At 40.8% G+C, this 72089-nt stretch overlaps 1 protein-coding gene across 2 annotated transcripts; it reads left to right on the top strand.

Annotated features, from left to right (window-relative positions):
• Window positions 1–21884: 21884 nt before the first annotated feature.
• Window positions 21885–63688, top strand: LOC131234452 (histone deacetylase 8). Of its 2 annotated transcripts, XR_009165714.1 has the most exons (4): window positions 21885–22353; window positions 53615–54195; window positions 62642–63068; window positions 63469–63688. XR_009165714.1 is itself a non-coding variant. In XM_058231343.1 (3 exons), exons 1-3 carry the CDS (start codon window positions 22101–22103, stop codon window positions 62942–62944), a joined length of 1137 nt encoding a protein of 378 aa, XP_058087326.1. In that variant the 5' UTR covers window positions 21885–22100; the 3' UTR covers window positions 62945–63415. The 2 variants fall into 2 exon arrangements, 1 of the variants encoding a protein (XP_058087326.1); XM_058231343.1 differs by lacking the exon at window positions 63469–63688 and having other exon boundaries at window positions 62642–63415.
• The last annotated feature ends 8401 nt before the right edge of the window (window positions 63689–72089 follow it).

Genomic DNA, 72089 nt, shown 5'->3' with positions numbered 1-72089 from the left:
AGAGAATCTCTACAACATGTCCCATCAATTAAGTCAAGTACATCCATCATACCTCAATGCCACCTCACCCTACCACAAGTACAAGTAACCATCACTCTTTTTCCCTAAGTCAACTCTCTCTCCTTACCCATTCTTTTTCTTACACAACTTTCAACCAAGCCCATACCTCCCCTTACAACACCCATCACCCATCCCTCTCCTCTCTCTCTCTCTCTCTAACTATTTTTCCAAGAAAACGCATGGAGAGGGAAAACGCCTATGGCTTCCATGGAGTGGAGAGAGTTGTATGTGTGGCCTACTCCCTACCACTCTATCTTCCATCTCCACCCTTCGAATCTCATCATCCTCCACTGAAGTTAAAGATAAGGAGCTAAGGAGTCTAAGGACTAAAGAAGGAGGCCATAAGTAGGTGATCCACCGTCGATTTCAATTTTAGGGCCCACTTATTGTGGGACCCACACTGATGTATGCAATGTAGAGAGGGGGCCATAGTGGCAGGGTCCCTCTATCTCACCGTTTCTCTCTCTTTCTCTCTCTCTCTTTTCTCTCTCTTGTATGGATGGTGTGTATGTGTGGCCCACCATGAAGTATATATTTTATCCATGCCATTCACCTTCATGAGACTCACTTGACAGATGTGATGGATCTACACCATCCAGCCTGTTACCGGGCTTGGATGGAAGGAAAACACAAATATCAGATCGATCCAAACAGGTGGGCCATGACCATGTGGGACCCACTATGATGCCTATGTTGTACCCGTCCATAAAACATGAAGTAGATTAAGCCAAAACTGCAAACATAATCCAGGGACCGGTAAAATATGCAAACGGAAGACTAAAGGAATATATATATATATATATATATATATATATATATATATATATATATATATATATATATCATTATAAGTCCCTGAGATATGTATGCTCTGTCAGGTCATAATTACAAGTGTTTGTTTCAAAATATAAGTATCAAAATGAAATAAACCATTACAAAATAAGCCCTGAATCCCCGTAGCTCAGGACACGGCTCACATGAACCCGCCTGAGAACTGCATAAAGGAGAACGCCTCCTCATCATCCTCAAACTCCTGCTCTGCCTCGTGGGTTGCATCATCATCTGCATCTAAGACAGAGTCTGGTTGGTGTTTAAACACCGTCCCAGAACGTGGGAGTGAGTGATCAACTCAGTGGAACTATACAGTAAAAGTTAACATGTTATCAATTCGATCAAGTAGTAATGATAAAGCAGTACAATCAAACATGTCCTAATTACTCTTGTTAATGCAAGGATGTATGTAGAAGTGATGCATGCCCTCGCCTGCACTCCCTTAGCGTCTTCATCTTACGGTACGCATGACAACATCCCGCAGTGCTCCACAACACCAAGGCACATGCAATGCGGTGCATGAACATGATTACCAAGTTGTTATTAGTCCTTTTCATACAGCAAGATTTGGGAAGCTAAGGTACCTTCCTTATATCGATTCCCAAACAGTGATCCATTCTAGGGTCGTCAGTCCTAGACAATCTCATATGATCATATGATTCTAGGGCGCTGCAAAGGGCTCGTCACCAATCAATGCATGCCTAATCATACCTTAGTTGCTACACCAAGGCTCGTCACCTCAATGCAGTATCACAGTATGCTCGAGGTCACTACAAAGGGCTCATCACCAATCATTGTAGGATGACAACACGAATATAGTGTCCCATACCACCATAATCGGCTCACGAGTCTGGTTTGCTCACTGGTCACTACGGGGAGGCTCGTCACCCCAGCGTAGGCTGACAGCTCGACCACGGTGTCCCATACCACCATGCCCGGCTCATGAGTCTTAGCGGATCGAGGTACCATGGTTAACGGGATTTGCACTGGTAAGTTTGGTACCCTAGATTCAAACAGTAGCGTCCATACATGGTGAACATACATCGGGCCAATCGGGTTACTTGAAGAGCTCGACTAGCACGAGCGCACGTTGAGTTGAACGACATGAAGTGCGCAAACACTCCGTGTGGCCAAACCACTGCCGACAACCCTAATACGACTCGGGTTCGTCAAACACGTCCTACGTGGCGAATGAATCTCAGCCACGATTTCAAAGCTGTTACCGATTGCCTGGACCATAATGTGGCCCCATACACATTCAACCATAATAGCAAACATATTATAAGATACAGGATAACGAGAATCCATACACATGCATTTCATAAGTAAAGCGGTAAAAGTAACAACTTGCATGGAGGAAATCATACACATAGTTAACATGGATAATTAGACTAAGAAATTCATGGAGGAAAAAGTATACATAAGTAAGGTAATTGGGATTTCATATGTCAACTGCCTCATGGTTCACGCCTTACTAAATACGAACTCATTCAGACATTTTCACAAACACTTAGACTACACCTGGCAACATACATCACATATGTCGACCATAGTACATATTAGGGCAAATCCTTTTGACAAGGAGTTGTCACATAAATAACAATCATATTACTATGACAATTAATCATGGCAATCACAATGCCAAATTCTAAATGCATACAAACATTTCAATAAACACATGAATCACACTACTTACAACATAGACTATCGATATACGTAAATGAAATAGATATCGCATTTGGCATGTGAAATGGCACTCACGTCAATAATAAATCATTAAGTGACATTGAAAGCTTTGAAAACCATAACCTATACGAATATAGTCCGCACCTTAAACTAGAAAGTGCGCAACAGATCTGATTTAGACGATAAGTCTTCGTCAACGGCGACTAGATAACCTAAGGCATGAATTAAATTAGCTACATCAACACTTAGACTATCTTAAGCTCCAAAATAGGTTAGGGTTTAATTGACTTACCCAAAAATGAGATTAGAATCGCCGAGATAACGATTCAAAAGCGACGGGTTAGGTACGCAGAGTAATTGGAAGGAATTCCAAGATGATTCACCAACTTCTCTCTCTCTTCCTCTCTCTTTTCCTTTCTCTCTCTTAGCTAGGGTTTGGAAATTTCGTATGGAATTAGAGAGTGAGGGTTTAAGGTCTTTATATAGGCCTAAAATTGATGGAATTAGCCCCAGGGCCAAGGTATACTTAGGTTATAACCAAATCGGGTCTATTTCGATTCAATGGAGCGTTTCTGGAGGTCCTTTTGCTGAATGCGGTCGGACTTAAACTCATTAATAATGGATCTTAAGCAAGTTAAGTTTTCAGTCTGATCGAGTTTCCAGATCGTCCATAGCGAACCAATTTCAGTTCAACGGTCACCGAAACTCGATCAGGGCCACAAGCACTTTGACACGTGTGGGCCATCTTCCCTAATCCGAGGGTGAATTTGGGTCAGAATGCTTATAAATAGCGCGCAAGTGACACGACTCAGATTACTTAAATTCATATTTATTTTCTAAATAAATTCACCTTTCTCACACTCTTCATACCAGACTTAAGCAAATCGTCTCAGGACATCATCTGGACTTAATTTTTGAGATGATTTTCAAGTCCAACTAGGTGGTCATAATTGTCTAAGTTTATCACTATCGGACTTTCGACGTGCGGTCCAGGTCCAATACGAAGTTTCAAAGTACTCCCGAGAGCAACTGGGTTTAGAGTTGAATCCTAGGTTTCTAGGTAACGTAGCATTAGTGGTCCTACTCATTTTTGGTCTTGTAGTTCATATTTAAAGTGGTTCAAGCTAATTCTACCGAGTATTCAGTTTAGTACTTAACCAAATTCTACCCTAATTATGGCAGAATACGGTCCTAGGGCCATTCTATGCCCCATTTTTGGCACTTCTAGTTATTATATTATTTTAATTATTTTTTTAGTATTTCATCATCAAGTTTACCCCGTCTCCACCAAATTTCATGAGATTTTGTGTTGTAGAAAAATTCTAAAAATTCCAGAAGCAGCAGCTGTCCAACAAGTGATTTTTGGATAGTTGTCACAACAACCTACTTTAAACTATATTAAATATTTTATTATATTTTTCACATATTTTTATATAAAACTAGACTCATTTATCTTCAATCTAGTTTTCTAATCACCTAAATCGGAGTTATAACGAGAGAGATATGATTTTTCAAAATTGGACAAAATGAGCAGAAAAATTATAAAAAACGGGCTGCCCAATCCGCTGTACGGACGAGGCCTCGCCAAATCGGCGAGCCCCTCGCCGGTCACTGGACATATCGGCGAGGGCTCGCCCCAGGGGCGATGTCCTCCCCCCCTGGGGTTGTCGGAAACATGTGAGACCCACCCCGGGTCCCCCCGAATTGAGTCGTTTGGGCCCACGAGTCCGTCGAGGCATTATCGGGTCTCATTTGCAAACGGGAATGAGTTATGGGACGTACAATATATGATTTTGGGGTAGGAGAAGCTAATCTATCCAATTAACCTATTTATTTTGTTAGATTCCAAAAGTTTAAGGGTAAAAAATTCATTTTATCCATTTAGTTACTATTTATGGTAAGTTTTAATTTCGGTATTGTTCTTCATCGTTTATACCCTAGGATTGGTGTGTACTATGAATGTGCTTAGAAAAATTTGAAGGATAGGATGGTGAAAGATGAGATCTCGAAGGAAAAGGGTTAAAAAGGAACTTTACGCTTTGGGATTGAGCTTTGAGAGTGTTATGGTTGACCCATTGCCTAAGGACGTCTAACTCTAGGTTGGCAAAAATCCGGGGTGTTACATGGAGTGGAAAACACAAATATCAGATCGATCCAAACAGGTGGGCCACGTCCATGTGGGACCTACCATGATGCTTGTGTTGTACCTGTCCGTCTAACATCTCTGGACGCTGGACGTGGCCTCCATAGAAGTGTGATCAGGCAGTGGGGTGTACTGTCTTGCAAATATAAAAAAATGTATATTATAAAATATAATATTATTATAATATAATATATCATTATATATATGATGGTGGGCTCTATGTGAGACCCATCTGTAGCATGAGATGCAGTAGCAACGAGGGGCCTAGCTGGTGCGTGGGCCCCATTTAGACCATCCATTCACTAGACTGCCCTGATGCTGGACATTAACACTCCACGTGTATAAATATATATGATATATGTATTATTATAATATAATATTTTATATTCTATGGTGGGCCACTCCTACGTGGACCCACCTGCTTCAATTCAAACCGTCCATCCAGCGTCCAGACTCCCTAGACGTTGGACCAAGCTTTGATATAATATATATATATATATATATTGTATATCCTATGGTGGGCCACTCCTACGTGAGACCCACCTTTAAACATGTTATCTGCACCGTCTAGACGAATCTGGTGAGTATGGCACCTCCTGCCATTATACAGGGATATAATATATAATATTATATTATATATAATACTAATTATATAATACATGTTATAGTGGGACCTTCCTGATATTTATATGCCACCCAAACCGTTTATCCATGTGGTGAGCGTGGACCCCACCCGTTGAAAATGGTTCATCCAACCGTTCATTCATCTAGCACGCCACATGCGCCCCCCTTGATGCATTTATTTTATATCCACAACGTCCATATAACATTATGTGGACTCCACCGCAGTGTATATGTCTTATACACACCATCCCTGTGGGACCCCCTCTAATGTATGTGTCTTGTATCCATGTTGTCCATCTACATAGGGACAGATCTAGTATCAAGTGGACCACCCTACAGAAAATAGTGATGTTGAATGTCTACCATTGAAACCCCTTTGGGTTACAGAAATTTCGAATCAATATAATATTTGTTTTTCTTCCCTATTCAGGTCTTTGGGACCTTATGAACAGTATGGATGGAAAAATAAATACTAAGGTGGGCCCACTAGAAATTTAACTGTGGAAATCATTACCACCACTGTCATTTGTGGTATGGTCCAGATGATCCTTTGGGTATGATTCATTTTTTTTATAGTCTATAATGATCTCTAACAATGGATGAATGGTGTATTGAGCTCGACCCATTCGATCAACCCATTAAATCGGCGCATTTAATTCGGCTCATTTGATTCAGCCTATTTGATTCGGCCCATTTGATTCGGCTTATTCGATCGGCCCATTTGATTCGGGTCATTCGATTCGGCCCATTGAATCGACTCATTTGATTTGGCCCATTTGATTCGGCTCATTCGATCAGCCCATTTGATTCAACCCATTTGATTCGACCTATTTGATTCGGCCCATTCGATTGGCCCATTTGATGGATATAAGGGCCACGAGTGCGGCCCAATGAGACGTATGTGGGGCCTTTGTATGGGGCTGAATGTCATATATATGAGGTCCATTGCGATGTGTGATTACTCCATAATGTATGTAATGATGATTATGTGGGCTACCCTTTGGGAGCAATGATGGTTAAATGTCCACATTGATAGGCGATGATGGTTAAATGTCCACATTATGACCTTCCCTTAGGCCCTTTGTTAGGCCGATTCCAATTATCGAGGTCGATTCCAATTGTCGAGGCCGATTCTGATTGTCGAGGCCAATTCCGATAGTCGAGGCCGATTGTCTAGGCCGATTCTGATTATCGAGGCTGATTTTGATTGTCGAGGCTGATTCTGATTGTCGAGGCCGATTTCAATTGTCGAGGCTGATTTTGTTGAGGCCGATTCCGATTGCCAAGGCCGATTGTCGAGACCTATATGATGTATATGCGACTCATAGTTGAGACCCATTGTGATGTGTATTCGGCCTGTGTGATGTATATGCAGCCCGTGTTTAAGGCCTAATTGATGACTAGGAGGTCTATGTGATGGGGCCCATTGTGATGTATTTGAGGCCCATGGGCAAGGCCCATTGTGATGTATTCATGGCCCATGGGCAAGACCCATTGTGATATTATTAGGCCCATGATGCATGGCCCATTTGATGTATTCGAGAACCATGTGTAGGGCTCACATGTCATGTATTTGAGGCCCATGAACGAGGCCGAGGGCAATTTGATTTGGAGTGTACTAGACCCGGTGATGATCCTAAAGATGAACAGTTTTAATTTATGGAGCAGGAGTTATATATCTATTCATTCATTCATTCACTATCCACTCGGGCTGGTGGTGCACAACTATTTGTTACGTGTACCTTCGCAATGGCCAGAATTTTGGTTGGGGCACGCTACTAACCTGAGATCAGAAGTTTACCACATTGAGTCTGACTATCCAAATTTAGGTATGGGATTGGTTTGGATAGAAGTCCTTTGTGATAGGTCCCATAGCCTGCGACACCACGTACTATCATTCCGACTTCACACTGCAACTTGGTCATTTCATTCGCACCACATATTGCATGTTGCTTTACATCCTCGGCATATGACATTTTTGGGCTGCTATGTTTTTACATTAATATGACCTAGATGAGGCTGATGGTAATTGTAGTTCTTCAGAATTACGTATAGTATTGTATCAACGGTATCTGATATTTGACTCATTATGTCTCCGCAATGCATAACTGACGTACATTACTTTCTCAGCATATGACATTGGCTTGCTATGTCTTTTCATTGCATATCCTGGATTAGGTTGATGATATTTTTATGGACTTGTCAATACTTCTGCTTACTCTGATATTGTATGGTTCGTGGACTTACCAATATTTCTGTTTACTCTGATATTACATTCCGAGTACGCATATACTGCTCACAAACTTACACCATCCCTAAGCTTTCTATAAACTTATACACGATAGATGTGTGCAAGTGACACTAGGATGTAGTCGTAGCTTAGTAGGAGCAGGAGCAGGAGCGTGCAGCAGAGCCTTGTGAAGATTTTTATTATATGCATGTATTTTTACCTTTTAACATTGTACTGAAATGATTATATTAGTGGATATGTGGTGATGATGTTGTTCTTGTGATTTAGGTATACTTATGATTATGCTTCTTACGAGATAAATTCATATTGAAAATCCTCCTTATAGGATCCCAGGATCGAAAACTGCTATATAGGCGCTAGGAGCCGAGAATGGGGTGCTACGAATGCTGTCGGCACCGGATTGGGCGATCTAAAATTTTATGAGTCTGGTTTCCGACTTTGGGGCGTGACAGGTAACTCAAATTGAAGGCATTGATTATGATGAGACCTTTGCCCCAGTAGCTCGTCTTAAATCAATCAGACTATTTATATCCATTGTGTGCTTTAAAAAATTCAAAATATATCAAATAGGATCAAGATTTACCTTAAAGACAATTGGATGTTTAGATCCATCTAATCCGACCATTTTTTTCTTTATTTTTCATGATTTTGGTCTAATGGTCCTTATTGATCTTTGATCAGATGATCCGATTTAACATTAGATCAAGTAGATTTTTAATTTTTCTAAATTTAATCCCTTAATTAGTTTATTAAACATTTCATCAACGGTTGGATTGGACTCGATCATCGATTTAATGGTCCAGATCATTATTATGATATTTCCCCCTATTTTAGCAATTTGGATATAGATTTATAAGGTCTTTAATCCATGTTTACACTTAATGAATAAGATTTCTAAATGTATAATTAATTTTATGTGGGGCCCACTTTCATACTAATGTCTATAATAGATTTTTCACTTACAGTATTATAACTCAATATAATATATGTGAAGCACAAATAATTTAATATAATAAACATGATCTTGTGGTGGGGCCCACTTAGATTTGATCTAAAACATCTAAGAGATATTGTATTCTAACACTTACTTGATAGACGGTTTGGATCAGGAGGTAAACTCTCATAGCTTTTCTTTTAATCTCATTCTCCCCCCCCCCTCCCCCTCTCTCTCTCTCTTTCTCTCTCTCTGATTGACATTCCTTATATAGAGGAGCCAAAACCCTCTTACATTAATGCACATGCCCATGTAACATGTGATAAACACATATTAAGTGCATGTAACTCTTATCTTAATGGTGAGAGGTTTTAGGATGGATGAGGGTACAACCAATGTGTGCGTATGTGCCATGGAGATGTGGATCCCACAAGTAGTCTTCTTAATCTAAGTGCACAATTAAATTGTTTATATCTTATAACATCTTGTGAAAATGATTTCTTAATCAAAATGACCACAATTATTGTAAAAAAATCACAAGTGTTCGTAGAGGCGGTGGTTCACCAAAGATTGTACACATGCATTCATGTGAAGTAGGGTTTATTAATCGAATGTGTATATGCTACGATCGTGTGGGCTTGCTACTCGATGTCATTAAAGTAAGTTCAATGCCATCGAAGTCCCATCGAGCGCGCCCGTAGAATTATGTAAATACACCATTTGTTTCCTATTTCGATTGTGAGACTATTTTATTTTATATATATATATATATATATATATATATATATATATATATATATATATATATATATATATATATGATTATAATATATATATGGATAATTTTTATGATTTTACGTATGCTAAAATAATTTAAATTCATGGTCTTGAAGATTTACTAGAGTCATGAAATAGGAAGCCAGTATACTTTGTTAGGGTTCACAAAATATACTAAAATTAACGGTTCAAGAATTTTTAACCTTAAATCTCATCCTTACTCAAGTCAGTATTTTTTTTATGACGTGTTGATATTGTATATAAGAACATATTAAACGGTTGTTTATAGAAAGATCAAGTGGTCCAATGGGCAATTCTCAAGATCTTGATGATACATATGTTAGATGATAATTTTAATGGTAGATTTAAAAATTAATCAGTTACTATTTAATTTAGATGATTTAGATCGATGATTCATGGTTTGGATTGGTGATCCAACGGACAGATTGCCACATATCTTGGTTTTAATGGTTAAGATGACCGATTTGATGATTAGTTATGATTAAATAATCAGAAGATGAAAAATTACCCCTCGAAATTGCTAGTATATTACAATATGATAATTAGAGAATATGTTCTATATACTTTTTTTTTTCTTTTAGGCTTAGTTAGTGGCCTTGCATATGCACAGATGGGCTTGCTATCTTATGGTTATTTGTGGGACCTGAAAAGGGGGTCTTTGATATAACATAAGGAACGATTGTTAGTACCATGGATGTTGCCTATTGATGTCAAGGAATGCTCATGGACACACATTAATGGGACCCATAGATTGCCAAAATCCCAGAGCCTGCATTGGATATCAGGCCCACCTATGTAAATCCCCTTTTAAAAAGTCTTGTTATTCTGAATCTCAGTATAAAGATGATAATGTCTATGACACTATTTTCTATTAAACTCAATAGGTTCATGGCTCATATATGTGTTTTAGGTCTAGTTGCAATGTCCATGTGACTGGGGTCATTCCGAATGTCGGGTGTTTGGAATTCTTGAAGAAAAAAAAAGAAGGGCACATGAGTTTTAAAGCAAGAACCATTCAGTAGTTGTGGGCTAGTGATGGACATTGGCTTGAAAGCTCCTTAGAAAGGTGCTCCGTTTATTAATTTAGGGTATTGGCACAAAGATAGTTGATATGTGCATTGCATGTGCACGGGTTGTGCATTAGAGGAATCGATATGTTATGCATAGATACATTTTGTTTGCTCATTTCTCAAGAGAATATGAACTATAATTGGACCTAGAGGTGGGCATTGAGTTGAGTCGGACCGGATTAGGTCCAACTCGACTCGATCCAGGTTTTGCAAGTACCTGACCTGAACTTAATTCGATTTGCGACCGAGTCCAGTAGGGCTGACTCGATTCGAACCGATTCCTTGCTGGCCTGACTAGAACCAAGTCCGAATCGGTCAGGGAAACGAATTCAGATTGAGTTGGGTATGATTCAGATCGAGTCTTTTATTTTAAATTCAAATCGAGCTAGCGAGGTCCCGAGATCGGCTGGACTACCAGCGAGCCAGGGCGGGACCCACCATGAAGTGCGGTTCACCAGCGAGCCAGGGCAGGACCCACTGTCGTGTTCAGTAGCTAATCAGCATCCGTCCCAATCTAGGGCAGCCCACGACTGAGGTCTCGAGCCAGAGCAGGCCACCAGCGGCCTGCACGGCTGCACCCAAGGTCCCAAGCCAGTGCGGGAGCTCAAAAATACATAGAAAAAACATATAAATGAAACCTACCTGATGAATGGATGAGGATGACCGGTGAAGATAAGGTGTTGGGCTGTTGGGTGGCCTGGATTCCGATTGAGTTCGGTGCAGCATCGGCTCTAGTAGGGTTAGGATTTGGGTAGATGAAGGGTAAAGGTAAAAAAAGAAAAAAGAAAATTTGACTTTATACAACCCAATTTCGGTCTGGATCGAGTTTCGGATTGGATCGGATCAAGTTGATACGTGACTTGAACTTGACTTAGTCGGGCATCAGATTCGAGTGGGTCTACTCAATCTGACCCGACCCTGGCTTTCGATTCAGGTCGAGTCAAATCCGATCGATTCGGTCAAGTTAGATCCGACGAGTCAGGTCGGATCCTATCCTCCTTTAATTGGACCACTGTGATGTTTGTGCGACATCAATTCCGTCCCTCATTTAAGCTTAGCTTTGGCTCATATTAGGACATGGGCTCCAATATATGCATAGCCAAATATGTGTTTGCATAACCCTTAATATGGCCAAACTCATTAGCCATTGGTCACTTAGGTCTAATCTTACATATACTAGCCTAAGAGCATTGGATAACATTTATGGCCATTGTGCTCATCTAGTTTATAAGGGTCTATGCATTACTATTGGCTAGACAGACTACAGACAGTGACCTATATGGCTTAGTTCACCCGTCTCTTTATCTATAAGGCATTGAGAATATCCATTAGGGGTGATTGGAATGGGTGGGGTCCTAGTTTCTAAGACTTAGTGGATACTCTTGGTTACATGTTCTACTAAAGTGGTCATGACTAAGCATACCCATTAGGTCTTAGATTCAAGGACATGGTACAACTATTGTGCACTAAGGACCCATGAGGTGTGTTTATCTCCAATTAGGTGGTGTTCAACCCAAAGAATTTCATCATCTGGCTGGAGCCAAACGAGGCGGGTGGATGGTGTTAACAATAGAATCAAATGGTGCATCTTGCCACAAAGGTATTTAGTCAGCCTCATATTGTGAAGACCACTTGCATGTTGTGATCTCAACCCAAAGGATGGGATTGTAATGATGCACTGGGATTCACACCAAGATTTGATGATTAGGCCCGTCATTTTGAATAATTTATTTGACTGCCCCCATTGATTAGATAAAGTTTATTATAATAAATATCTTTTATTTGATGCTTAATGTTTAAATGAGATTTCCTCTTAAATGAGTTATTGTAGTTATGAATATTGGATACATTATCTTTTAAATAAAAGCCTACCTACCCTTAATGGCACCAATTCTCGGAATGGAAATAAGCATTAAAAATAACTCTTAGTTGTATGGAGTTAGACTTATCCCTAAATGAGGATCAACCTTCAAAACCCATTGAATCTAGCCCTACCCGTGATGTCGCCCAATATAATGGGTGGGAATGAATCAATAAACTAAGTATAAAGATCATTTGACATTTCATTCATAAGTATAATGATCATTAGACCTGAGAATGAGAGCGTGAAGGAATTTATTAAAGAAATCGGAAAGAGGTTTACCAAATTTGAAAATGCAGAAACTATAATGGTTTTCAGTGAACTCATACCTTTGAAATACAGTGGTGATGGAATTAGGGAGTACATCATAAAGATGGCCAACTTTGTGGCTAAGTTAGGGGCAGTCCAGTTGAAAATTCTAGAAGACATGGTGGTTTACTTAGTGTTGATTTCTCTTCCTTCCAGTTTTTGCACTTTCAAGGTCAATTATAACACTTTCCTTCACTCTCTCTTTCTGTCTCTGATTTTAAGGATGTATAGTGTGTAAAAATGAAGAGATTATGAATATTTATAGGTATGGAGGGTAGCACTTTGGTGATTTTGGTGAAGTTTGAGGGCTAAAGAGGGCTAGGAAGGTTGTAATTGGCTGAGGACATGGATGTGCCGCATGACATCTTTCCATTGATGGAGAGAGGTGGCATGGGGGTAATTTTGTGGAAACTAAGGGTAGACTGATCATTTTGACCTGAGTAATATAATTGAGGTGGGGGTAGAATTCTCTCTCCTCCACCTCAATGAACTCCAAGTTTTGCAATGATCCACATGGCAGGAGGCTCATGATAAGTCGCTCGCATTGTGGATTGCACCTAAACTTCACCGGGAGCAGTAATGAGACCTGGGTATCTCCCTGGGCTTCTTGTCTATGAGTTATTATGGTCTTAAGGCTAAATGGGTCTCGATTTGGATTTGAATCTAGGCTTTGAATTGATATGGATTTTGGGTTTCTGTAAAGATTTTGGCCATGTATAGATCAATTATGCTATCCTAGATGGGGGTATCTATAGATGCCCCGTTCCCTTAGGGCATCTTTATCCAGAGAGAGTGGGAGAGAAAAGTTAAAAGCGAGAGAGAGATTGCTTATCTCCCTCCGTCCCTACATCCATAATCCACATGTATTGGTCCATTGTGCATGGGTCTCTCGGGCATTGTCCTAGCTTTACTTTAGGATTATTATATTAGCTTTTCTCTTTTCCTCATCTAAGATAGATCTGAGAGAGAACCTTGTATTTTCAAGATATGACATTGGCAATTGAACGATTTTCATTAGTGGCAATGAAAATGTGTCTCTAAACTTAAATGATTGATTTTGGTTTTCTATAGAAAATGGATGACATCCCAATGGTGATCCTTGAAGCTTAGTCAACTAATCTAAACTTTTGAAATTTTTTTAATTTCCATTGTGTTTTCAAAACTATAACATTATTAAGAGGAGTATATGAAGTTTAAAATCATTTTTCAAAAACCTTATTTGGATTTTTTTTTTTTTGACGATATGAGTTGTCATCTTGGTATTGGATGTTTACCATATCCAATAGGTCATGACCTGTTGTATCATTTCCTTATAAATAATCTCCCTTTCAATAAGATATACTGGGAATTAGGCCTTGATTTGTTAGATATACATCCTAATGTATTATAATACAATATGTCGGGAATTTATTCATTGGATCTATAGATTATTTTCAATGATGCAAGTCATTGATATGACGAGGCTAGCATTGGATGGGGATGTCTAAAAAACTCTCAAAATGAACTTTTTTTTAAGGATCTCAAATTGAGCATTTCAAAGATTTGATTATATAAAGGTTATGATGACTACCTATTTTGATAAATAATAATAAAAAAAAGAGTTAAATTATCAAGGATTGACACAATCCAATTTAATAGATTTTATTTGACCTTTGTTCACCGTTATGTGACCCATCATGTAAATGCTTTGGAGCATTGGAAGTGACCCCGAATTTGAATCCTATAGTCTTAACTTATTGTATTATAATATTTCTAAATGCATTATAATGAACCTCTAACCCGAGACCATTCAAATAGATATATAAGGAGTTAATTGCATTAAATTCAATTACCTAATTTGAAGAATTAAAAATAAAAAATACATTAAAAAAAAAAGAACTAGAACGTAGTAATTTGGTAATTATATGCATAGATGTTCAACAAAAGTGCCCTTTATAAGCTTAATGGGCCGGGTTTGGCCTGACGAGCCTTTACACATAGGCCAAAGCCAGTCCAATTAATCAACGGGCTTAAATCTTAGCCATGGGCTTGGTCATTGGGCCTAATATACTAGCCCGAGCTCGGCATAACGTAGGCTTAGCAAGGAAGCTCAACGAGGAAACTCAGCCCATTGAAACATGTATATAGTTGAGTAGTTATAGACCATTTTACCCATGCACTTGGTCTTGGGAGAGTAGTGAACTTTTAATTTGAAAAGGCATTAGAAGGGATCTTTAACATAGACAATTATATTTATGTAATCTGAATATCAATGCGTCTTTAACCAAAGGTTATTTATGCTATTTAACAAATTGTTATGTCGAGTAGCTTACACATTGTCTCTCCTCTCCGAATGCCTATACAACCCTCCCTCCCTATGTATACCACACAGTCACACTCTTTATGTGCAGCCTACATGTGCCCATCACTCTCTCTCTCTCTCTCTCTCTCTCTATCACACATTAAAATTCTTTATGTAGCCCTCTCTCCTCTTTATCTCTCTACGTATAGCCATCACTCATTTCTGCAAAACTTTCTCTTCTCCCTTTTCCTCTCTTAAGTGCAATGCCCTTGCCACACCAACTAGTGTCTTTCTATAGGGTCATGTTTCGATCATTCATACCATCGATCCCAAGGACCAGACCTTGGAACATGTCCTAAATTGTGAGATGTTAGTATGTTTCCCATTATAGTATCCACTCACGTGCGTGCACACACGTGCATACGACCATATAGGGCCCATTGGTTCTTTTGGAAAAATTGGGCTATAAGTTTCAAAGTTCGGTCATTAAAGAAAACTTCACATTAGGGCAAGCTAACATGAGCAAGAAAGAAGAGTCCATGTCCAACTTGGTTTCTATGATAGGATACGGGATTCAACTCTACAAATAAGAGTCTCCCAGTCCTTTCTATTTAAGCTCAAATATGTGTAGTGTAGGGCTACCACACACTTAAGGGAGACTTGGGAAGAAGGTGAGCCAAGGGCGTCTACCATGCAGAGACATGGTGTGACGATCGAAGCCATTCATCATCAAATTTCACCGCCTAGAGGAGTATTGTGCATCATTGAATTGACATAACTAAAGGTATATGACCAATCTCTTTTATAATTTATGTTTTTCTAGTTGTTATCATTATATACGCATATGCTTACGATCATCTTTATAGAATCATGACTATTATTTTGATTCCATAAAAATTTACAATCCAATGCATCCCATTTTAGCCTTTCTTTAAGCACCAAAAGCCGTACAAATTGCAAGACATGGGGCATGCACGACCCCTAATTGGGGAGAGTATAGTTTTCATGCTGGGCATCTATAATGAAGTAGGCTTGACGATTGTGCTAGATATCACACGTGTACATTATGATTGCACATGTGGCTACATGAGTCATGGATGTTATGCTTGCACATGCATAAAAGAGTTATGTATGTGTAGACACTCCACCTAAGATGAGACTAAATTACTTACAGACTTTAGGTGAGATTCGATAAAATCATCCATGGACAATTCATTGACCATTGAAAATTTAATCGATCAAGTGACAGGACTCTCAACACGTCACAGGAACAACCGATGTACTTGATTAGTAGATACATAACTTAAAAATCATATTCTTGCTAATCATTCAAATGTTTTGAAAACCCTAATTAGCACCCTAAAGGTGTCTTTGTCAGACCCGTAAAACATAACAAATTCAAACGGGTCATATATTTGGGGTCCCCAGTACCTTTTGGAAGCAGCCAACAGACCAGATAAAAATAAAAATAAAAATTATAGGTTTGTGGCAAGTTGACAGTGATGTCATCATCCTTGTGTTCCATTTTTTGTTCCCACATGTGTTAATGAACCTATTTTGTCAAATGAAATGGTGCTACATGGATCATCAACCCACTACAAGCTGACGGCCACTTGACACACTTTTGACCTAACTAAGATATTGATCGCCTCTCTCAAATGCTAAATTCGTGAGGAGGGGACAAGTGTCCACTGTCAGCTCGCCATGAGCCGGTGGTCTCCATTTATAAATGCAGCACAATCGTCGCCATTCCAAGAATAGAAAGGGACAGAGAGAGACAGAGTGAGAGGTCAAGATGGAGTCCTCTTCTCCAAAGACTTCCAATTGATGTCGAGGCCCTGCTCGACTCAAGAGGCCAGCACTAGAGAAAAATCCATTAACAAATGTCAACTAAGTTAAGAGTAGGATTGGAATCGAGGATATCCTAGTAGTGCACTTATTGATGCACCTTATTTATCAATCACGTGAGGCATTGTGTCATGTAGTCAATGGAGCTCTTGGAAGCTGAAGACCGAAGACACAAGTGAAGGCGGAGAATCAAGGAGTAAAAATTAGGTAAACGTGATGCCTCGGTGACTTTAACCATTGACCCAAAACAACTTAAACCTCTAAATGATCTTAAACCTAATAGGTAAATGTTTTATTAATCATCCCTTAAACCATAGGAGCCAAAATTGACCGTCATTATATTGTCTTTCGAGGTCCTGTGTTGCTAAGAAAATTGCACAAATTTAACAACCTTCGATTACACCGAACCCACCTTCACTTCTACCGAAAGCGGCTAAAATAGGATAACAGGTTAGGGTAGAATTCTGGGTAATTCAGCTGTAACTGGGTGCCACCTTCAGTCTCACCAAAGACCACTTTCGGTGCGATTGAAGACCACCTTTGGTGCGACCTAAAGTGCCCAAGTTTATCCAACGACTTTCCTGTCTAAATTCGGTGTGATCGAACATAAGTTTGTGTGACCGAACCTGCATTCGGTCTGACCGAAGACTAGCCATTATAGATCTATTAGAGCCTTTTTCTTATAAATGCAGCAATCGGATCTTTGTGAAAATGATGAATTTTGACATTTTACAGACCCCAGTGCATCTCAAGCTCTACCAAACTCCTAGGTTCTATCTGAATGAGACTTATGCTCTCTTCTTAATGATTCTTCACTCTAATGAGCATTCCAAGCCTTATACAAGAAGACCATGGTCTCAAGCCATCTCTAGAGTTTAAACATAATTTATTTTTTTTGAAAAATCCAAGTGTCTATCAACCTCTAGAGTGTCTATCAAGTAGAATCCTCTAGGCTTTACAACTTCCCATTAGTTGTAGGAGATTCTACCCAACCTCCCATCACCTTGGTCACCGCATTGGAGCACCATATGCAAAAGTGTTTGATCTTGGAGCTGAAGCCTTGACAAAGCATTGCCATCATAATCAGGGGAGCAAATGGGAGTTGCTCGAAGCATGTGAGAGCATTGATCAAGCAACCCGAGAATGCATGTAAAAGGGGCTTAATTCGACAAGTTATTATATGTAAGAGTTCGTATACAATCATTCCTTGTGTAGGATTGAGTGTGAGAGTTTGAATTACCAAACTCAACTAGGTTCTTGTGTATGACCTTAGCTCTTGTATAGGGTCTAAATCAAGGTCCTTGTGTAGGCCACCAGACACGGGTGTGTATGTGTTAGTCTCCGAGTGAGCCTCTGACGGGAGTAAATTTAGATCCTTGGACTAGGACTGAAGTTGTTGGTTAGTTGATTGAAAACCAACTAAAGTCTCTTGTGGGAGCCTCCTGTGGGAGTGTAGGCTAAAATCCTTGTGTAGGATTATAAAGGTTAGAGGTGAACTTAATTTAAAACATCCCATAGTGAAATCAAGTACACTCATGGGTTGAGTGCGTCCGCCAGGAGTGGAGTAAAGAAATCGACCTACTATACATGCTTGTGTTTGAGATTGTTATTTGAGCACTTGTTTAATTATACTTAGAGGTGAATGTTTAATTATATGTATGAATGATTAGATGAATGCTAAGTGTTGATAGTTAGCACCTCCCACACACATATATACACTGTTATACTTACAGACTAGTTGCTTAATTACCACATCTTTTGTAGTCTATGTGATTGGACCCTCTAATGGATTGGAAGACTTAGAGTTAATTATCTTGCTTATTTTAAATTGTATATTAGTTTAAGTAGATAATTGTATTTTAAAAGGCATAATTTTTATTTAGTTGTAATCACCCCCCTCTAAGACATAGCAACCATTCCTTACCTTTGCCAAGCTTCCATGTATAGCTGTGATATCCTATTCCATGCAATTTCATAATATACAAACCCTTTGGATCTCAATCAAACTCAGAACGCATTTTACTCCAAACATTCCTAATATATCAACTCATAATTTTATTTTTCTTTCTTTTCCATCTCTCTCTTTATTACATTTGCCTACCTGGAGTCACTTGACTGTGCAAAGTAAGGTTATGATCCTTTTTATTTTTGCATGCCTGACCCGTCATGGGTTATGCAAAGCATGACTGGATATATAATATTGAAATTCTACCAAATCTACCTAAAAGTCATAACATCCTATAGAGTAAAGACCACACATTGTGCGGGTAGAAGATGGTGCCTAACTCCTTCCTCTTTACTCATCATGACCCTTATTCAGAATTGAAGGTCTCAAACCAACCGAGGAGTCACTTGAGTAGGGAAATTTCACGATTCCTTGACCTATAAGCAATTTTATGGTTTTTAGTCAACCATATATTCTAAGCTTCAATTGGCTAGTGATGATTCTAAAAATCAAATACATTTTCTATATATGAGTCAACTCCACACGTGCAATTGATAAGCAGAACTGAAGGTGATTGCTTGCACATGAGTGGGCGACAATATGTTTTACTAACACGTGTGTAGAAGAGGATGGTGAAGATGGACATTATGCATTTGAAGACACGTGCATAGTTGTATGCATCCATGCATCCACATATGGGCACATGGGCAAAAATGAAAACACATGTGAGATGAGGCACACCATAGGAAAGAGTTGGGGCGAGACACCTAATAATAGTTTTGTCTTGGGTTGATCGTGATGTTTACATGCCCTCCAATCGATTCATCTAATGTTCCTTACCATGATGAAAGAATTATCCAAAAAAATCTTAATATTCCGAAACTTATGTGAGGTGTTCCATTCCAATATAGAAGTCTTTGATATTGTTGTAGGGAAAATAGACTGACCAATGATGAAAGGTCAGGTCGGGACCTTGCACCCTTCTCCAGGCCAGACACGACAGCAGATTCGATCCCCTAATCAAAACCCAAGCAAAAAGCAAGATTAAGCTCGACATCCCATCACCAGATCGGAACACGTAACGACCTGGCCCAAACACATGAAAAAGCACTATCTTCGTCGATTCCAAGATCTCCAGAGTTCGTCAAGAACAACCCGTCCCTTGGCTTGACTAAGGAGATGGGTCGACATTACGTAGGTCGGCCTCACCTGGGTCGGCATCATCCAGGTTAGCGTGACCCAGGTCGGCTTGTCCCAGGTGGGGACACTTTTGGTCGGCCCAACTTGCCTCTCATGAAGGTCTGACCACATTCACTCAAGATCTTAGCCGAAAACTTAGGAAATCCATTGCGATAGAGATCTGCCCGAGGTCTTTGGAGGATCTTCACGACACGCTCGGGATCCCAAGGTATTCGTCGAGGATCTCGAGAGATTCATCGCACACTCGGGATCCGAATCCCTCAACAATACACACCTACTAAATAGGGAGATCTCTTCTACGCCACCACCTCTCCTAAACTCTAAATAGAAATACCTCTTTTAGCCCTAAACCTTCAATACTTAACTAGACCCAGATCCCTTTCCTGATTTTGGCATCGAAGGGTTCCCCGCACGAGTCAGGATCTTCCTCGTTCGTTCCTTGTGCAGGTACATGACGGTCTACAAGGGGCTAACCAGATTTTCGCATCAACAAATATAATTCAGGGTGTTGAATCAGCTGAATTTCATACAATCAAAGTCAAACAGGGGTGTGCTTGGATGGGTTGGATTTTATGCACGTTATCTCCTCTAAACTAGGCAAAGTAACTCAGTGCAACTCGAGGCCTAACCCAACTCTAGACCAACTCAAGCTACCCAACCCAATGTATCGAATACTCTCAACTCTATCAAAATTTGATTTGAGACAAGTTAGGTCGACTTGGATAAAATTAGATTGAGTTAACAATTATAACTATCAAACTAATATAAAATAAAACATCTAACAATCAAATAATACCTTTAAAGTGATACATATAACAATTGAAATAACACTAGTAAAATAAAATTCATAACCGCCAATTATAAATAAATAAAAATGAAAGAAATTACATACTCAATAGATGTCACATAAATGACATGGTGAGTTTCATCAAACATAGTGTTGTGTGGATCATGTAGAAAAGGCTATAAAACTTTCTAATAAAACCATGACTAATGAGTCTTCAATGAAGAGACCTTAGAAAGACTTCAACCGACATCACAAGTGTTAGAGATAGGTGTCATTCATCAAGTAGTGATCAACATGAACGTGAACATGTTTGGACAAAAAATAATGACAGTTCATAAATCATGTAGAGCATATAAAATCCGTTTATGGTTGGCCTCAACCAAACTCAACCTAACTTAGGTTGGGCTGAGGGTTAGGTTGTGAATTTCCAACCCAACTCCAACCCAACCTTGAAATCGTACACGTGGCAAGTGCGTTTTTTTTTTTTTTACAAACAAGGAGGCATTACTTTTGCAGACTTGGATGGATGAGATCCACCCAATCCATCAGGTTGACCGTCCTGTTTTGGACATCAGCTCAAAAATGAGGTTGATTCTACACTCAGGTGGGCTCCACAATGAAAATAGTCGAGGTGGGAAGTCCCATGATTAAAATTGCTTAATTTTTGTGGTCGCGGTGTTTACGTGCCATGCAATCCAATGATGGATTAATAAAAAAATAAGGATATTTCAGTACTCATGTTGACTGCACAACATGAATTTATAGTTTTTATAAAAAATTAGCACGGTAGTCTCTTCCGTACTATACCTTTTTATTTATTATTATTATTTTTTTATTTTTTATTTTTATAAATTTGGCCGCCCGAAAACTTAGCTACTAAAGGAGATTTTTGGTTTAGTAAGTTCTGTTTGAGTCAGAGTAAGAAAGGTGGCTGCTCCGTCGGGTCTAGAGTAAACGAGTTTTTAGGCTTTTACTGCGTTCCTTAAAGTGTGGCTCGTCTAAATATTACATTTGACTGAACTTTATAATCCATGGTGGAAATGTGACTGCTCACCTGATGAACGGGGTGGATCTGATGCTATATGTGTCCCATGTCGCGATCAGCCGGAGAAAATCAGACCCTCCGTGTGCCTATCCAAGTAAGGTCAGGACAGTCAGAGTTTTTCATTTTTAATAATCAAAGATTGACACATCTGAACTGACGTCCGTAACTGGGACAGTTTAATTATAATTATTTACAATTTCTAAGCGCCTGTGTATCATCCATCACAGTCCGTCAGAGTATAAAAGTTTTTCTCCAGTTGACGCTCATTTCTAAGCGCCTGTGTATCATCCATCACACTCAGCTAGAGTAAAAGTTTTTCTCCAATCCACGCCACGGTATAAGGGGACGGAAAAAACTGGTGGAGAGTCGAGACTCGGGGAGAGAGAGCGAGAAATCATCTACTGCCGTTGATTTTCACTGGACCGTGATGGACGGTTCAACATCCGATCAGATACACGTGTTCTGGCATTCGGGGATGCTGGATCACGAGACAGGAAGTGGCGTGTTCGACACGGGCATGGATCCGGGCTTCCTGGACGTCTTGGAAAAGCATCCTGAAAACGCAGATCGAGTGAAGAACATGGTCTCCATCTTGAAGAAGGGCCCCATCTCTCCTTACATCTCCTGGTTTTCAGGAACCCCCGCTCGTATTCCCCAACTCCTCTCCTTCCATACACCTGGTACGGCACAATCTCTTCTGGAAAAATACCTAGGCGTATCAAGCGTCGCAGGCAGCCAGAGTATCAAATACCTCCCTTTAAAAATAAGAGCTATTTGATACTCTGGCTGCCTATGACGCTTGATACGCAGGCACCGTAGAAATACTGCACGTTAGAACATAGCACGAATTAATTCAAATTAGGGGTGCGCTCCAGTGATAGCTGTAATAAGTGGGGCCCACGTACAACATCAGACCCGTCCATCAGATGCGTTGCCTCAATTTACTACAATGCGGTTGAAAATCTGTACGTGGATTGCGTGGTGAGCGCAACACCACGTAGTAGGATTCCAGCTCATATCGGGGTACGAGTCCAAAATTGAAGTATAATCCAAAGCTCAAGTGGACCCCACCACAGGAAATGGTGGGGATTGAACGCTTACCGTTGAAAATTTCCCCACTGTGATGTGGATCACTTGTGATTTGGATATACCTTCAATCCCCACTGTTTCATGTGGTGTGGTCCACTTGAGCTTTGGATATTCTTCAATTCTGGGTTCGTGCCTTAAAATGAGCTACCAAAACGGATGGACGGCGTGGATAAAACATATACATCAAGGTGGGCCTCACAGGATACTGCTACCAGGTAACTCCGTGCTGTTGGGGTCACCACGCAATCCGCGTTCAGCCCAGATGGAGACTTAAGTGGGCCACTGAGAAAGGGTCAAGGAGTTGAGAGGGGACGAAGGGTCCGGACAAATATCAGGCCGTTCTGCAACTTTAGGGAGTTTCTGTGAGAATCAAGGGTGACCGTTCCTTTCTACATTGTTTCCTGTACTGTGTCCCACCAGAGTTTTCGATTGAGCTGATTTTCTATCAAAAGGAGTAACCTGATGGGATGCATCCTTTGGACGGGTTGGATTTGATATAGACACCACGTGGGCTCCACATCTGCCTCTTGTCACCGTAACTTGCGGTAGTACCGGAGCACACCTCCTCAAATTAAACCAGTTTTTGGAACAGCCCAATGCTGGGTACTTACAAATTGGACGGTTGAGTTTGAATTACTTGTATGCCACGTATGCAATTTCTCAGTAAATTTCTAACTGCCTGCGCATCATCCATCACACTCTGACAGAGTATCACAGTATTTCATTCGGGGCGCGCTCCAGTGGTAACTGCACAACTGTAGGCTACGATGGAACCGAACAGATGTGCCCACGTGATGCATGCATAAAATCCAACCTGGCCATCGAATGCGTCAGCACACGTTAAGGGTAGTGCTGTAAACTCAGGCTGATTGGTGAACAGGTGGGCCACACCATAGGGAACTAGTTGGGAGGGAGTTTTGCATGTATGACCCACCGCGTCATACACGCTGATCCATAGCTCAAGTGATAGATTGAGTGAGAACACCTGACTCTGATACCATTACTTGCTTAGGCTCCCTAAGAGCTGGGTTAACTAAGGGAGCAGCATCCAGGCCCTAAACTCTAAACCCTAAAATAAAAATTCTGTATAAAATTAATAAAAATAAACAAAGTAAACACAGAGTAAAGTATTAAGCATATACAAAGGAAACACATCACTATTACCACCGTAGAGTTTAACAGAATAGACAATGAGACTTACTACGAACAAGTCCTTACGTTCAAACCTGCAGCTAAGTACCGTCTTTGCTCTTTGTTAAGGTCCACTGTTGCTTCCGTGCATTTAAGCATATAATCTTTGAACTAGGTGTGCTTGCTAATATAAGGTCTTATATTCGCTGCCAAGAGTTTCAAGGTTCACTGCTATTACCCAGTTTTCATGTCTCAATTCACAGGTTCTAGCAAAACCTTTCAGTAGGTCACTATGGCCTTGTTGGGAGCCGTTGCACAAAACCTTCGGATCTAGCCTCCTAAAAACACTAGAATTATGGGATAATAAAGCAATGAAATAAATCAAAGCATAAACTATACGATACAAGAGATTTTTACGTGGAAAAACCTCAAAGAGGTAAAATACTATGGGATCTCATCCAGAGCAACAATTCACTATGAAGTAGAACGTTACAACCAATCACAAGCACACACCGCTTGGATCAAACCTTCTTCATTCATGCAGGAGTGGATGAACAATAAAAGAATAATGAAAAACGGAGAGATCTCACCGATTACGAGGACGTAGAAGCGCTGAGACGTCGACTACGCAGTAAATTACCTCTACGAGTAGAACCCTCCCTTCCACAAGCTTCCTTTCTCTCTTCTCTCTCTCTCTCTCTCACCTTTTGATAGCCCTAAACCCTTTAACAAACCCTTGTAAAGCATTAGGAAACTCTCTCGCATTCCCTAGAAAAGCCCTAGAGACCCCTATTTATAGTTTAGGCAACTCTCTTTTGCACATCTTGCGAAACCGCCTCAGATTTACGCAGTCCGCACCAAAATCCGGACTCAATCTGCGTAACCTCGACTAGCCGAGCAGGGTCCTCGATCGGTCGAGCGGCCCACTTGACTGGTCGAGCCTGACCCTCGACTAGTTGAGCATTATGGGATTCCAAAATCAAAAACTCACTGGACTTTGAGTCGAGCACCACTCAACAGGTCGAGTGGCCCACTCGACTAGTCGAGCAGCTCACTCGACTGGTTGAGCAGCTCGGATTGAGGAGGAAAAATTCCATCGAATCTCTCCCTTTCCGACTCAGGAGGAATTCACCTTCTTCAAGCCAGCCAAGTTTCTACAAACCTCAAACTTGCCCTTAAGTAATGCCTTGGTCATCATGTCTGACCCATTATCGTTCGTGTGGACCTTCTCAAGCTGTAACACATTCTGTTCCAAAGTATCCCTGATCCAGTGATACCGAATCTCTATGTGCTTCGACTTGGAGTGTTGACTTGGATTATTGCTCAAGTGTATAGCACTTTGACTATCGCAATAGATCGTGTGTTGCGCCTGCTTCGGGCTAAGTTCCTGTAGGAACCTCTTCATCCAAAGCATCTCTTTAAATGCCTCTGTGACTGCAATGTACTTGGCCTCCGTTGTCGACAATGTTATGACCTTCTGTAGCTTGCTCTGCCAAGAGATTGCTCCCCCTGCAAGCGTGAATATGAACTCCAATGTAGACTTCCTGGAGTCTATGTCACCTGCCATATCTGCATCTGTGTAGCCTTCTAACATAGGTTTTCCATCACCATAACATAGGCTCAACCTGGATGAGCCTCTTAGATATCGCAATATCCATTTCACCGCTGCCCAATGTTTTTTGCCAGGATTGGTAAGATACCGGCTGACAACACCAACTGCATATGCTATGTCTGGGCGCGTATACACCATAACATACATCAAACTTCCTACTGCTGATATCTTCTACATCTCATCCACCTCTGCCTTCGTCTTGGGACACTGCCTATCGCTCATTCTGCAGTGACCATCCAGTGGAGTACTGACCGGCTTCGCTGCATTCATATTGAATCGCTTTAGGACTTTCTCAATATACTGCTCTTGTGACAGCCAAAGCTTTCTGCTGCTTCTGTCACGAGTTATCTCCATTCCTAGGATCTGTTTAGCCGGGCCCAAGTCTTTTATCGCAAACGACTTGCCCAACTCCTGTTTTAGCCTGTCAATCTTCTTGATGTCTTTACCCATGATGAGCATGTCATCAACGTATAACAACATAACTAAGAAATCATCGTCTGAGAACTTGCGCGTGAATACATAGTGGTCCGACTTCGTTCTGTCATATCCATGCTTTAACATGAACGAGTCGAACTTCTTGTATCATTGCCGTGGAGCTTGTTTCAGCACATACAAGCTCTTCCTTAGCCTACACACCATATGCTCTTTGCCTTTGACTTCAAACCCCTTTGGTTGGTGCATGTAGATCTTTTCGTCCAGGTCACCATGGAGAAAGGCAGTTTTAACATCTAACTGCTCTATCTCCATATCTATGTTAGCCGCCAACCCAAGCAACCCCCGTATGGATGTCATCTTCACCATTGGTGAGAATATCTCTTCGAAGTCTATACCTTTCCTCTGACCAAACCTTTTCATCACAAGTCTGGCCTTGAACCTCGTTTGTGAATTCTTCTGCCCAATCTTCTTTCTAAACACCCACTTGTTGCTCAGAGCTTTCTTGTCCTTAGGCAATTTCACCATATCATAGGTGTGGTTCTTATGCAAGGATTCTATCTCCTCTTGCATAGCTTTCAACCACTCCCCCTTATGCTCGTCGGCTAGGGCCTCAGAATAATCTTCTGGCTCTCCCCCATTAGTGAGCATAATGTACTTATGCGGCGAGTACCTCTTGGATGACTGTCTGTCCCTAGATGACCTCCTCACCTGTGGCTCAACAGGTGGATTAAGTGGGGGCTCCTCCCCCTGTTCATTTTCTTTAGGAACTCCCTCGTCCTCTGCACCTTACTGTACTCCCCCGTCATCAGGCACCACGGGAGGAATAATCGGATCCATATCCTCTAGCTCTCCTGAACTAGGCTGCGTCTTTTCTAGCTTACAAATGTCTTCAATACATTGGTCTTCAAAGAAAACCACATCTCTACTCCTGACGAGCTTCTTCTCAGTCGGATCCCACAATTTGTAGCCGAACTTTTCATCACCGTACCCCAAGAACACACATTACCTGATCTTCATATCGAGCTTGGACCTTTCGTTGTTTGATACGTGAATGGATGCCTTGCATCCAAACACCCTGAGATGACTGTATGATAGATCTTGTCCAGTCCACATCTTCTCGAGCACTCTATTCAACAGGGCTGATGGAGACCTGTTTATCAAATACACTGCCGTCTGTACTGCTTCTCTCCAGAACGTCTTGGGTAACTTCGCATGGGATAACATGCATCTGATTCTCTCTACAATGGTGCGATTCATTCGCTCAGCCACACTATTTTGTTGGAGGGTCTTGGGAACTGTCTGTTCATGCCGTATACCCAGGGAATTACAATACTCATGAAAGTCATCGAAGTATTCACCACCATTGTCAGTGCGAATGCACTTCAATGATCTGTCTGTCTCTCCCTCGACCATAGCATGAAATAATTTAAACACACCAAATACCTCGTCCTTGGATTTCAAAGCATAAACCCAAATCCTCCTAAATGCATCATCTATAAAAGTGACAAAATACAGTGCCCCACCCAAGGTTTTTGTCCTCATAGGACCACAAACATCAGAATAAACTAAATCTAATGCATGCACTTTATTAACGTGAGAAACAGATTTAACAAACGAAACTCTATGCTTTTTCCCTAATAAACAATCAATACAGGTTTTGAGAGGTATACTTGTCATGTCTGTAATGAGCCGCTTCTTTGCTAGTAGCTGAAGCCATTTTTCACTCATGTGACCTAGACACTTGTGCCACATGTCAATAGCTGAATCTTCCGCTGCATTCAACCCACCTTTGCACATACTGACACTTGTCTTATAAAGGTTGCAACACTTCTTTCTCTGATTGCGATCAACGAACCCTTATGAGCTTTCAGCGCCCACCAACAAATCGGCTTTCATAGCCATCATCATCCAACCTTCCCGTCGACATCAAGTTGAGGCGAAGGTCTGAAATGTGCCTCACATCCATGAGAACCAATGTGCAGCCCACATCGGTCTTCGCACAAATATCACTGACCCCTACGATCTTCGATATGCCAGAATTACCCATCTTCATGGTCCTAAAGTCACCTGACATGTGGCTTGTGAAGAAATCGCTGCGCGGAGTCGCATGAAACAAGGCTCTCGAGTCTATTACCCAGTTGGTGTCCTGACTCGTAGCCGTGAGACAAACATCATGATATGCTGAAAGAATAACTACAACGTCACCATCTGAAGCGACCGTAGTGGAATCTGATTCATCTTCATTCTCTTTTCCTTTTCCTTTCTTGTTATTCTTCTTCTTATGGCATTCATGCTTGTAGTGGCCCTTCTTGCCACAATTTCAGCATTCAACATCCTTTCCGACACTTGACTTGCCTCTTGATTTATCTCGGGCCTTTCCGCCCTTTCTGTTCTTTCCTCTCCTTCGATCTTATATCATAAGGGCCTCTTGCTGAGTAAACCCCTGAGACTTCCTCTTTGTCTCCTCATTGAAGAGACAACTAGTTACTTGTTCCATGGACACCTTTCCGTTTGGCGCGGAATTACTCAGAGACACCACCAATTTCTCCCAACTGTCAGACAAAGAGCTAAGCAATAGCAAAGCCTGTAATTCATCGTCCAGGATCATCTTCATAGTGGAGAGCTGGTTCAATATATTGCTGACTTCATTCATGTGCTCAGCCACAGAACCACCATATTTGAACTCGAGATTCACAAGTCGTCTTATCAGAAAAATCTTATTGCCGGCTGTCTTCCTCTCATACAACCCTTGCAATTTCAGCCATAAGCTAGCAACTGAGGTCTCCGTAGACACATGGTGGAATACGGAATCGTCCAGCCATTGTCTAATAAACCCCATTGCCTTCTGGTCCAACTTCTTCCAATCATTATCTAACATATTCTTTGATTTTGCTGATATGCCTTGAATTGGAGAATACAAGTCCTTGCTATAAAGCAAGTCCTCCATCTTAGCCTTCCATATGGTCCAGTTAGAACCATTGAGACTGATTATCCTTGATGAGCCACCTTCCATAATTCAGAACCGATTCCACTCTGTTCAACCAACCTGAACTCTCTGATACCACTTTGTTGGGAGCTGTTGTACAAAACCTTAGGATCTAGCCTCCCAAAAACACCAAAATTATGGGATAATAAAGCAATGAAATAAATTAAAGTATAAACCATACGACATAAGGGATTTTTACATGGAAAACCCTTAAAGAGGTAAAAAAACACGGGACCTTGTCCAAAGCAACAATTCACTATGAAGTAGAACGTTAAAACCGATCACAAGCACACACCGCTTAGATCAAACCTTCTTCACTCACACAGGAGTGGATGAACAATAAGAGAATAATGAAAAACGGAGAGATCTCATCGATCACGAGGACATAGAAGCGCTGAGACGTTGACTGCGCAATAGATCACCTCTACGAGCAGAACCTTCCCTTTCACAAGCTTCCTCTCTCTCACTTTTTGATAGCCCTAAACCCTTTAACAAACCCTTGTTAAGCTTTAGGAAACTCTCTTGCATTCCCTAGAAAAGCCTTAGGGACCTCTATTTATAGTTTAGGCAACTCTCTTTCGCACCTCTTGCGAAACCGCCTCAAATTTACGTAGTCTGCACCAAATCCAGACTGAATTTGCGTAACCTCGACTAGTCGAGCAGGGTCCTCGACCGGTCGAGCCTGACCCTCGATTGGTTGAGCACTATTCGCTGCCAAGAGTTTCAAGGTTCACTGTTGTTACCCAGTTTTCATGTCTCAATTCACGAGTTCTAGCAAAACCTTTCGGCAGGTCACTATGGCCTTCTGGTAGCAAAGCTTGCTAAGGCTTGGGTGCAATTATGCATAAAATACATAAGAAAAAACAACTACGAATAAACATTGTATTATAAAGCAAACTAGACAATAGATATCTACAATGCTATCCCCTTCGGACCAGAAAGAGATTAACCGACCATACCTCAAATCTTCTTAAACTAGAAATATCTCATCTTTCGCCTTCCTCTGCATTACATAACTAAAAACTATCTCTTATATAGACTTCGGACTTCAAATTTTACAAACCAAAATGAAATAACAAATAAGATTACAAGGCTATCGTGTCCTGTCATGATAGAGTCGTGCAGAGCCTTTGCAATTTTTTATTCTAAGGCTGTAGCTTTGTCTGTTGTGCTTGGTCAGAAGATACTGTTTAGGGATGTTCTTTTGCTTTGGATTGCTGCTTTTTCGTCTTTCAATGCTCTTGATTGGATTGCTTTTACTGTTGCTGCTCACTTTTTTGTGCTTCAAGGTGGCTGGTGGTCTGCTACGAATCTCAGTCAGCTTCTGGTGACACTAATGTCAGATTTTTTGTCGTCTTTTTCGTTTCTCTTCTGGTTGATGTGACGGGTTCTCTTCTGGTTCGAGATTCATGTTCTTGCCGTCTGATGTTTAAAAAATGTTAGGGAGGATCACCCTAAGCCGTTGCTTAGTGCTTTCGTCTAAAAGGTTGAGTATTCCTGTTTCTAGCATAGTTGCTTCGAGGCGGAGCTCGATAAGCGCTTCTTTACTTTTTTCAAGAGTGCCGTTATAAGTTTCGGCTACTTGGATTGAGTACTCTTCGGTATGGTATAGAGTATACCATCGTTCTCTGTCATCTAAGAGAAGCTGGATAATTTCGCTTATCAGTAATGCTCGATGTTTTGCTAAGTCAAGAGAGTCCAACTTCACCTGGTTTTTGGTTTCTCGTACTACTTGGTGATCCCTATTAGTCAGGCGGATCAGATAGAAGCCTTTGCAATACTCTTCAGGCCTGATTACCCAAAGGTGAATAAAGAAAGGGGCGAAGTCTTTCATGCTTCGTCGTATGATTTTCCGGACATCTTTGGGAAGATAGGGGACTTCGTCCACTGAACTTACATGAATGAGACCTATTAAGCCATGCTTGGTTAATAGTTCTGCTTCTTCTTTGTTTTTAACTGCTGTAAAGATGTATCCTATAGGGAGGTATGGAAGCACTCCTTGGATGAGAGAGATGTTTTGAAGGTCCCCGTGACACAGATTATTGACTAGAGGCATTACTTTAGCCTTTTCTTGCATTACTTCTTCGTAGAGTGTGGTATTATCGTGAGGAGTTTTGACGGTCACTGAGAATTGTGTCCTTCTATATGTAAGGATTGCCAGATGGGTTGCTGATTGTGACGCGGTGCTGTAACTTGCAGGCGAGGGTAAGTTGGATTGCTTGATCCAAGTTGATAGCTACTCGTTCCTAGTTCGGAGCTCTTTGCAATATCTAATTACTGAGAAGATGTTCTGCTTGAAGTCTACTATGTATCCCTTGAAGGCATTATGCCATAGGGCGTCTGCTATGGTTAGTTCTTCGTTGCTGTAGCATCCTTGGAATGGTGTTAGGTCGGGGAACTGGTGCTCTTGAGAGTACACTGGATAGTACGGTTCTTCAAGTCTTCTATTTAACGCTACTATCTAGTCGGACCTCCTTCCAGGTGGTATTAGCTCATCTGTAATATGCTTAAGGATTGGCCTTCCGACCTTTTCTGCTAAGATTTCATTTCTGCTTAGTTATGTTATCATGCCATCACTGGCTGCTACGATTTCGTCTTTGAAGGCTGGATTGCTGGATTCTGCTATTATGGCTTGGCGGCTACGATTTGCTAGTTCTCTTTCGAGGGTGAGACTGCTTAGTTTTGATATATTGACAAAGTTCCGACTTGAAAAAGTGGCTTCTCCTCGTCCTCTACCAGGGGCGCGTTTGTTTTCCTTTGCCTCTGAATCCAAACCTGTGCTCCATTTCTGTGAGAAGCATGTTAGCAAAATTTGTAATCTTGATGGTGTTGGCAAAAACTGCTTCTCATGATATGATTTCAGGAATGATATTATCTTTTCCTTTTCTATGCTGTGCCATATAAGTGAATCGTGCTAAGTATTCGTACCAATGGATCAGCCTTTGAGATAATAGTCCTCTTAGCTTGCTTTCCTTAAAATGGACTACATAGGTGGAGTCGGTTATGACTGTGAATAGCTTTGGTAAGAGGAAGATTTCATATCTTTGAAGCCCTCTTATTACAGCTAAGAGTTCCTTTTCATGGGTTGTATAATTATTTTATGCTTTAGTAAAGGATCCTGATCTATATCCACATAGCTTCTTTTCTCATGTCTAGTAGTGTAAGGCATAATAGACTATTCCCCATTGTTCATTAGAAGTGTCTACTTCTACTATAAAATAGTCTTTGGCGTTTGGTAGATCTAAAGGGGGGATTTGCTTAACTTGTTCTTTGATCGTAGTTATGACTTCTTCGTCATATTTAGTCCATTTAAATGGATTAGTACTTCGGTTTTTTGGAGTTTGCTAGTTAGTCCTTTTGTTAATGTTGCAATGTTCTTTAGAAAGCTTCTAGCACAGTTTAAGATTCCTAGGAAGGACTGAAGTTGTTTGCTGTTTTCGATCTTATTAGGGAATTCTAGCAGTTTTTTTGTCAGATGTTCTTGGAGTTTGATTTTTCCGGCTTTGATATGAAATCCTAAAAAATCGACTTCATTTTGCATGAGCTTCATTTTCGATTCGGATATTACTAAGCCGTGGTCTTTAAATTCTTTGATGATAGTTTTGAGATGGCTTATATGTTCTTCATCGGTCTTGCTGGCTCCTAGTACGTCATCTATGCATACTAGGCAGTATTCGTGGTGTTTTCTGAATATGTCATCCATTCGTCTTTGGAAGACTTGTGGGGTGTTTTTGTATCCGAAAGGCATTACTAACCATTCATACTTTCCTTGGGGGACGCTGGAGGATGTCCATTTAATGGAGTCTTTGATGCAGGACACATGATTTAATGCTAGCATGCAACGTGGAGATTATGAAAGAGTCCATAAAGTAATTCAATTAACAAAAGATGCTAACCTACCAATTAATTAAGAGTAAACAATAGGAAATAAAATATGATTTAACCTAAATCACATGTCCACATGCTAAGAAATCACATAAATCAATTAAAACTAGGACCGATGGAAGGATAAAACTTCCAATTTAGTATAGGTACGTTCCACACTCAATAGACAGATTTGTAGGTTTTATGATTAGGGTTAGGAAAGGGAAAAATCTGAAATTAGGAAAATTAGGGTTCATGGGAATTGGAGATTTTGGAATTAGAGTTTTTAAAAATTGGGAAAAATAAGAAATTGAAGCTTTAAGGTTTAGAAGGTTATAACATAAGGGAAAAGAGGAAGACGAGAAGAAGAAGGATACCTTTTGAAGAAGAGAGAAAGGATGTAAGACGAAGAATACCTTTCTAAGAAGAGGAAGATGAAGGATGTACCTTGGAATCCACCACAAAATAAGCTTGTACCCTTCCACAATTTAATTGGAAGGCAGGTTTTTTATTTTTATTTTTTATTTTTTAACCCTATAAAACAATTAGGAAAATTCCTGCACACAAGAAAGCTTCTCTCTTCTTCTTTTCTTCTTAAATCTCCACTAGGTTTAGAACTCCACCCCCTTTGTGCTTTTATAATTAAAAATTCGGAATTAAATCTAGCATAATTACAACTATGCCGCTCACTTAAGTGAAGTGGCCCATTATCAAAAATAAGAAAATTTAAACATATATTATCAATCTCAACCATCAAATAACTCCTAAAAATAACAAAAAACATAAAGAAAGCAAGATCAGAGTCCAAGGGGCCAAGATCTAAAAGATCTGGTGGACCGATGGCCTGATCGATAAGATCCAACGGTCGGATCGACACGAAATAGAAATTATATGACTAAAATGATCTCCTAAGTAGCCCACATGCATCATCCCAAAGTGGGGTCTTCCTGATGCACGTCTAATGCATGTGGGGTCTTCAAAATGGCTCGACGGGCCCCATCTGGAATTTGTCTCCCATCCACAAAGAAAATTGCATTGATGTGGGTGGTCGTCTCCATCTCTGGTACATTCGAGTAGGTCCTCCGATGTTCCCATCAATTCCCCTCGGCCGAGGAGATTTCGCCTCTGGCGAAATAAAGCTGCAGTGATGTTCTAGGAGATTCGGGCCTCGTTGTTGAAGTTTTGCCTCTGTGATCCACATACTGTCTGATTTTGGTCTCCCCTTCTAGTTGACAAGGTACTCCTGGTAACCGCCATGTCGTGTGGAAACCGCTTCTTCATTTAAGATATCCTCCATCTCTTCTCTTCTTATAGGTATGGATGGTACGGATAGGGCTGAAAGTCGGGCGGGTTGAGTTGGGTTGGTGCTCAACCCTAGCCCAACCCAAGGTTCCTATACCTCAACCCTAACCCAACCTAACCCAAGCTCGGGTTGGGAATTCTTAACCCAAGCCCAACCCAAGCGGGCTTGGTCGGGTTGGCCGGGTTGATCAGGTAAATATAAGCTAATATTTTCATTATTACATTAGTCTATTATATTTTCAATACATATCTTTTTTTTTTTGTACTTATAGTTTTATTAATTATATATGTAGTTATTTATCGTGAAGAAGTTCATTTTTTCTAAACAAATAAGCTAAAATATAAGACAACTACACTTTTAAAAGTCATATGGTTTATCAAGCAATCTATTTGGGGGAGAAATCTGACGTATCTTGTTAGCTTGAGTAATTGGAAACAACATGTACCAATGAAACCCGACAAGATTAGAATTTATTGTGCCTTCGACATAGATGATCTGCACTCAATTATAATTATTTTATAAGGAACTTATATATTGATCGGGTTTGGGTTGGGTCCGGCAACCTGAGCCCAACCCAAGTTTTATCGGGTTGGTGTTTATATGGCCCAAGACCGAGACCAAACCCGATACATCTTGCCCAAGCCCAACCCAATGTGGGGTCGGTCACGGGTCGGTCGGGTTGAACCCGCCCAACTTTCAGCCCTAGGTATGGATGGTAAAGGTTGAGAAGAGGGGTCAGGTAATGGCTATGTGTTTTGTGACAGGTCCGGGGTATCATCATTAAAGTTCATGTGAGGGTTAGGGGAATGACCATGAAATGGTACAAGATCTTCCACATTAAATGTGGAACTGATACCCATGTTAGGTGGAAGATCCATCGAGTAAGCATTCGAACCCAGTCTTTTCAAGATTTTATATGGTCCAGTGTTACGGGCTTGTAATTTTTTTATGGTTCTCTACGGAAACATTTTTGGACATATTTTAATCATGACTCCATCACCCATAACAAACTCTTTAAACTTATGGCGTGAGTAAGCAATCATTTTGTATTTTTCATTACTTGTATTGATTCCTTTTCTAATCTCCACATGCAAGTAATGCATATGTTGTGTGGATGCGTGTGCAGACTCGGAAGGCCTATGGAACACATACATGGGTATGCAATCTACAGGGGTCCTAGGCTCATCTACTTGTCTTTCCAAATCCACTTCGTCCCCAGGAATCATTTGACTATGATGAAGGTTTGGTAGAGTTAATGTGTGAATGTCTCGCATGGGTATAAGCTCATCCGGTATGTCATCTGGAAAAACAACACTAGACTGCTCCAATACCGGACTCACCGCAGATGGTAACTCTACACTAACCTTGGGTGTAAGATGCCTCAGGTGACATCTCCATAATAATCTTAGGTGTGACCTCACTTTCCACGTGTGCATACAACGCCAAATCAGTTTTAGTCTCTTTTTCAGACTCTTTGGCATTAACTATAGGAAGAGACTTAAGCTGGAGTTTCGTCACATCATGTCTTGACGTCCTCCTCTTTAGGGATGCTTTTGGGTGGGAGAGACTTCAAGACAATCCTTTTGCCTCCATACAGAAATGAACACGTATTCGAGCGACCGAATAGTGTCGCGTCTATATCTTATAACCAAGGTCTGCCCAAAATGATGTGGCCTATATCCATAGGCAAAACATCACAACACAACGTGTCCGTATAGGAACAAAAGTGGATGGGAATAGGACAACGCTGAGAAAGCAGAATTGAAGATGCATCAACCCATGAGACTCGATAGGGCTGAGGGTGAGGAACGACTAGCATGATTTAATGCTAGTATGCAACATGGAGATTATGAAAGAGTCCATAAAGTAATTCAATTAACAAAAGATTCTAACCTACCAATTAATTAAGAGTAAACAATAGGAAATAAAATATGATTTAACCTAAATCACATGCCCGCATGCTAAGAAATCACATAAATCAATTAAAACTAGGACTGATGGAAGGATAGAACTTCCAATTTAGCATAGGCACGTTCTACACTCAATGGACAGATTTGTAGGTTTTATGATTAGGGTTAGGAAAGGGAAAAATTTGAAATTAGGAAAATTAGGGTTCATGGGAATTGGAGATTTTGGAATTAGAGTTTTTAAAAATTGAAAAATAAAATAAATTGAAGATCTAGGGTTTAAAAGGTTATAACAGAAGGGAAAAGAGGAAGATAAGAGAAGAAGGATACCTTTCGAAGAAGAGAGAGGAAGGATGTAAGATGAAGAATACCTTTCGAAGAAGAGGAAGAGGAAGGATGTACCTTGGAATCCACCACAAAATAAGCTTGTACTCTTCCACAATTCAATCGGAAGGCAGGCTTTTTTTATTTTTTATTTTTTTTTAATTATTTTTTTTAAATTTTTTTAACCCTATAAAACAATTAGGAAAATTCCTTCACACAAAAGAGTTTCTCTCTTCTTCTTTTCTTCTTAAATCTCCACTAGAGTTGGAACTCCACCCTCTTTGTGCTTTTATAATTAAAAATTCAGAATTAAATCCAGCATAATTACAACAATGCTGCTCACTTAAGTGAAGTGGCCCATTACCAAAAATAAGAAAACTAAAATATATATTTTCAATCTCAACCATCAAATAACTCCTAAAAATAACAAAAAACATAAAGAAAGCAAGATCAGAATCCAAGGGGCCCAAATCTAAAAGATCTGGTGGCCCGGTGGCCTGATCGACAAGATCCAACGGTTGGATTGACACAAAATAGAAATTATATGATTAAAATAATCTCCTAAGCAACCCACATGCATCATCCCAAAGTGGGGTCTTCCTAGTGCACGTCCACTGCATGTGGGGTCTTCAAAATGGCCCGACGGGCCCTATATGGAACTCGTCTCCTGTCTACAAAGAAAGCTGCATTGATGTGGGTGGTCGTCTCCGTCTCTGGTACATCTGAGTAGGTCTTCTGATGTCCCCATCAGTCTTCTTTCATCTTAACTTGCCAGAATCTTGATTTGCAGTCGAATTTGCTGAACCAAGTTCTATCTTCGATAAGTTGGATGAGGTTATCTTTGTCTGGGATTTTGTAAGAGTCATCTTCGTAGTTTTTATTGAGTTCTCTGTAATCGATTACCATTCTACGTTCTCCTCTTAGGATCTCGGCGTGATTTTCAACAAAGAATGCCGGCGAATTGTGAGGCCTTGACGAATCTCTTATAGGATAAAGGCTAAGGAGCTTGGATATTTGATTTTGGAATTCGACTCTATCTTGATGGTTGCAGGGGAATTGTTTTCCTTCTATAATTATGTTCGGGTCTTTTGGATTGACTGATGGCTTTTTAGGCAATGTCATGGTCGCCCTAGACTTTCTCAGACGAAGCTAAACAGTATCTTCTGATCAAGCACGACAGATGAAGCTATAACCTTAGAATAAAAAATTACAAAGGCTCTGCACAACTCCATCATGACAGGACACGTTAGCCTTGTAATCTTATATGTTATTTCATTTTGGTTTGTAAAATTTGAAGTCCGAAGTCTATATAAGAGATAGTTTGTAGTTATGTAAGGTAGATGAAGGTGAAAGACGAGAGATATTTCTTGTTTAAGAAGATTTGAGGTATGGTCGGCTAATCTCTTTCTAGTTCGAAGGGGATAGCATTGCAGATATGTATTGTTTAGTTTGCTTTATAATACAATGTTTATCCTTAGCTGTTTTTTCTTATGTATTTTATGCATAATTGCACCCAAGCCTTAGCAAGCTTTTCTACCATAAGGCCATAGTGACCTGCCGAAAGGTTTTGCTAGAGCCCGTGAATTGAGACATGAAAAGTGGGTAACGACAGTGAACCTTGAAACTCTTGGCAGCGAAGATGAGACCTTATATTAACAAGCACACCTAGTTTAGGGGTTATATGCTTAAATACGCAAAAGCAACAATGGACCCTAACAAAGAGCAAAGACGATACTTAGTTGTAGGCTTGAACCTAAGGACTTATTCATAGTAAGTCTCATACTCTATTATGCTAAACTCTATGGTGGTAATAGTTCCGTGTTTCCTTTGTATACGCTTGTTACTTCACTTTGTGTTTACTTTGTTTATTTTCATTAATTTTGTACAGAAATTTTATTTTACGGTTTAGGGTCTGGAGACTACTCCCTTAGTTAACCCAGCTATTAGGGAGCCTATGCAAGTAAAAAAAAAAAAAGAAAAAAAAAGACCCACTGTGCCGTGTATATGAAATTGAGGGTATTCAGACCTTTCATCAGGTCTAGATGAAAGATCAGTCTGTTTCAAAATTCAGGTGGGCCCTGTGTAAATCAAAGGTGGGCGTCCCCTCTCACACTGTTCCTTGTGTTGTGTCCCTGTTAAGTGTTGGGTTAGGATGATTTTTGCCATCCATCCAACATGTCACATCTGATTGACATGTTGGATGGATGGCCTTCATGTATCATTGCCACTTTGGCATGTGCCATTTTATTTTCTCCTCTCACTTGCTCGTGGCCCACCTAACTGTACCTACAGTAAATGGATGGCTAAAAGCATAGTATTGATAATGGTCTTATGCAATAGCAATAGAAAATGATCGACAATGTGTTTTTAGTCCATCGCCCATCAACAATAGGTTCGACCTAATGAACATTCTGGATCAGTTAGAAATGGTACCGTGATGATTGTTGATCTCCATGGAAAATGCAGCTTAATATGATTAGCTATGTAAGTGAGCTAATTGATGCTTGAACATAGATTGGCCCACTTGCCAAACTACCAAGGCCAACCTAACCCACCTCATCTGATGAGGACATCGTGCACACGCACGCCCGCACACCACCACCCCTACGCGTACGTACGCAGAAGGAGGACCCCACCATCGATCTGGCTCGATGACATTTAGGGAGGGCCTCCTAGCTAGAAGACAAGTTTTGGTTCAGAAAAGTGGGCCCGATAGTCAAGAAAAGCCCATCATGGGATCTCATGATTGTAACCCACTCGTCGGATTGATTTCATATTTTATGTTTTGCTTATTGTTATTATTTAGAACATTGTGAACGCTTTAGATTTCTCAGTTTGATTTTTATTTTAGTTTACTTTATCGCCAAGTAATAGGTTGCGTACATAGTGCGAGTTTTGGGGTATAGGATTTTCCCTATAAATAGGCACCCCTTGTAGTTTGTTTGATTCATTGAAGTTAATAAAAAATTCCTGCTTTATTTTTCTGCTTTCTTCGTGAGTTGTGGAAGAATTCAAAAGTGGGTGCGAAGCCCTCCCTTTTCGAAGGGCTAAATACCGTGGTGCGAAGCCACATCCATCCCAATTCACCCCCATCTTCCATCATCTTTTTTCCATCTTCCCCCACCATCCATACTTCAAATTTGTCCTTTTGTTGCATCAGATTTCTTCATTACAGCAGGTTTTCAGATTTTGCCTGCAGGCAAGCTGAAACTTCGGCGGAGCACCACGCACAAACCGTACATCGGATCGAGCTGAGATTTTGGAGTTTTGGAGTTCATCCCTAGCCGACCAGGGCCAAGGTGACCTTTTTCTGAATAGTGTGCCCCACACATGTGCGGACGGGATCACACGCACGTCCGTCTAGGCCATTGTTGCTGTCCACACAGGGGATCATCTTTTGGCTAAGGTTTTTATCCTCTTTTATACTCTCATAACCGTTTTTCATGAATCCTAACCCTAGATTACATGATTCCTAATTGATTTGCCTATTTTTATCACCTTAGGGTTCCTTGAATTGAAATTAGGGAATCCCTTGGATTAGGGAGTGATTTTTATGCATGAGTAGTTGATTTTATTTCCCTTTGACATCGTTTGGTTTATAATTTTAATTGGTCCAGTCCTAGCCTGTGTTGGCTTGGACCCGCATAGATTCCCTTTTTTAATTGAATGTTTGGATTTTCATGTGGGACGTGGAATTTGTGTGATTGTTTCTGAATTAGTAGGATCTAAGCCTGAAATCTTGCATATCATATTTAATTTTCCATGTCCTGCATCAAATTTGGTATCAAAGCCTAGGGTTCTTGTAGGGGAATTCACCACATATTTAGGGTTTAGTTTGTTTGAGTCCTTCATGCATTCAGTCCATCATATATAGCTGAATTTTAGTAACAGTGTGTAGTCTCCTTCATATAGAGTCTCGTAGGGTCATTTAGTTTTTAGACGCATATAGTTGTCATAGCAGGTCCTTAGGTTGAGCAAGTCAGTGTATGCCCACACGTACGGGTCGCGGTTTCGGTTTGCACCCCACACTAAACATAGAGCAACTACAAGAAACGGTGGCCAAGTTAGCCCAGTAAGTTGAGTCCTTGAATAAGCATTTGGAACAACATATAGATAAACGCCTCGAAGAAATAGAGGCTTCCTTCAGGGCAAACCCCACCACTGGGGAGGATGCCCAATCTCAGGCAGTTGGTCAGGAGGTTAGACCAAGGAATGGAGGCGGCCAAGGAGCTGGTCATGGGCGCGTACCTGTGCACCCACCCCGTGAGGGACATCATGATCAATATGACCCAGATGCACAACTCCTCAAGGGAGTTAGGATAGATGCCCCTACGTTTGATAGCCACTTAGACCCTAAAGCTTTTTTAGATTGGTTGGTGGATATGGACCGCTATTTTGAGTGGTATAATATGTTGGATGCTCGACGAGTCCGATTCGCCAAGATGAAGCTTGTGGGTCAAGCATAGAGGTTTTGGGCAACGGTTGAGCGAAAAAAAGAAAGAGTGAGGGAACTCCCAATAGTCCATTGAGGAGAAATGAAAGAAACGCTGAAAGAGAAGTACCTCCCTTTCTCTTATCGCATGTGGTTGATTGAGGAGTGGCAGTCTCTTCGACAGGGTTCCATGAGTGTTGCTGACTATATTGAGAAATTCGAAGAGTACTCGACCTGCTGTGAGGTTGATAAGGACCCCGTACTCACCCTTGCTCATTTTAAAACGGGCTTCCGTCCTGACATTAGGAGAGAATTGCTCGCCAAAGACATAGACACTATCGAACAGTTGTACCAAGTAGTGTTAGATGTCGAGCAATACCTTAAAGCATCTATGGGAAGGCGGTTTGACTTTCGCGAATCCGGTACTAAGGCCAACCCCTCTGGGGCTAAACCTAACACGGGATTCCAAAATAAACCTTCCCCTAATGTTCAGCCCAGACCTAAGGGTGATAAGGGTAAAGAGATTGTCGAGTCTAGTTCACATGGAAGTGGGGCCACTAGGTGTTTTAGTTGTCAGGGGTTTGGTCATTTTGCTCACTAGTGCGGCACGAGAGAGGGCACCAAAGTATTACTTATTGATGGGCAAGTAGAAGTAGTGCCCCCAGAGAGTGATAGTGAGGAGGAGGAATATGAGCCAGTCGGAACCCCTAGTGATGAGGAAGAGGGAGCACAAGAGTCTATGACCCTCGCAATTGTGCGTTGCGCCCTGGCTCAAGTTAAGAACACTGATGACTGGCGCCGCAACACGATCTTCTACACTTATGCAAAATGTGGGGAAAAGAGTTGTAAGATGATCGTGGATAGTGGTAGTTGTGCCAACGTGGCATCGACTAGCACTGTGAGTCATTTGGGCTTGAAGCTGGAAGCCCATCCTCAGCCCTATAGAGTCTCCTGGGTTAATGAAACATCCATTCCAGTCTCGCATCGCTGTCTTGTCCCTATTCAATTCAGATCTTATAAAGACACAATTTGGTGTGATGTTGTTCCTATGGATGTGGGCCATGTCATTTTGGGATGGCCGTGGCTCTATAAGAGGGATGTTACCATATTTGGTTGTTCAAATGTGTGTACATTCTGGTTTGAGGGCAAGAAAGTCAAGCTAAATCCTCTGTCACCCAAGAATACAACTGGAAAAGAGTTCACCACACAGAGTGGTGTGAGCGGCCCAAAAGAAGTGAAGGAGTCGAATTCCAAGTCCAAGTCCAAACCGTTCCATATTTTGAATGCCAAAGACTTTGAGCGAGAGACGGAGGCGGACTCGATGATATACGCCCTTGTGGCTAGGGAGAGTGTACCAGAGACTAGCGTAGAGTTACCTACTGAGGCCATTCAAGTAGTACATGAGTTTCGTGATGTTTTTCCTGATGATATACTGAATGAGCTTCCCCCTATGAGGGATATACAGTATGCCATTGATTGAATCCCTGGGGCAACTCTACCAAACCTCCCACATTACAGAATGAATCCGAAGGAGCACGCTGAGTTGAAGAGGCAGATTGATGAACTCCTAGAGAAGGGTTTCATTCGAGAGAGCATGAGTCTGTGTGCCGTGCCCGCCCTTCTTACACCTAAGAAGGATGACACATGGAGGATGTGTGTTGATAGTAGGGCCATCAACAAAATCACAATCAAGTATCGATTTCCCATACCACGTCTTGATGACATGCTAGATATGATGGCTAATGCTACTATCTTCTCAAAAATCGACCTCAAAAGTGGGTATCACCAAATCCGTATACACCCTGGTGATGAGTGGAAGACGGCCTTCAAGACGAAGGATGAGCTATATGAGTGGCTAGTTATGCGTTTTGGGTTAACTAATGCCCCAAGCACTTTCATGCGTGTGATGACCCAAGTGTTGAGACCCTTCATGGGGAAGTTCCTGGTCGTATACTTTGATGATATCTTGATTTATGCATTACTAAGGAGCAACACCTCAACCATTTGAGGTAGGTTTGTGGGATCCTTAGGGCTGAGAAGTTTACGCCAACCTAAAGAAGTGCGCGTTTTTGTCTAGTAGTGTGATCTTCTTAGGTTTTATTGTGTCAGCTAAGGGCGTATCGACAGATCCCGAGAAGGTCAAGGCCATCGTTAATTGGCCTGAACCCTGCAATATTTATGAGGTGCGCAGCTTTCATGGCTTAGCCACTTTTTATAGGCGGTCCCTTCGAGGCTTCAGTTCCATTGTGGCTCCTATCACGAACTGCATAAAAAAGGGAGAGTCTCAATGGACAAAAGCCACCTCGAAGGCCTTCAAGGAGATAAATGTTAAGATGACCGAAGCTCCAGTTACGCGACTTCCAGATTTTTCAAAAGCTTTTCAAGTCGCATGTGACGCGTTAGGAGTCGGCATAGGAGGAGTACTTAGCTAGGAGGGGCACCCTGTCGCCTTTTTTAGTGAGAAACTGAATGAGGCGAAGCAAAGATATTCCACCTATGACAAGGAATTCTCCGCAATAGTGCAATCACTACGCCATTAGCGACATTACCTGTTTTCGCAAGAATTCGTCTTGTTCTCAGATCACGAGGCCTTAAGATACTTGAACTTTCAAAAGAAATTAAGCCCCAGGCACGCTAAGTGGGTTCAATTCCTTCAAGAGTACACTTTTATGCTTAAGCACAAGGTCGGTGTAGAGAATAAGCCTGCCAACGCGTTGAGTCGTCGAGTCGCATTACTCAACTCCATGGACGTTGAAGTTACGGGCCTTGAGCGCATCAAAGAAGAGTATTCTGAGTGTCCAGATTTTGGGGTTGTGTATATGTCTTTATTAGAGAGTTCATCAGGAGCTAACAGTGAGTATTTGATTTTGGACGGATATTTGTTTAGGAGTGACCGCTCGTGCATACCACGCACCTCCCTTCGCGATTTTCTTGTCTGGGAGTTACATTCAGGGGGGGTTGCAGGTCATTTCAGTCGTGACAAGACCATTGCCCTAGTGGAGGATAAATTTCATTGGCCAAGCCTCAAGCGGGACGTGACCAAAATTATAGGGCAATGCCATACTTGTCAACTGGCAAAGCAGAGGAAACAGAATACAGGATTATATACACCTTTGCCAGTCTCATTCATCCCTTGGCAGGACATCAGTATGGACTTCATGCTTGGACTTCCCAAGACTATTCAAAAGCATGACTCCATATTCGTTGTCGTGGACCGTTTCTCTAAAATGGCCCACTTCATTTCTTGTTCTAAGACCTTCGACGCTTCTCATGTTGCCAAGCTGTTCTTTAGTGAGGTTGTCAAACTGCATGGGTTACCAAAAACCATAGTGTCTGACCGTGACGTGAGATTCATGAGTTACTTTTGGAAGATACTATGGCACATGATGAATACTAGGCTCCAGTTTTCTTCTGCCTACCACCTTCAGACCGATGGCCAGACTGAGATGGTTAATACGAGCCTAGGGAGTTTACTTCGATGCTTAGTGGGGGAGCATACTAGGACATGGGACGCCGTACTACCCATAGCCGAGTTTGCATACAATAGTTTTGTCAATAGGTCCACAGGTCTAAGTCCTTTTGAAGTCGTTACTGGTTATAAGCCTAGGAAACCTATTAATCTTATCCCCATGTCATTGTCCCATAGGCCATTAGAGTCTACAGAGTCTTTTGCGCATCACATACATTCATTGCATCAAGAAATCAGGCGAAAGATCACTACTAGTAATGAGCATTACAAATTTTCTGCAGACCTACATGGACGTTTCAAAGATTTCAATATTGGGGACTCTGTGATGGTCCGTATCAGGCTCGAGCGGTACCCTCCAGGGGCCATTCGTAAGTTACACGCGCGTAGTGCTGGGCCCTTTAAAATTATAAAGCGAAATGGTCTCAATGCGTATGAGGTAGATCTTCCACTTTTCATAGGAATTAGTTCCACATTCAATGTGGAGGATCTTGTTGCTTTTCAGGGACCCACTGATACTTTGTTCGGCCCTTTGCCCACCCATCCTGATGTCCCAACCTTACCCTTTGATCTATGGCCTCTTCTCGACCTTTCATCCCAGCCTCCGCTCCCATACCTAGCCTTCACACACTCAGAGAGGAAATAGAGGATATCTTGGATCATGAGATAATTTCCATGTCGGATGGCGGGTTTCAGAAATACCTAGTTAAATGGAGTCACGCCTAGCTTCGGACAGCGCGTGGCTCACTGAGGAGGAACTTCAGAGACTTGATCCCGACATCCTAGAGCGGTTCAGGAGTTTTATTTCACCAGTGGCGAAATCTTCACAGCTGGGGAGAGTTGATGAGGACATCGTGCACACGCACACCCGCACACCATCACCCCTACGCACGTACGTAAGCAGAAGGAGGACCCCACCATCGATCTAGCTCGATGACGACGTCCAGGGAGGGCCTCCTACCTAGAAGACAAGTTTTGGTTCAAAAAAGTGGGCCCGATAGTCAAGAAAAGCCCATCATGGGATCTCATGATTGTGGCCCACTCGTCGGATTGATTTCATATTTTAGGTTTTGCTTATTGTTATTATTTAGAACATTGTGAACACTTTAGATTTCTCTGTTTGATTTTTATTTTAGTTTACTTTATCGCTAAGTAATAGGTTGCGCACAGGTGCGAGTTTTGGGGTATAGGATTTTCCCTATAAATAGGCACCCCTTGTAGTTCGTTTGATTCATTGAAGTTAATAAAAAATTCCTGCTTTATTTTTCTGCTCTGTTCGTGAGTTGTGGAAGAATTCAAAAGTGGGTGTGAAGCCCTCCCTTTTCGAAGGGCTAAATACCGTGGTGCGAAGCCATATCGATCCCAATTCACCCCCATCTTCCATAATCTTTTTTTCCGTCTTCCCCCACCATCCGTACTTTAAATTTGTCCTTTTATTGCATCAGATTTCTTCATTACAGCAGGTTTCCAGATTTCGGCCTGCAGGCGAGCTGAAACTTCGGCGGAGCACCACGCACAAACCGTACATCGGATCGAGCTGAGATTTGGAGGTTTTGGAGTCCATCCTTGGCCGACTAGGGCCAAGGTGGCCTTTTTCTGAATAGTGGGCCCCACATACGTGCGGACGGGATCACGCGCACGTCCGTCTGGGCCATTGTTGCTGTCTACACGTGGGATCATCTTTTGGCTCAGGTTTTTATCCTCTTTTATCCTCTCATAGCCGTTTTTCATGAATCCTAACCCTAGATTACATGATTCCTAATTGATTTGCCCCTTTTTTTCACCTTAGGGTTCCTTAAATTGAAATTAGGAAATCCCTTGAATTAGGGACTAATTTTTATGCACGAGTAGTTGATTTTATTTCCCTTTGACATCGTTTGGTTTATAATTTTTATTGGTCCAGTCCTAGCCTGTGTTGACTTGGACCCACATAGATTCCCCTTTTTAATTGAATGTTTGGATTTTCATGTGGGACGTGGAATTTGTGTGATTGTTTCTGAATTGGTAGGATCTAAGCCTGAAATCTTCCATATCATATTTAATTTTTCATGTCCTGCATCATCATCCCACTAGCCAAGTAGCCAGCTTGGTTGTGTTTTGCAAGTCAGGCTTGTTTGTGATGGGCGGGTCCATACCTGCCCAACCCACTATCACTAAGCATGGATTGACTGCTCGTCTGAGTTGGATGTGACTTGTCCAAGTTGACTTAGACTCAGTTGAGTCCACTCCTGCTCGGCATCACGAGGGCCTTTTTGGTTCGTGGGATTAAATGGTATAGAATTGTATTAGATGGGATTAATACCATTATTGCACAATGATTACATGTTTGGAAATACCATGGTATTTGGGCCATCCAATTCCCATGTTTGGAATAAAATTCTTGCCATGGGAAAAACATTGGATTAAGTAAAATCCCGTTTGGTGGACCATGGAATTGTAATCAACCAACCAAATTCGCAATGGATGTCGGTCACTTGTACATGTATATAACTAGAATGCCACGTGTAAAGAGCGCATATGGATGAACGACATGGACAAAACACATGCATCAATGTGGGGCCCACGTGTGTAGTGGATTTCAAAATCCACTAAAATCCCACATGCGACCAAATGCAATTCCATCCCACCAATCTCAACCCATCTCGTCCTCCCCAAACGCCGGATGGAATTTGCATGGGACCAAATGCAATTCCATCCCACCTAATCCCCATCTAACATGAGTGAATATTGAGAATGGATGGTGACTCGGCCAATTTGCAACTTGACTCAGGACTAGATGAGTCAGTCCGAGATACTTGAGTCAAACAACCATGCGCATGGTACTTCAGTTTGTTTGTTGATCTATTTAAATTAAGGGAAATTATCAATTTTCTTTTTTAACTTGGGGTAAACCAGTCTGCACTGAGTTTGAGTTGACTTGAATGAGTTGGCAAGGATGAAAAATCATATGATCCTCCACATAAAGATAGGCAGTCCTACATTTAGTCTGTCCATTGAATTTGACTTTGTTGTTTGAGTTCTAAGGTATTTAATTATTTATTACAGTCAACACAAGAATTACATGTATGTGTGTGAGAGTGAGAAAAGCACATGAGTTACATAGACATAACAGTTAAACTTCTTAAATGCTTTGAGATTGTTTCTAGTCTATCAGCCAACTCAGTGAAAAGTAGCGTTTCTGGCCTGAGCCTAGAAAATAGATTGGCTGACTAATGTGTGGGCTCGGTGCACTTTTCAATCTTGCTCATTGGATCCCCTAAGGGCTTTTTTAAAAGCTCAACAGATCTTGAACAAGGTGACCCGCTATCCCACTTTTTATTTTTTATTGCTGTGGAGGCTTTGACAAAGATGCTTGTGAAAGGTCTGTTGGGGCACAAAAAATGCACGAGTCGATAGGAGATTGGTTTCTTGCGCATCAAGGATCCAAGTTTGCCCATTTCGCGGCCCTCTATCTCCTTGGATCTCCCATTGCGCTGCATTCTCCCATTGCACAGCCCTCTCTCTATCATCCTTCTCTGGAAAATCTGTTGCGCGGGAAAATTGTTGTTCGTGAATAGTGTTGCACGGGAATAGTGTTGCACCGGAATAGTGCTGTTGCATAGAATAGGGCCCGTGGCACATAAATTGACGTTTCACATGTGTGGAAGCCTATAAATACCCCCTCCTCCTCTCATTTGCATCATGAGAAGTTGTAGAGAAGTGTAAGGAGCAAGGAGAGATCAAAAAAGAGAGAGAGAAAATGAGTGAATAGTATTGCGCATGAATAGTGTTTCACGTGAATAGTGCTGTTGCGTGAGTACAGGGATGTGCTGCATGCTCGCGCAATAAAAGGCCTCCACAGCCTTGTGCTTTGCAGTTTTGTGGGTTCCCTTCGTAGTTCGATTTTCGATGCATATACCTCTCGAGTGTAGGCTAGAAGCAAAGGACCTTAGACCCGCACAACCCCTCTATCACTCTAATGGACACCAAATACACCGAAATGTTGCCAAAATAGCTATTGAATTGGTTATCCTTTTTTTGATTGCACAGATTCATTGTACTTTGTTTCAGAATCAAGGGAAACGCGAGGATGTAATTGAAACTCATAATTAATGAGATCTATAATGATGAATGTTCTTCTATTTTCTTTGTTAATTATTGAATGAGATCTCCCCCAATCGAAATACATTCGTTTATTGTTGAAACGAGGTCAAGAAGATCTTTTTAGAGACTCCAAGGTAGAGCGCATGGCTGCCCCCATATCTCAACTCCAGTTCATGGACGACACCCTCATTTTTTGCGATGCTGACCCATCCATAGTGAGCAACTTGAGAATCATCATTCATTGCTTTGAGGCAGTCTTCAGGATTAAAAATTAATATCCTAAAAAGCAAGATGTTCGGAGTGAGCATGAGCGAAGAAGTTAAGGAGTTGGTCGATATTTTCGAGTGCTTGGTGGAAACGCTTCTAGCTACTTTTTTTTGGCCTTCCTCTTTGTGTTGGGAAGCCAGCCAAACATCTCTGGGAAAGGTGGTGGAGAGATTTGAAAGAAAGCTTGCTAGACGGAATAGTCGATATCTCTCGCTTGGCGGATGCATCACTCTTATCAAGGTGGCATTATTGAATCTTCCCTTATACTTAATGTCGCTTTTTAAATGTCCGGCGTTGGTTCTCTTTTGGCTTGATGAATTAAGATGTGATTTCTTGTGGCAAGGGACTGAAGATAAAAGAAAAAAAGAAAAAAAAAGGGTTTCATTTCGTGGGGTGGAACGAAGTTTGCAAGGCATATGAAGATGGATGTGTGGGTATAAAAGACCTCAAATCTATGACTTTGGAATTGCTTGGGAAATGGCTTTGGAGGTTTGGGGACAAAGAATGAGCGCTTTGGAAGGAAGTTATTAAAAGCAATTATGGGTGTTCAAACAAAGGTTGGTGGACTAGGGATTCCTCTTATTATATAGCCTCGACTTTGTGGAGAGGGGTTTCTTCTGTGAAGTCGGAGTTCCTAGAAGGTGTTAGTTTCGCCCTTACGAATGGAGAGAGAATTCGGTTTTGGGAAGATATTTGGGCGGGGTCACTCCCCTTAACAGTTGAATTCCCCTATATCTTCCGCCTTGCCTCGGATCCCTCTGTTGTTGTGACTAGTTACTTCTTTACCATTGGGAATGCATGGTCTAGGAGCCTCCATGTAGACACTTTCTTCAGGATGAGTTGGAGGAATTTGTGGCTTTCTTGGTTCGCATTTATCTTTATTCTCTGGATCCCTCATCCACGGATAAAATGATATGGAAACTCCATAAATCTGGCTCCTTTTAAGTTCAGTCTCTCTATTCCCGCTTTTGTGGAGATTGGAGGTGTGGGAAGGTGGTTCATACCAAATTCGTGTGGCGTTAAAGTCTCCCTCCTAAGATAGCTGCCTTTGGGTGGTTGGTTGGTTGGTAGAAAAAAAAGGTTTTGATAAGGAGTTGGTTGATTCCTAACATGTGCTTATGTTGCAAATTGATAAGGAGTCAGTTGATCACCTCTTTGCATATTGCTCCTTTGTTGGACCCATCTGGACAGACTTCCTAGCTTGTTTCAATGTCTCTTGGTCCTTCCCAGTGGAGGTAGGAGACCTTTTGCTTGCTTGGCATGGAGTGGGGCTAGGGAAGGTTAAGAAGGAGCTGTGGAGAATGTCCTTGCTTGCTATTTTGTGGGCTGTTTGGGAAGAAATAAATGCAGGATGCTTCAGAAATGAAAGCCAAGCTGGCAGAGGTTATTTCTCAAAGGGCAAGATTGTTTGTTGTCGAATGGGCCTCTAATGTTTCGATGCTCAAGGGTTGTAATCTCGATTTTCTTGGTCTTAGTTGGGTCACCATTTCGACGGTTTTGTGCTCTTTTGTAGTTGTTCTCCTTTTATTCTGTTTTAATAAAATTTCTGTTTTCTATAAAAAAAAAAAAGAAAAAAAAAAGAAGAAGCTTGGCTGATTCCATGGAAAAGATGGTTAGTTGCCGTCCAGTGGCCTTCCCAATTACGTGTTTCAGATTTCATCCAAGTTATATTGGTTTCGGTCCAAAATAATACGAGTCAACACACTTAATGGGACCGAATCTGAGTGAATCATATTGGTTTCGATCGCCAGGCAAGTCACACTTTGAAACCATTACTTGAATCCATGCCTGATTAGGCATTTGGGCTCCTTTTATATCTTGGAAGACATGGGATGGGATTAAGGCATGGAACATGGTTTTTTGAAAAATGTAAGAAGAAAAGCTTGCAAATTGGAAAGGGGGGTTGTCATTGAAAGAAGACTGAGTCAGACTGAGTTGGGGAGACTTGTAATGGTTTTCCCTGGGCGAGTTGCACTCCAAAACAAATACTTAAATCCATGCCCAATTGGGCATTGGGGCTTATGTCCTGGAAGGCATGGGGCTGAGGTATGGAATGGAGTTGTTGAAAAATGTAACTAGAAGCTTGCAAGTTGAGAAGGGAGGTTGTTGCAAATCCAACTTGCGCCTATATGATATGACTGATCAATAGAAATACTCCAACACTACACCATTGTCGTATATTCCATATACCACATCAGATGGGCATGCTATTCAGGGAAATCGATTTACTTTCATGATGCCTTGATGGTGAAGTGGCGGACACGTGCGTTTAAGGTAGGATCATTCTGATCAAGGTGGTTCTAGTGAATCTTCCAATGTACCTTGCACTGTTGCTAAAATGCCTGGCATAAGTTTTGCTGGAGCTTGAATCCATTCTTAGGAGATTTTTATGGAATGATTAGGAAGGAGATAGGAAGTATCCTTTGGTTGCTTGAAAGGATGTATGTAAGCTAGTGAAGTGTGGAGGTCTCAGAGTCATATATATTGCTTACATGAATTCTACTCTGGGTGGTTAGTGGTGGTGGTGGAAGGTGGGCTTTGGGTCGGAATCAACACTAAAAGAAATACTTGTTGCAAAGTGCGGATTTGCTGACAACGAGAAGTACATCTTTTGTGCCAATTGTGGAAATTCTGTCCATATTGGAGGAAACATCCTAGTATCAGGTGCTGTTCGAAGTTTATGGGTCATGGATCCTTCCGGAAATTTTTTGGTCTGTTTGCTTGAGGAGCCAAGGACCGGAGACTAGTTGTGTGTTCCAAGGTATGGGTTATGGCAATTCCTTTAAGGCCCTGTTTAGGATTAGCGAAATGAGAGTATGAATTTGGTAAATCCATGAACTTGCATTGGATTTGGATTTGACAAAATCTCGAAATCCATTGTTTGGGAATCAAGCTACAAATCAATGGATTTAGGAGCATTTATTGCAATGGAATAACTTTTATTACTTCTAAGAAAGTCTTTGATTCCATAGATTATTATTATTATTATTATTATTATTTATACTTGGATTTGCATGAAATCCATGGATTTCATGAATCCCTCGCCCCAAACAACAGATAATAGGAAAAGAAAAGAAAATGGATGCTTTTACCATGATGGGAGATGTTACTATGTTTGGATGGTAAAAGAAATGTTGGATTTCAAAATGCAATCATTACCCAATATGGTCAAATTCTTGTGCAGAAGATACAAGGCAGCCATTGTGAGAGCCTTATAAGAGATTCACTTGGGATCTAGACCAGATTAAAACATGAAATATAATGGAATCCATGTTTCGATAAAGCTCATGAAAATCTCGGAAAAACATCATTGGATAATTATTACAATTTTCTTTTCCTTTTGCACTATCCAAGCAGGCCCTAAAGGTCAATGCTTTTTGTTGGATGGCCTGCATTGATAAATTCTCATATTTGATCATATCAAAATGAGGGTGGTGGCACTCCCTAACTACTGTGTAATGTGTTTTGAGGCAAAGGAGATGGAAAACCATTTACTGTTGCATTGTTCTTTTTGCCTCATCGGTCTGGTCAACGGTGTTTAAGAAACTTGGTATCAAACAGATTGTTCTGGTGAGGGTTATAGATATCGTGGATGGATGGTGGGTAAATCTGTTCAGTCTGTTGGAAAATTATTGTGGATGTTGATGACAGGGTGATCATTTTGGTCAAACTCTTGGGCCCCAATAGTGGATTGGTTGGCATTATTTGAATTTTGCTGAAGAATCAGCTCTTCTAGTTATTGTTAAATTGGCTATAGACCATAATCTCTCCCTATTATCGTGGTATTTGTCCTTGGAGGTTTGCGGGCTTGGTTGATGAAACCATTGATCAATGTGCAGGGTACCAAATTCCGTTCATTCCCCTAGAGAAGCCAACGGGGAGGTCGATGAGTTAGCTAAAGCGGGTGCTTGAAGCATACTGTCCACGTGGGTCAACTCAGTATCTCGTTTGCATTTTGGATAGGTGTTTTTGTATTTTGGAGGGGCTGGTTGCAGTATTCCGTATCATCATGATCATAGCCTTATTTCATCTATTTGGATTGAGCTTAGCGTATCTTGTTTTGTCAATCATTCTTAATGCATGTCCTTGGTAAGTGGACAAGCCTTCACACCCCTTGTCACCAACTCAGTCCAAGTAATTCTAGGTCTTCTTCTCATCCTCTTTTCTTCAATCCTATTCAAGGTTCCCTTTCTTACAAGAGCCATTTCTTGTCTTGGTTACACATATGATGGAATCATCTCAATCTGCTCTATGTCATTTCATCTCTTACTTGGATTACTCCTTGGGTCTTTTTTTTTTTTTTAACTGGTAAACTACTAGGCTGCTTCAGTTGATTTAATTCTTAATTCTGTCCTTCTTTGGCTTCCTATACATCATCCGAATGTTCTCATCTTTGCAACACATCTCTGCTCATGTTTCCTTCTTATCTGTCTATTGCTTTGTGTCATATGGCATAGCCAGATGAATAGCTCTCTTATAAAACTTTCCATTTAGTTTCATACGAGTGGTGATACCAAAACACTCTTGAGGCATATCTCCGCTTCTGGTACCATATTATAAGCATGCTATTGCAGAAATCATAGTATAAATATCTACTTCTAAACATAAATTTATATCATAACTCGATCAACAATAAGGATATAGAATCATAATTTTGGGTCGGTAAAAATAGTAATCCAGATCACAAATGGCACATTATCCTGACTGCGCAATTTAGAATGTAAAATGCAGGGGTTGGGCAATTATGTATGTTTCATCTGGTGGTCCCTGCCATGTATTGCCCAAATGTCTCATCAGGTGGCTCACATATGTAGGAGAAATTTGGACAGTGAAAATGTACCAACAGTCTATATTTGACGCACATGTGCAGCCCACCTGATGTCCACACTAGTGTGATTTTCAGAAATGGTACATACATGCTAGGACCACCTAATGAATAGCCTAACACAATCTGTCAACATTGGCAATGTAAAGAGATCAGCATTATGTAAGAAGAACACAGCTACTTTAAACCTTGTTCCGTTTCATATGTTAAACACCAGAATACATAGATGAACTCAGACAAGCTGATGCTGCTGGAGGAAAGATGCTATGTGCTGGTACCTTCTTGAACCCTGGTTCTTGGGATGCTTCCCTTCTTGCTGCCGGAACGACGTTGTCAGCAATGCAGCACATATTAGATGGACAATCGAAGATTGCGTTTGCATTAGTACGTCCACCAGGCCATCATGCCCAGCCTACTCAAGCTGACGGGTATTGCTTCCTTAACAATGCTGGTCTTGCTGTTCAACTGGCTATAGACTCTGGCTGCAGTCGAGTCGCGGTTATTGACATTGATGTCCATTATGGCAATGGAACGGCTGAAGGGTTCTATTGTTCAGATAGTGTCCTCACAATCTCCCTTCACATGAATCATGGCTCGTGGGGTCCGTCTCATCCACAGACAGGTTGCATAGACGAGCTAGGCGATGGTAAAGGCTTTGGTTTTAATCTGAATATACCTTTGCCAAATGGAACTGGTGACCGAGGATATGAATATGCGATGACTGAATTGGTTGCTCCAGCCATACTGAAATTTGACCCGCTGCTAATGGTTATGGTTGTTGGCCAAGATTCTAGTGCGGTAAGTTAATTCATACACAACATTTTTCATCTTCATATGTGTTATTTGTTGAAGAGAAATGCTCTAGTGCTCTCAGAGCAGTGATTGTAGTTGCATCAGTTCAGTTTGACAGTCCAATCGATTGATCTGAACTTTCCATCAAGTCCAGAACACATTTCTAAGGCTACTGTGCAAAAATTGTACTGATTTGATGAAAAGATCCATCCTTGACCAGGCCTTATTTTCTATAGGATCCTTTTTCCAAGCTGTGTATTGGATGGCTATGATTGCCTAACAAAAGTGATTCTTTACAATCATGAGCAATCCGTGACCGTCTTTAACAAATAGATGGATCAAATTGCAATTAGACCTATTTTGTGTAAATGTTCTTGACCATCCATATTAAAGACCATTGATTGAACAGTTAATATCTGTCAGATTGGTGAGATGCTTACATGGCTGCCCGTGAAATGTGTGTTAGACCTAGTGAATAGTCTAGGTCAATGGATTGGATAGTCCGGGTGCCCCTATGCAACTAAATGCAACTAGGAGCACTATAACTTATAATGCCTTGAGAGCATTGGAGCATTTCTTTTCTTTGAATATACTTCTTGACGTGTGTTTGGATATGTGGGTTCTGTTGGGAAGCCGCGGGAGCAAGCACCCAATTCGAATCAAACAAGAGAAAGATAAACACAAACAAAGCATGCACAGGTACACACAAATTTTACGTGGAAAAACCCTTGCGGGAAAAAACCACGGCACAAAGCGACGAGCAATCACTATGAAAACGAAAAGTACCAGAGATGGATGAAATTACAATTCAGAAAATCCTTGTTTCTCCTCTCCAAACCCTAGAAACGTTTTTACCCCGATTAGAATACCCTACTCCTGCAATTACACCCACATTATTACTATAACAATCGGAATAGGAAACAGATCGTGCAATTACATAAAACTGCGCGCACCGTCAATCTAAGCATTGATCGATCAACATCAATTGAGAAATCCTCGATCGGTCGAGCCACCATGTTCGATCGATTGGACATGGCCAAAATTGTCCAGAGACCAAACTACAAAAAAAACGAGACTTCTCGATTGATACAAATTGAAGACATCTGACAACAATCTCCACCATGGCTTTAATCATCATGAACCGCAACTCTAAGCTTCATCTTTAATCGCCTCCATCATAGCTTCACAATCGCCTTCTCTTTTTGTGCACACTCCGTCTTCATCAACCTTTTGCTAGACCCAGAGAAGTCGAATATAATCGGAACTTCTCTGTGGGAACCACCTTTGTAAGCATATTCGCTAAATTCATGCTTGTGTGGATCTTCTCAAGAGTAACACTGCATTCCTGAACCGCCTGTCGGATAAAATGGTGATGAACATCAATATGTTTAGTTCTAAAATGACAAATATAATTCTTCACCAAATTGATTGTGCTTTCGTTGTGACAATTAACTCGCATGGCCTCTTGCTAAAGCTCGAGTTCGTTCATCATTCCTCACAACAAAAAACCTTGAATGTTTCCGTCACTACCATATACTTAGCTTCGGTCGTGGAAAGAACAATCACAGACTGAAGCTTTGACATCCAATTGACTGCTCTACTTGCTAGTACAAATGAGTAACAGGAAGTCGACCTGTTGTTGTCCACAGTTCCTACATAATCGACGTCCACATAACCTATCAATTTTTTCTTTGATTTTTCAAATATCAAGACGTAGTCTGCTATACCTCGTAGATAACAGAGTAGCCATTTCACTAACTCGTAATGTTGCTTGCCGGGGTTAGACATATATTTGCTCACAGCACCGACTGCATATGAAATATCTGATCTCGTAGAGACAAAAACATACATCAAACTACCAACAATGCTTGAATAAGGCACACAAGACATTCCGCTTTTCTTCATTTGTAATGGGACATTGCTCTGAAGAAAGCCTAAAGTGAGCAGCATGGGGTGTACTAACTGGTTTAACCTTGTCCATCCTAAACTTAAGCAACACCTTCTCAAGGTATTCTGCTTGAGATAACTGTAACTTGCTCATCTCCCTGTTTATGTGTATATCAATGCCGATGATCTTCTTTACAACCCTAAGAGCTTTCATTTTGAATGTTTCTGATAACTGAGTTTTCAATATATTGACCTCAAACATGCTATAACTGGCGATAAGCATGTCATCAACATATAATACCAGCAAGCTGAATTCCTCATCACTCAGTGTCTTGAAGTAGACATAGTGATCATATTTACTCTTAGTAAACTGCTGACTCACCATGAAAGTGTCAAACTTTTTATATCACTTCCCAGGCGATTGTTTCAGGTCGTACAATGACCTCCTTAACATGCAAACCTTATTCTTTGCTCCCTGTATCTCGAATCCCTCATGTTGCTTCATGTAGATTTGTTCTTTCAGTTCCCCACGTAGGAAAGCAGTCTTTACATCCATTTGTTCCAGTTCCAGATTATATCGGGCAACTAGTGTCAACCCAAATCTGATAACTACCTGCTTGACAACCGGTGCGAAAATCTCATTGAAGTCCATACCTTCTTTTTGAGCATATTCTTTCGCAACCAATCTCGCCTTGTATCTATCCTGTTTCTTCCAGTAAATCCACTCACAATGATTGCTTTACACTTAACGGGATGCTCCAGCATCTCCCACATCTCATTCTTGTACAAAGAATCTATCTCATCTTGCATCATCGACATCCACTTCTCAGCATCTCGATCATCCAGTGTTTCCTGGAAGGTAGATGGATCCCTCATCCGTAATAAGAGCGAATGCAATGTTCAAGTTATCTCTGTATCTCCCCAGTGATCTGTAATCTCTCGGTGAATTTCTCCTCAAAGGTGGCTACTCCACCTGCTCATGTACCTGTTCCTGTGGCTCGGCTTCTTCCTGTATCACTTTTTTCTATTTCAACATTAATAACCGTTGATTTTTCTATTTCCTTGTGTTCATCCTTATGTAACAATGAATCCTCATTAAACCTTATGTCGCGGCTTATCGTGATCTTCCGTGTGTCCCGGTCATACAACTTGTATCCTTTCACACCATCACGATAGCCCACAAAGATGCACTTCTTCGCCCTTTGGTCCAGCTTATCTCTCTCAACTAATGGTACATGAGAGTAAGCAGTACAACCAAATACTCGCAGTCCCGAGTAGTCTATATCTTGGCCACTCCACACTTCCTCTGGAATTTTACAACCAATTGATGTAAACGGAGACCGATCCACTAAGTAACAAGCTGTGTTAACGGCCTCAGTCCATAACTCCTTGCCCAACCCAGCATTGCTCAACATACTTCGGGCTCTCTCTAAGAGAGTCCGATTCATTCGCTTCGTCACACCATTCTGCTCTAGCGTATGCCTGACTGTGTTATGCCACACGATCCCCTCATATTTGTGAAATTGGTTGAATTCCTTAGAAGTGATTTCACCACCATTATTTGTCCTTAACGCTTTCAATTTACGCCTTGTCTGCTTTTCCACCATCGCCTTCCACATCTTGAAGGTAGCAAAAACGTTAGATTTATGCTTCATGAAGTAAATCCAAACTTTTCTAGAGTAGTCATATATGCATGTTACAAAAAACGATGACCACACCCCCCCCCCCCAAAAAAAAAAAAAAAACCACGGGAGACAACCCCCATACATCTAAATGCACATAATCAAGCACCATTTTACTAACATGTTTTCCCAACTCAAAAGATAATCGCGATTGTTTACCATATATACAATACTCACATATATTAAAATTAACACTTTTAAATGCAGGAATCAAGCATCGATCAGAAAGTACTTCATTCTACGCTCACTCATTTGGCCTAGTGCTTATGCCACAAACATGCCATTGTGGACTATGCTACAGACGTTGCAGCTCCACCCGATACAGTATTCCTGATCAACTTGTAAAGGTTACCGCTCCGTTGCGTCTTCATCACTATGAGTGTCCCCTTTGAAACTTTTAGGACATGATTAACTCCAGTGAACTTGCACCCAAGTGCATCGAGAGCTCCCAAAGAAATCAGATTCTTCCTTAGCTTAGGAATGCGTCTCACATCCGTCAAGATGCGCTTTGTTCCATCAAACATAATGATGCGCACCGATCCAAATCCAACGACTTTATAGGCAAAGTCATTGCTAATAAACACCTGTCCACCATCGCACTCACTCTCACTATATCTGGTGAACCAATCTCGCTCAAAAGTTACATGGTATGAGGCCTCCGTATCCAAAATCCACTTGTTGCTGAGATACCTTGATTTGGCCTAGTGCTTATGCCACAAACATGCCATTGTGGACTCTGCTACAGACATTGCAGCTCCACCCGATATAGTATTCCTGATCAACTTGTAAAGGTTACCGCTCCGTTGCGTCTTCATAACTATGAGTGTCCCCTTTGAAACTTTTAGGACATGATCAACTCCTGTGAACTTGCACCCAAGTGCATCGAGAGCTCCCAAAGAAATCAGATTCTTCCTTAGCTCAGGAATGTGTCTCACATCCGTCAGGATGCGCTTTGTTCCATCAAACATAATGATGCGCACCGATCCAAATCTAATGACTTTATAGGCAAAGTCATTGCTAATAAATACCTGTCCACCATCGCACTCACTATATCTGGTGAACTAATCTCGCTCAAAAGTTACATGGTATCAGGCCTCCGTATCCAAAATCCACTCGTTGCTGAGATACCTTGATTTGGATGCTGTTAGAACATCACCACCATCCACCTCAACAAATTCTGTTGTGTTAGCCTCCTTTGGCACTTCATTTAAATTTCCCCCCTTATGAGCCTTAAGATTTTGACAATCCTTCTTCATATGTCCCCGTCTCCTATAATTCCAACACTTAATCTTTCTTTTGCCCTTAGACTTAGACCGTGAATGCGAGTTCCCCTTCTCTCACTCGGAATTCCTTCCCCTAGCTACCAATGCATCCGTAGAGGAACCACCGCCACTGTTCTTCTTCCTCAGTTGCTTCGAATGAAGGGCCGAGATGATAGTTTCAACGTCTATGATCTCCCTACCTTAGCATATGGTGTCTACGAGGATATCGTAAGACTTTAGAAGAGAGTTCAACATAATTAGGGCTTGGTCTTTCTCGTCAATCTTCACTTCTACAAATCAATTTGCAAAGTGTTTGATTAAACACGCTAATGTGATCATCAAGATTAGACTTCTGTGTCATCTTCAGGTTATAGAATTGCTTCTTTAGATATAGACGATTCAACAATGATTTCGTCATGTACAAGCTTTCTAACTTAACCCAAAGTGCTGCAGTGATCTTTTGATCCAGGACATTATAAAGGACCTCGTTAGACAGGCATAATTGAACCGAGGTTTTCGCTCTCTCACCCAATTCCTCCCACTCTTCATCACTCATAGTCGCAGGATGTTTCGCTACACCAAGGAGTGCCTGTTGCATCTTCACCTTCCACAGTTCGAAGTTATATTTTACTGGTAAACTTTTTAGTTTCATACTTCACGTTTGATCTTTTCATTGACATGTCTCAGATTCAAACTCGAATCCCAACATATACTTCTGATATCACTTGTTGGGAAGCCATGAAAGCAATCACTCAATTCGAATCAAACAAGCGAAAGATAAACGCAAACAAAACATGCACAAGTACATATGAATTTTACGTGGAAAAACCCTTGTGGGAAAAAAACTACGGTACAAAGCGACAAGAAACACTATGAAACTGAAAAGTACAAGAAATGGATGAACTTACAATTCATAAAACCCTCTTTTTCTCCTCTCCAAACCCTAGAAACGTTTTTGCCCCGATTTGAATACCCTAATCCCGCAATTACACTCATATATATAGTATAACAGCTGAAATAAGAACCAGATCACGTAATTATGCAAAACTGCGTACTCCGTCAATCTAAGCATTGATCAAGCCACCATATTCGGTCAATCAAGCATGGTCAAAATTGTCCAGAGAGCAAACTGTGGAAAAAACAGGGACTTCTCGATCAATCGAGCCAGGGGTTTGATCGATTGAGCTTCCCCTGTTCCATGTACAGATTAAAGACATCTGACAATAGGTTCCGTTTGATTAACATGGATAATGTAATGATTATCTACTGATAATTTCCATTGTCATGGTAGAAAATGGAATTCCAAAAATGGAGTGCCTGTTTGGATAGCTAGTGGAATCCTAAAAAATTCATTAGACTACTGTTACCTTCTTTCGTGTCCCAGAGAATTCGGAACATGGGTAAGAGTAGTGATTACTGTGTGGAATCTGCATGTCCAAACAACCTTTCTTATCAGTGGAAAACAGTTTCCATATCTGTATGTATTCCGTGTATCCAAAGACGCCCTTAAAGTGCACACAGACTGCTAGAACTGTGAGTGGGAAATTAAATGTTGCCTGCTTCAACTAAGAAATTTATATGTTGTCTTTTATAATTTAATGTATCTAGTACTTTTACATTGAATGTATTTATTCTCTTCAGAGAGCTTTGCTAAGCCCATAGACATTTCCCCACACAAACCTCTACACAGGGCTAAACCTTGCATGTATGGCAGCGATCTAAGCTATGCATTAAGTGGGCCTCATTATATAGATGACTTGGCATAAAAATTAGGCAAGGTTACTATCAGGCTGGCCACATGGGTATGTTGAATGTGGACCATGGAAATTTTTTACACCACCCATCATTTCAAATGTGTGCCAACTGCCGACCACCTGAAGGGTTGATCAGATTCATCTTTAGGCCAGGTCATCTACACAGTGGGATCCACTTGATAAACGGTTTTGATGTCTGCTTCTCGTGCCATGTTGGCCTAGGTGGCCACATCTAGAGGTGCATTTGAAATGATGAGAATCTTGGATTAGAAGAAAACTATGGTACAGCTGAAAACAGTCTACTATTATAAGAATGGTTCTTTTACCGTACTTTGGATTGAAACCTTTATAATCTTTATCAGAAATGACTAGTCAATAATTTCAGTTAAAAAAAAGAAGAAAAAAGACCATTAAATAAAATCATGTCTTTGCTTTGAGCTTTGCTAACCCACATGTGTGCAATAAAGCTCATGTACATGCCACACATGTGTCAGCATGGTGCAATTTATGATGACCGACACTAAGATCGTGGCTAGAGCAGCAACAGCAGTAACAACCATGCCTTGTCCTTGCTATTTGTAGTAAGCTTTACAAATCATGTTTCGCCAATATTGTTCAAAACAAGAATTTTTGTAATCGCTTTGAAAAGGTTTTATGCTTGGCCATGCTTCTGACATCAACCATCCTCCTTTAATTGGACATGAACGAAATAAATCATCATCATCATCATAGCCTTATCCTAGTTACTTTTGATTGATTGCTTGGATAGTTCAACAACTAGGATTTCTACCTGACATCAACCCTCCAACTTTACCTAGGCTGTGGACCACCTAGCTTATCACTACGAGGTAGAGTTTGGCATGAATGAACAAACAGAAACAGTAAATTTGAATCAGGAAGTTTGGTTTCAAAATTAGAGTTGGAGCTTTATCAAGTAAATTCAAGTAGTCATTTGATTATTCAAGAAACATGTAATGAGGATGGCAAACAACTTACTAGATTTTGGAATATTCATCCCATAATAAGTTCACATGCCACTTCTCTGAGATCAGATCATTGTTCTTTCTCATATCAAGTCCATTCTCCTTGAGTACATTGTCAAGACATTTAAATTTAAATCCCTTTTTTTTTTCATGTAGGCTATGAGATAAATTAATGGAGTTGCATTCCCCTCCGATTTTCAGGCCCCAAAAGTTTAAGATTTGTATCAAGCTAATTTTTAAATATTCCATGGAGAATTCAATGAGGTACTGTCCAATGCTGAGGCCAAAGCTTGTACATACCAGTTGTGATTTTAGTTGGACAAGTGGGGTCCACGTCTTAGTGATCCAAATTGTTGATATTATGGGCCCACTGCGGATGGACAGTGTGCCAAAAATCTTATAGCTGGAAAAGCCTTGACCCTTCAGTTTGTATTGATGGTTGTTGAGGAAAATACAAGGATGGTTTGCAATCGACCAAGAAAGTGCTTAGTTTTCTATGAGATTGTACGGTTCGTGCATTCATTTTGTAGTTTGTACCAATGTGCCCATTGTTCAATGATCTGAACCGTTGATATTATGGGCCTGAATATGTATGGTTCATGTACCAAAAGTACACCAGATTGAAAATCATTAGCTCAGTTGAACTGTTCAGATTTGCACATTTGTCTACATGTACAATTGTTCGTGCATTGTAAAACCCATATATTCAGCATCATTCTCTATGTTCTCCTTCCATCAATATCAATGAATTTTCAAAAATAAAATAAAATTCCAATATCAATGCAATGAAACAATGGAAAATGCATGCTCAAATAGTTTCTGTCATTGTTAGTATATAAATCTTTTCATTTGAAATAAGTAACTTCACTTTCACCTTGCTTCAGTTTGATCCAAATGGAAGACAATGTTTGACAATGGCGGGTTATAGAGAAATTGGCCGAATTGTACGTAAGCTAGCTGACAAGCATGCCAATGGACGGCTCTTGATTGTTCAAGAAGGCGGTTACCATATTACATACTCGGCGTACTGTCTCCATGCAACATTAGAAGGTGTTCTCAATCTTCCACATCCTCTCTTATCAGACCCAATTGCTTATTACCCAGAAGACGAGGCATTGGCCTTCAAAGTTGTTGATTCCATCAAACAATATTGGGAAGAGACTCTACCAGTCTGGAGAGAAAAATAACTAGCTCTGTCACTCTTCTCCCTGTTGCAGCCCACTCCTGAGGATCAAGTGCCTTCCCCTCTCAAAATCAACCATTACAAAAGAAGAGGAAGAAGATGGACATTTGCCTTTTTATCCATCACATGTATGTTTTTATGCCTTTGCCATTTTTAAGTCCTGTTTGGTAGATGTCAGAGAATTAGTTCATCTCATTTTAGTAAATAAAATGAGATTAACTCATTTTCCGGCATCTACCAAACATGCTCTCAGTATTTTTCCGTATTAAAGAAAATTTGAATTGCTTTGTACTTGGGGTAGGGGTTGAATCATAGGTTAGGCTTTTAGTTCCTCTTTAGAAGCTCTGTCTTCTATTTGAATTTCAGTGTAGTTTGGCATAAATTATTTAAGAGATTAAATTTTTCTTTTTTTATTTGGTGGATTATGAGAGTTTATCAACAGTAGTAGAATGTACATGCTATTCAAGTTGGAACATGTGGATTGATATCTTATAGTAGTCTGTTGTTAACTGCGGTTTAAGTTTGCAGGATCTATTGCCTTGGATCCGTCATCTAGGCCTTCCAAAATGGCGGCGCTCATGGTTGCGATGAAAGGTGAATCACTCCCAAGTTTCACCAATAAATCTCAAGTCACTGCAATTTTTTATGATGTGAACATCTTATTAGGATTGAACTGGATCATTGATTTTTTTTTCACTTTGTTATTAGGATTGATCTGGATCATCGAACTTTTTCATTTTGTTCTCGCACCCACCCCAGCCTCCTTGTGAGACAGGAACAGATTCCGTATACTCGATTTTGAGTGGGGAATCATTTATAACCCCAAGCTCCAAGGGGCCTACATGATGTTTCTGTTATATCCATTTCGCTAGTTCATTTTAGGACATGAACCCAAACATGAGGGAGATCCATAAATCAAGTGGGCCACACCACAGGAAACAATGGGGATGGAAGTGCTTACTGCTGAAACCTTTCTGGGGCCCACCATAATGTTTATATGCTATCCAACATGTTCATAAGGCGATTCCTTCCCAGATGAAGGTAAAATGCAAATATCGCCCGATCCGAAACTCGTGGTTCCCAAGAAGGTTTCAACAATAGGCGTTGGTCCCCACTGTTTGTTGTGGTGTGGCCCACTTGAGTTTTGGATCTCCCTCGTGTTTGGTCTCATATCCTAAACTGAGCTCGTGGAACGGATGGATTGACTGGACGTAACACGAACATCATGGTGGGACCTATAGTTATAAATTATAAATTTTATTTATTTAAATAAGAAACAATTTATCAATGTAAGCAGGTCTCTCTGTGCCAAGATTTTTGGAGTTTGACACTGGACAGCGTGCATATGAAATTTTAAGGCATGGTATACCACTGATCCTAGTCTCGTAAATACAAAGTACATGCCAGTAGGGGTGCACACGGTTCGGTTCGGTTTGGTTTTTGAGTGAAACCAGAATTCAACCATTCCCAACGGTTCCAGAAAAACTAGAACCGGAAGCAAACCGTTTGCATCCTAGAACCAAATTGGAAGTGGACTGTAAAAAACATCGTTTGGTTCTACGGTTATGGGCTTTTTATAATCCAGCCCAATTGCATGGTTATATATATATATATATATATATATATATATATATAGTCCCAGTCTCCTGTGTACCGTACCACATGAGATATTTTACACATCAACTGACACAAGTAAAAAGGATGGGCTGAGATTAGGCCCCACCATGATGCATTCATGAAATCCACCCCAATCATTAGGTCTGTGATAGAAATTTAGTATATCTTAAAAATTAGGTAGATTCGTGATTCATATCGGTCACACCAAGTGAAACCGTTTGGATAGTTGGCATCCCCTATACTATTTTTCCAAATGTGGCCCACTAACATTATAGATGTGGCCAATCTTTTATCCTTACGACTAAATTATTGTCACACACCTTATGAATGGAGCGGATTCAAATAAACATCAAGGTGGGGTAACCCCTAGCCGACTCAGTAGTGGTTGGGATGCGTCAGATACATGGATTGCATGTAACTAACAACCTTACTACTGGTTGGTGCTAGTGGGCCAAATGATGATGTATATATTTAATCCAAACTATCCATCCATTTTTATAGCTCAATTTATGGTATGATCCCAAAAATGCATAAGATCCAAATTTAAAGTGGACCACACCACATGAAAATAGTGGTGATTAAACGGATTAAACGTCCATCATTAAATTTTTTTAGGTATAGTTTATCTGCCATCCAACCTATTGATTAGGTTATAGAGACTTGGATGAAGGAAAAACACAAATATCAGCTTGATCCAAAGCTTACTTTGGCCCAAAGAATTTTTAATGGTGGGCTTTCCAGCAATCTTTCTTTTGGCATGGTCCACTTGATATTTGGATCTGACTCATTTTTGGGAACATGCCATACATTCAACTGGATAAAATAGATGGACGGCTTGGATTATAAACACATACATCATTGTTGGGCCAACTAGCACTAACCAGGTGTTAGGTGGCTGATGGCCATCACTGCATCTAATCCACAACCTAGGACAACCCAATCAATATTGGGTCAACTGGAGGTGGGCCCACCTTGACATGTATGTAAAATCCACTCCAACCATAATGGGTTAATATGATAATTTAGGGGTATTGATCCAACATCAGCCACATCTATAATTCTAGTAGGTCACATGAGTAGAAATCGTGCAAGGAACCCCCACAATCAAAATCACTTCACTTGGTGTGATCAACAAACATCATGTATGGGTCTAATGTTTAGTCTCCATGAATTAACCTTTACGAGGCAATTAATGGATGGAATGGATTTCACGTAAACATCATACTAAGCCCTGTAAAAATTCAAAAGTAGGCTTTTCCTCTCTCACCATTTTCTATTTTGTGGCTTAGTAAATCACAAATCAGCCATATTTTTTACACCCTACAGGTCAATTGATATCATAGACTGAATTGTCGGAATGGATCACAGGAAAACAGTATGATGAGGCTCACTTACAACACACTTGTTTAAGTTGGCATGACTGATGGTAATTTGGTGCGCAAAAGTTCTCCTGCGTGCGCATATGTATGTGTGTGTGTGTGTGTATATATATATATATATATAGAGAGAGAGAGAGAGAGAGAGAGAGAGAGAGAGAGAGAGAGAGTAATGCTCACACACAACTAGTTGGATTATTTAAATTGGTCATTAAATGATAAGAATATATTTTTTATCCACGTGTAATGTCTGCTTTTCGGAGTTTATGTGACACCCAGTTTTATATCCATATGATAGAAATACATATCATAGATCTAGTTGGTTTATCGAATTAAGCTTACTAATTTAATTTTATCTATAAAAAATTAGTAAATGATTTTTATTATTAGAGGCACATACAAGCTGAATCTAACTTGTTGGAATAGATTTCTAATGGCCCACTTTCTTTGTAAAAGAATAGTTAGCTATATATATATATATATATATATATATATATATATATATATATATATATATATATATATCTTAACATGCTTATAAGGAACTGTACCTAAATAACCGATCGAATTTGTTACATATGCTGTGTATCTCATGAATGTATCACACACGTACAACTTCTCCAGTTATACCATTTTCTTGGGAAGCAATCCTCTTCTTCCTACTCTCTCATCATTTAATGCCCTCTCTTTTATTATCAAGCTCTCTCTTCCTCTGCCCCACCGTGTGTGATTGGAAACCAATGGGCAATGCCTACAGAAGCTTAACACCGATATACTACTAACCCCGCTCATCCACAGCTAGGAATGTGCAGGGGTTTAGAGGGCCGTCCTGGTGTATGAGTTTTATCCACACTGTCTATTTATTTTTTTCATATTATTTTAAGGTACAAGCCCAAAAAATAGGAAAATACAAGGCTTAAGTGGACCACATCACAGGAAGCAGAGATGATATGACACATACTAGTGGAACTCTTATGGACCACTCTGAGATTTTTCTCTACTTTATTTTTGGATTCATGCCCCAAAATATCTGTTAAAATGGATGGACGACATGGATATACAATACATGCATCTAAGTGGTCCCCACTGTCAAGGACACACCATGTTGGGTGAGGTCTCAAAGACACTTAATCTGCTCTCAAAATAATTCATAAAGTGTCTCTGGCGTTGATGTAGTGCATTGAGAGAAAATGACCACTGTCGACAAAACCTTTTACCCAGCGGTTTTCATGAAGGAATACAAACTTAAGTTACCAACTTAGACTAGCACGTGCGGACAGCGTCTTTGAGGACGAAACTATCCCTCCTTTTCACTGCGAAGACGAGCGCTGACGCTCCTCCAACTGACAGTTGTACGAACGGCTTAAAAGAGATCAAAGTTACATGGCCCCACAGCTATGTATTTATTATATCCACAACGTTCATCCATATTTCTAGATCATTTCGGAGCATTATCCAAGAAAAGAAAATCATATCCAATGATCAACTGGGCCACACCACACAGATCAGCGGAAAATTGATTTTCATCGTTAAAACTTTTGTAGGGCCCACCATAACATTTATTTTCCATCCAATCAAATCATAAGGCCACAAAGACCTGGATGGAGAGGAAAAACGATTTTCATAATGATCCAAAACTTGTGTGGCCCCTAAAAGGGTTTCAACAGTAGACGTTCAAGTAGAATGGTAATGGCGGGTGGACAGGGATACGGATATAGCTACGGTTATAATCCGTAGCTATAACATTAAGTCGGCAATCGATCACGGATTCTATGATTCCACCGCAAGTTGCTGTCCCTAACGGCGATTAATCGCAAACTCCGCGATTCCAGCCCCGACCTATGGCTACGGATTATATCCGTAGCTATCACCGTAGCTATAACTGTATCCCAATGCACTTTCTTTCTTTCTTTCTTTCCTTTTTTTTTTCCTTATCGGCGATTAATCGCAAACTCTGTGATTCCACCCCCTGACCTATGGCTACGGATTATAACCGTAGCTATCACAGTAGCTATAACTGTATCCCAATGCACTTCCTTTTTTTTTTTTTTTTTTTTTTAACATGGAGAATTTTATTCTACCTACATTTTTTTCTAACACATATTTATATAATATATGTAAATATAAGCATATAAAAAAAATTCCCTTTTTTTCATTTCTTTCTTTATTCATATAATAAGAATATTTTCTAAACCAAAATTAGTTACTTGACGTACCATATATAATTTTAGGGCTGAAAGTTGGGCGGGCTCAACCCGACCAACCTGTGACTGACCCGACATTGGGTTGGGCTTGGTCAAGATGTATTGGGTTTGGTCTTGGGGTTGGGCCATACAAACAGCAACTCAATAAAACTTGGGTTGGGCTCGGGTTGAAGTCTCGAGAATTGCCAAGAAATGCATGGAAATGACCGTGAAATGAAGGAAAATGACCATGAAATGCATGTAAATGACCATGAAATGTATGGAAATGACCGTGAAATGAAGGGAAATGACCATGAAATGCATGGAAATGACCGTGAAATGAAATGGAATCGCTAGTATTGATCGTGAAATGCATGGAAATGACCATGAAGTGAAAGGAAATGACTGTGAAATGCATGGAAATGACCGTGAAATGAAACGGAATCGCCAGGATTGATCATGAAATGCATGGAAATGACCGTGAAATGAAACGAAATCGCTGGGATTGACCGTGAAATGCATGGAAATGACCGTGAAATGAAACGAAATCGCCAGGATTGCCCGTGAAATGCATGGAAATGACCGTGAAGTGAAGGAAATTGACCGTGAAATGCATGGAAATGACCGTGAATCAAAACGGAATCGCTAGGATTGATCGTGAAATGCATGGAAATGACCGTGAAGTGAAGGAAATTGACCGTGAAATGCATGGAAATGACCGTGAATCAAAACGGAATCGCCAGGATTGACCGTTAAATGCATGAAAATGACCGTGAAGTGAAGCGAATTGACCGTGAGTGAGGGAAGCTAGAAATTCAGCGAGGCAACCTAGGAATTGAGCAAGGAAAGCTAAAAATTGAGCGAGGCAACCTAGAATTTGAGCGCGGCTACCTATCAATTAAGCGAGGCAACCTAGGAATTGAGCAAGGGGAGCTAGAAATTGAGCGAGGGAACCTAGGAATTGATCGAGGTAATGTAGGAATTGAGCGAGGGAAGCTAGAAATTGAGCGAGGGAACGTAGAAATTCAGCGAGGTAACCTATGAATTAAACGAGAGAAGGTAGAAGGATCCTAGAAATTGAGCGAGGCAACGTAGTAATTGAGCAAGGCAACGTAAGAATTCAATGAGGGAAGGTAGAAATTAAGTGAGGGAAGCTAGAAATTCAGCGAGGCAACCTAGGATTTGAACGAGGGAACCTAGAAATTGAGCGAGGCAACCTATAAATTGAGCGAGGCAACATAGGAATTCAGCGAGGTAACCTAGGAATTGAGCGAAGGAACCTAGAAATTGAGCGAGGCAACTTAGGAAATTGAGTGAGGTAACGTAGGAATTCAGCGAGGTAACCTAGGAATTGAGTGAGGGAAGGTAGAAGGAACCTACGAATTGAGCGAGGCAACGTAAGAATTCAGCGAAGGAAGGTAGAAATTGAGCGAGGGAACATAGGAATTCAACGAGGTAACCTAGGAATTAAGCGAGGGAAGGTAGAAATTAAGCGAGGGAAGCTAGAAATTGAGCGAGGCAACCTAAGAGTTGAGCGAGGCAACCTAGCATTTGAGCGAGGGAAGGTAGAAATTGAGCGAGGAAAGGTAGAAATTGAGCAAGGCAACGTAGGAATTTAGCGAGGCAATGTAGGAATTCAGCGAGGTAACCTAGGAATTGAGCGAAGGAAGGTAGAAATTGAGCGAGGGAACCTAGGAATTGACCGAGGCAAGGTAGGAATTGAGCGAGGCAACGAAGGAATTCAACGAGGTAACTTAGGAATTGAGCGAGGGAAGTTAGAAATTGAGCAAGGGAAGCTAGAAATTGAGCGAGGCAACCTATTAATTGAGCGAGGGAAGCTAGGAATTGAGCGAGGGAAGCTAGAAATTAAGCAAGAGAACATAGTAATTGAGCGAGGCAACGTAGGAATTGAGTGAAACAACGTAGGAATTGAGCGAGGTAACCTAGGAATTGAGCGAGGGAACCTAAAAATTGAGGGAGGCAACGTAGGAATTGAGCGAGGCAACCTAGGATTTGAGCGAGGAAAGCTAGAAATTGAGCGAGGGAAACTAGAAATTGAGCGAGGGAACCTAGGAATTTAGCGAGGGAACCTAGGAATTGAGTGAGGCAACGTAGAAATTTAATGAGGGAACCTAGAAATTCAGCGAGACAACCTAGGATTTGAGCGAGGGAACCTAGAAATTGAGCGAGGCAACCTAGGATTTGAACGAGGTAACCTAGGAATTGAGCGAGACAACATAGGAATTGAGCGAGGGAACCTACAAATTGAGTAAGGCAATGTAGAAATTCAGCTAGGAATCCTAGGAATTGAGTGAGGGAAGCTAAAAATTGAGCGAGGGAACCTAGGATTTGAGCGAGACAACCTAGAAATTGAGCGAGGCAACGTAGGGATTGAGTGAGGGAAACTAGGAATTGAGCGAGGCAACATAGAAATTCAACGAGGAATCCTAGGAATTGAGCAAGGCAACGTAGGAATTCAGCGGGCAACGTAGGATTTGAGCGAGGCAACCGAGGGAACTTAGGAATTGACAAGGAAAGCTATAAATTAAGCGAGGGAACCTAGAAATTAAGCGATGCAACCTAGGAATTGAGCGAGGCAACCTAGGAATTGAGCGAGGCAACGTAAAAATTGGAGCGAGGCAACCTAGGAATTGAGCGAAGGAACCTAGAAATTGAGCGACGGAACCTAGAAATTCAGCGAGGAAACCTAGGATTTGATCAAGGCAACCTAGGAATTCAGTGAGAAAAATTAGAAATTGAGCGAGAGAAGCTAGAATTTGAGCGAGGGAACCTAGAAATTGAGTGAGGCAACCTATAAATTGAGCGAGGCAACTTAGGAATTGAGCTACGCAACGTGAAAATTCAGCGAGGAAACCTAAGAATTGAGCTAGGGCAGCTAGAGGAAGCTAGAAATTAAGCGAAGGAGGCTAGAAATTAAGAGAGGGAGGCTAGAAATTGAGTGAGGCAACCTAGGAATTGAGCGAGGCAACAAGGAAATTTAGCGAGAAAACCTAGGAATTGAGCTAGGGAAGCTAGAAGAAGCTAGAAATTAAGCGGCGGAGGCTAGAAATTGAGAGAGGGAACCTATAAATTGAACGAGGCAACCTAGGAATTGAGCGAGGGAAGCTAGAAATTGAGCGAGGCAACCTAAAAATTGAGCGAGGGAACCTAGAAATTGAGCTAGGGAACGTGAAAATTCAGTGAAGCAACCTAAGAATTGAGCGAGGGAAGCTAGAAATTGAGCAAAGGAACTTATAAATTCAGCGATGCAACGTATAAATTTAACAAGGCAACTAATAGATTGAGTGCTAGTTAAATCATCAACAAATATGAGAACGACTTTATTTTGAGAGACTATCCATCCTCTCATAGATAGAGGAATAAATAAAACAGAGAAGATCTTTATATCTTTTCTCATAGATATAATATAGAAGAGAGATCCGTTGCATTTTTTATCAGGAGAGATCTCTCTTCTTTGAGGGCTTAGGATTCAACGATTGTTAAGAGCAAGACAGAGAAAAGAAGTGTTGAGATAATACCTTTCATCCTAATCTCATCTACTGGAAAAGGGGACCCTCTTGATCACCTGAATAGATTTGTAGGCAGAATTAACATAATTATGACCGTGAGGATTGAGCTGCCAAATGAGATTATCCTCATTCCTCGGTTGGGGTTCTGGAAGATAACATTTAAGTAGTAAAAAAAGTCTTCTGAATTCAGCGAGGGAAGCTACAAATTGAGTAGGGGAACCTAGGAATTGAGCAAGGCAACGTAAAAATTCAACGAGGCAACCGACAAATTGAACAAGGGAATCATGAATTTGAGCGAGGCAAGCTTGAAATTGGGTGAGGCTAACATGAATTGGAATGAACTTTAAATTTAATTGACCTAACCTAACAATTTGCTCTTTGGTGAATTTGACCGAGTAGTTAATGAAATTGACCGAGATTTACATGAAATTCTCTTCGGTGAA

The sequence above is a fragment of the Magnolia sinica genome, chromosome 19 (genome assembly GCF_029962835.1).
Source record: "Magnolia sinica isolate HGM2019 chromosome 19, MsV1, whole genome shotgun sequence".
Lineage (NCBI taxonomy): Eukaryota > Viridiplantae > Streptophyta > Magnoliopsida > Magnoliales > Magnoliaceae > Magnolia > Magnolia sinica.
The sequence above is the reverse complement of the archived record's forward strand: the minus strand, read 5'-3'. Positions and strand labels throughout refer to the sequence as shown.

Coding starts and splice junctions, on each gene's coding strand:
- LOC131234452 (XM_058231343.1), top strand. CDS start 22,101: ATGGACGGTTCAACATCCGATCAGATACACGTGTTCTGGCATTCGGGG. Junction 22,354..53,614: donor CCTCTCCTTCCATACACCTG/GTACGGCACAAT, acceptor GTTAAACACCAG/AATACATAGATGAACTCAGA. Junction 54,196..62,641: donor TTGGCCAAGATTCTAGTGCG/GTAAGTTAATTC, acceptor ACCTTGCTTCAG/TTTGATCCAAATGGAAGACA.